Below are 72,089 nucleotides of genomic sequence, written 5' to 3' on the forward strand. Positions count from 1 at the left end.
ATTTAAGATAGGGCCTACCAGTGGCCTACATCCCGTTAATCTATTGTTTTACCACTTTAAACGAGTTTTCGCTATTTAAGAAAGGGCCTACCAGTGGCCTACCTCCCGATAATCTATTATTTTACAATTTTAAACGAATTTTCGTTATTTAAGATAGGGCCTACCAGTGGCCTACATCCCGTTAATCTATTGTTTTACCACTTTAAACGAGTTTTCGCTATTTAAGAAAGGGCCTACCTCCCGATAATCTATTATTTTACAATTTTACACGAATTTTCGTTATTTAAGATAGGGCCTACCAGTGGCCTACATCCCGTTAATCTATTGTTTTACCACTTTAAACGAGTTTTCGCTATTTAAGAAAGGGCCCTCCAGTGGCCTACCTCCCGATAATCTATTATTTTACAATTTTAAACGAATTTTCGTTATTTAAGATAGGGCCTACCAGTGGCCTACATCCCGTTAATCTATTGTTTTACCACTTTAAACGAGTTTTCGCTTTTTAAGAAAGGGCCTACCAGTGGCCTACCTCCCGATAATCTATTATTTTACAATTTTACACGAATTTTCGTGATTTAAGATAGGGCCTACCAGTGGCCTACATCCCGTTAATCTATTGTTTTACCACTTTAAACGAGTTTTCGCTATTTAAGAAAGGGCCTACCAGTGGCCTACCTCCCGATAATCTATTATTTTACAATTTTAAACGAATTTTCGTTATTTAAGATACGGCCTACCAGTGGCCTACATCCCGTTAATCTATTGTTTTACCACTTTAAACGAGTTTTCGCTATTTATGAAAGGGCCTACCAGTGGCCTACCTCCCGATAATCTATTATTTTACAATTTTAAACGAATTTTCGTTATTTAAGATAGGACCTACCAGTAGCCTATCTTAGATCGATAATTTTAAAATTTTAAGTCGATTTACGGTATAGTTGAATGGGACACCATCGTTTTACGATAATTTATAAATGAGAAGGGGTTTACTATACCCTTAGAGTGTTTTTTTTTCACTTAGAAATTTTGCTGCTCGAGCTTTTACCTTTTCAGTATGAAAATTAAATTTTCACATTTATATTGATAAAATCATAAAATGATACTTACAATATCTAACCAGTTTCGTTGGGCTTAGCTCTTCATCATTAGAGAATCTATACTTTAAGTCACTTTATGAAAATCACCTTCCCTTATTTACAATGCATATTTTGCATACCCTGTAATTGTTTTTGGTCCCTAATCTACAAAAGTTTTATTTCCTTAAAGAAAGGACCAATAAACTGTAAAATGAAAAATTATTGATTTATTTTTATTTAAATGTATTTTAAGGAAATCGAACATTTTGCTGTCATACCAATAAAATCACGTAAATGTTTTATAATTGACATATTTCACATTTTAACAGACATCATATGATACAGACTAAAAAATAGATGTTCTTTATATCTTCTTTCTTTTCTTAAGTATAGTCTATAAAGAAATAAATGTTACATGCACCACTCAAATAAAAATAAAATATAATACTTATATCTATATTGAAGAAACAGCGTTTATAACGCCAACAACAACAATTGCTTCTAAAAGTCAGATTTTACTGAGGATAGAAATTTAATAACAAAAATTGTTTAAAAGATTGTTACAAACTTTGCAATACCTTATACATGTATGACTTTGGAATCAAGTAATAGTATTAGTAGAATTCCCGTCAAACGTAGATAATATAAAAACAAAATTAAACGTCAACAAAGTATTTCTAGTACGTGGCTTTAATTTAATTTGAAACTATTCAGACCAATTATTCAGAGATATAAATAGGCGGAGATTGCCTATACGTCAAATGTTATCATTGGTAGATCGTCGTTCATTTGCACCTTCTTCCAATCGACCGGATAAAAATCTTGAACACAAGAATCTAACGCAACTGAAAGCTAGTTAATTACGGTACGTCGTTCATCTTCTTCCAACATCTTAGACGGAATCAGCTTCACTTATCACTTTAAAGCCGCGAGGGTTCGCTACAATCGAAGTTTAATTTTTCGTATTTATTTACGATACGATAGGGGTCAAGAACTTTTGTTTTAACATATTTTTTAGAATCTGTATATTTTTTAAGCGTTGAAAATCGCATCTACTTTCTTCCACTTTCACTCGACGATACTTCTGTTTTCTTACCATTTAATATGACATACAAGTAGTAGGCCACATAAAGGCCACAGTCGTGACCGTTTGGCTGCCTTGGACAATCGTTATTCGTTACAAAGCGCCATTGAAGTAAGACGTAGTCTACTTTAGCTACTTCGTAAGCCATAGCTACGATAGTTAAAAGTAGACGAGCGTGCGTTTCTAATCGAGGAAATGTTTCATTAAATCCGTCTAAAAAATAAATTGTTTTTGACTGAAAATGTATTATTCCGAGGATATAGTGTACGCCTTGTACTGGATATAATGGTATCAAGACCCCAATTATACCTTTGTTTAGCGCTTCATTTGCATACACACACCTCCTAATTTTCGAAATAGAGTCATATGAGATGTTATTCTGTATCGCTTAGTACAAATTTGCTTGTATGTTGCAGTCCAAGAAATACACGTGTTCATCCATTTGCTTTTCTGAAATCAATTGTCGTATACATTTTTCTTTTACAAAATCACTTATCCAAGTTTTAGGAAGAAAGCCAAGGTTTCAGTATTTTCATTTGTGTCAAAATGAGGCGGTTGAATTTTGTCGTAGGGAACACCGTCAAAATTGCTACCCACATCATTGATTAACATGCTTTTAATTTCAGTATACAATTCCCCTTTCGTACTTAGCCTGCCACCAAAACGGAAGGGTTTCAAGCTTTCGTTTAAATTTGAAGTATTTAGCGGTGCTGTATTAGTGCTCGCTTTTTCTGAAAGAAAGCTAGTCGCTTTCGACCCGGATTTGTCGACGTACTCAGGAGTTGCAGGTTTCTCGCTGACGTCAGGCTTAGGTAATGGTGAGTAATTATCTGGTTCAATGACCTTATGCTTTGGCGGTGGTGTAATAACGACCTCGTTCATTTTCGCGGATGTCGTCTAGATGATGTGAGTTTTTCGCAGACTCGGGGCATTTCAATTTACTTAAATGCCTTCGGCGAATTATAGAGTGGCGTAACGGACTTTCTTCGATAGATGACTCGTGCATATCATCGAAACCTCCGAGTTTACCTTTTTGGGGGTTCAATGTAAGGCGGCATTTAAAGAGTCTGGAGCGTCAGTGTAAATGTAGTCATAGTCCCCACGTTTCGGTTGTTTTCTGCCAGTGTGATTTTTGTTTTTTCGAAGTTGAGAAAGATGATACTCCGGGGTCTTCTATTTGTTGGCCTGTTATCTAATAGCATTTGTACCGCTTGGATAAGGTAGCTGTTTGGAGCTCTACAACCACACCAAGCGGTAGATCTATGCATCGTTACCGAGTAGCTCTCCGATCTATTAAAGGGGTTCCTAACGATGTAACATTGGGCTTCGGTTGAATAAAAAACATCTCCGTTGCTGAAGCATAGAGATGCTAAAGCGCGGTCGTATAACCTTTCATTTCGTTGATGGTTTTCATCTTCAACCAAGTAATGGAATTCTCCCTTTAGCACCGCTTCCACAATGTCTGTTTCCGCGCAAAGCTTAATATCTGGAATTTCTAAGTTGGCAGAATTGTTTTACGCAGGCTTTTCGTGAAAATTAGCTAGATTTCGGTAAGCCCTTTTAAATTCATTCAACAAATAAGTTCGATAAATTACGAAAACCAAAACTATTTGATCTTCCTTCAATTCGTACTTTCCTCTAGCGTCTTTCAGCTGTTTATTTTAGCTTTCCAGAAGGTTATTTGTTGGTATTTGTTTACCAGAACGGTAAATGGCGAACCTGGCGATTTTGCAAGAATACCCCTTCCTTTTAAGTCGTACTTTAATTGTTTGTCTGCGTAAGAAAGAAAGAGCTCCGACCACGAATTCCGAAAGTCTTCGTATTGTTTGTCAAATTCCACATCGGACTCTCATTTCAGTAAATCAGTAATGTGATTAGTGTGGGCGCTTATATCTTCTGCTTTTGCTTTGCGCTTTTTCAACCACACCTTTATGGCACTAAAAATGTGGTTGTGACAAAATATTAGATTACTGTTACCAGCCTCGAAAGATTCAACGATAGCATTTACTAGCCCCTGCTCACGATCGGTTACTTTTGGAGTGTTTTCGCCAAATTTATCCAAGCCAATTAATGGAACAACGAATTCCTTCCAGAAAAATTTGTGCGTAGACATAAACTTCCTGGTATGTAAAAGAAACAAAATGGGGAAAATTTTGTCCCCTTCAACTTCTGTATTTTTCATACCAACCGATGAAACGAAAAATTTCTGGTTACTTCCAAAAGGCGTTTTGCTAGAGCAACCGCCTCGGGTTGACCCCACACAACAGAGGATTCTTCCCAATAATGAATGCGAATCGTACCATTTAACGGACCTTCAGCCAAAGTTATTAAATTAAAGAGACCTTTCTTTGCTTATTCTTTTCCTCTGGTTGGCCGCGTTTTTGAAATATTGCGCTTGTTTAGTGTTTCTAGCTCCAATATCTTCCATTTCGGAATATGTTGGAAGATCGGCATTGTAACCTTCGAACTCGTTAATCGTCTCCTTATACGCGGTTTGTGGTTCTACGTTTGTTTCAACTTGGGATTTCAATTTGCTATGTAACCGAAGGAAGAGTTCTAACCCAGGAGCCGTCGTGGGTTGAATCGTAACCGTGGGGCCTTTCATGCCCAATGACTCATCTCCCAAATATTGCTAACTATATCATTAGGATCCGGTGAGTTTCTGAGCATGTGCGTAATTTTCGGATCGATGTCGGGCTTTTTCTACCCTCTCCCGTTTCCATATACCTATGATATTTCATTATGGGCTTCTCATCAGTAGTTTTGTTATTTTACCCCACCTTCCATCGTATAGGGTCACAATTTGTATCTTTAAACTTTTCCTCCGTAACGCGATACACGAAAACATCCCCACCGTGGATTTCACTAAGTTGCGGGGGAATTTGAAATATTTTGTCCTCCAAAATGTTATTTCAAATATAATTTGTTCGGACAACGTTTCGTTTATATTTTTTATGTAAGAGCTTATACGAGATTCTTTTTCGTTATCCGCCATTTAAACCGAATAGTTTGAGGAAAAACAAAAGATTAATTAACAGAAAAAGACTAATTAAATTTTTATACGATATAAAAAATAGATTGAGAAACCGTGAAAGTATAAGGAATATTAGGGATTTAGCATTTGGACGATTTTTATAAACCTCTCGCGCTATTTTGAAATTCCCGCCTCGGTTTCCATTTCCCAAAAGTTAAAACAGGACCAGTTACTCTTACCAAGCTATATCTTTTTATTTGGATTGGGGGGAAACATTATATTTGGAGCATAAAATTTTGTACCAATGTATATATAAATACATTTTACACCTAAAGACTAGTGATGTAAGTCGGGTAAATACCCAGTGGGTAGGGTATTTTAAAATAGGTATTTACCAAATGCACGGGTTAATACCAAAAACTAGGATTTTCATGATTAGGGCGTTAGTTTGTATCAGATCGAGTGGAGCTATCTGTTATCCTCCTTGTCTACATCTTTTGCTTGGTTAGGGCTTAATAGGTGGGGCAATTTGTGCAAACTAAATTTTTAAAAGCAGTTTTATATTAGTCAAATTTTTTTTTAGCCTGGAAGTTATTCAAAGATAAAAAATGTGTTGTTTTCAAATATATTGCTGCAAGGAATACAAACATTCTAATGTCAACAAAATCATAAAGCATATCAGGAAATGTTTTAATGGCCCACATGAAATGAATAAAATCCTTAATTGCTCATGTTACTGTTAGTGTTAAGCCTGGTAATAATATAGTCATGATGAGGAGTCTCAGAAGAGCCAGGGGCAGCAGAGACTGAACTTTCGTGATCGTCCAGATAATGAATAAAAAATATTCAATAGTTATCTCATATGTTATTGTTACTATGAAAAATTTGCAAAAAAAGTAAAAAAACAATATTAAGTATGAGAATAACTTGATCTGTTTGTGGGTTTTTCAATTGCCGTATTCTTAATTTAATAAATTAAAAAATATTTAACAAAGAAATTAAAGGTGTCTATAAACACCTGGGTATTTATGTATTTTGGGTATTTACCCGGGTAAGTACACATATATATATATGAATATATCCTTAGGTACAAAATTATTTATTCTTAAAATTGTAGCCCGCAGTTAAAAATACCGCCCAGGTGCCTCCTAAATTCCAATTATAAATTTTAATTACAATTTTTTTCAAGTTATCAATACATAAAATGTGACGAAGAACAACTTTCTAATTTGAATTTTTGCTCTAAACCTAATGGTATTCGATATAATTTTAGTATGACCTTCAAGGTCATACAATTTTCCGAATATTAAAATATCCTACCACGATGCGACTGTCTAGCAAATTTCGATAATATAGAATGACTTGTTTGGGAGTTATTAGCGTTCTTGTAATTTTCCCTTTTACGGCTTTTGTGATTTTGGTAAAAATTTTCTCGAGTTACTTTTTTTCGACTCTGATCATGTTCACGCTATGTAGGCATAAAACGTGACGGGGAACACTTTTCTAATTGGAACCAACTTTCTAACACTTACGGTTCTCGAAATAGTTTTTGCATGACCTTGAAGACATGGTACAAGACACGGGGGGTGTTTAACATTCACAAAATTCGACCCCCCTTGATGAATTTCTGGCTACGCCTTTGGTTCAAGGTCATCGAAGTTACCATTCTTCTTTGGCCCCCTGCACGAGCTACGTAACATACAATTTTTAAATTCCTACAGAAAACGGTTTCTGAGATATTCGCCCTGGATCGCTTTTAGTGGACACCCTGTATATATTCGCAAGCTTAATTGTTATTTCTCAATTATGGAAAATAAGCAAAAAAATTAATCTTTCTGAACGAATATTGGGCTAAGCGCATTTTAATTTCGAAAGGTAATACGACCAAAATTCGATTTTTAGATCGTTTAACCTGTACACTCAAACTAACTAAGACAGATTTTTTAAATTAAGGGGCTTATTAAAATACTGATAAGCGAGCATATTTTTCTCAACATCGACCAAAATGTCTTCAGTCTGTTATACCTTTGCATAGCCGACTTATTTATTCAACATGAAGTAATAAAACACCATTCTAACATAAAGTTTCTGTGACTTGAAAATAAGGCACAATGATATACAAATTAAAATTAATACCAAATTAAATCTGTTAATAACCAGATCCTTAAAAAGAATTGTCTGCAAACAGCAATTCTCTAACAAAAAGTATTGATCGCCTTTTTAAGAAAAGCGTCGTCCGCAACTAATATTTGTTTTTATAAAATTCGGGAGGTCACTTGTAAATGTTCTTTTACAACACTAGCTTAAGTTAATTAAGATAGAGAGCACGTGTTCGAGTCGATAAAGATTTTGGAAGTCCACGTCCGAAGCAAGCGTGCCAATACGGGATTAACATGGTTACCTCCCATTTTTGTATGACGTCATATTTTTTCCGGCGACATCGCATGTCGGTGTAGTTGCAGACGAATTTTCGTTTTCAACGAGTTTTCTCCGTAGATCGTTGCGTTTAGGTCGATGTGTTTAAAATTTTTGTGTTTTGCTAAACCATAACAATACATAGTTTGTTAAACTATATTTCATAAACATGGAAAAAGAACAAATAATTTGTGGTAAGTGGAATTTTTATTTAATACCAATTAGATATGGTTTTATTTAAATATAATCAAATGGATATACCAAGGCTTAGCCATTTTCGTTACATATAGGGGCACCTATCGAGCTTAATGATATTCATTTAAGACTTTATAATGAAACAAACTAAAATAGTTATTTATTAATTCTTTAAGCTCTATTCCTTAATTCTAGGTAAATGGAAATTTCTAAACCCTGCACTTATACCAAACAACTAATGGGAAGATAATACCAAAAATTAGCCTAACATAACCAAAGAAAAAATCAAAATCTATCTTTTAAATTCAATTGCCTGTGATAATCAAGAAGGCAACGCCAAGAAAAGTATTGAATCCAACAAATATTTCGAAAGTGGATGGGTTGTTACAATTCATTCTGCGAAGTTGGATAATATTTTGGTGGCTTGCAAGGGGGAAGTGACCCGATCTCAGACTCTCTCGGAAAAGGACCATCAAGCTTGGTTTGTCAGTACAATTGATGGTGATGTGGTCACTGTTCTTACACTGCTGGTTTAAAGGGCAACGCAGCTCTGTGGCAAAAAAAGAAAAAGCATGGTGCTTTTAAACCCCCTCCACACCCAATCGATACTGGCGAGACCATGCAGAGTGTACCGTAAATTTCGCACTTTGCACACATAGGCACACAAAAATGCCAGCTTACTTGCGTTACCCTTTAAGTAAAGTTCTAGCCTCACTAACCAGTGGAATAATACTACAAAAAGAGAACTGGAACTAGGAAAATTTCTTGAAATTCCTTTCTTTAAAGACCCAAATTATATTAAAGACATCACTCCACCTCCAAAGACGCCAGCGTATTATGATAGCCACGAAAGCTTCCGCTCAAAATTTATGAACGCGATATTGGCACCACTAGCGTTTTTACCAGGAAGTATTATAAGTGATACTCTAAATGCAAAAGTATTACCACCATCACCTCCACCTGCTGCAAGAACTAGTGGTCTAAGTGAAAATTTAAATATTGCAAATATATCTATTCAAGAGGTTCAGCATGGAGACCATCATGCTGAATGTGATATGCCCTTAAACTCGACATTGCTAAAATGTGAACCCTGTAAGAGTGTCTTTAAAAATATGTTGAAATGGACAAAGAAAAGATTCATATGTTAGAAAAAGAAACAGTTTCTCAAAGTAACAGCTTCTTAAGGAAAGACTGTCGCATAACTGCAACAACAGCCAAAAACATTCCGAAGCAAAGTACCACATCACCATTAAATTTTTAGAAAAACCATTTATTTTCTAAATTCCAAGATAACAAAGCGACGAAACATGGTACTGCTTTAGAACCTATTGGTAGAAATGCATATCAGGATATTTATGGTGTTCAAGTTAGTCTCTCTGGTACTGTGGTATCTCAGGAAGACCCGTAGTTGTCAGCTAGCCCTGATGGTTAAATAGGTTCAGATTAATTAATTGAGATAAAATGTGCAATGGGGAGTATATTTTAAACTCCACTGGGAAAAATGGATACTACTCAGGTGTTGAAATCCCACTTTATTGCACCAGTGTGTCAGAATTTATAGCCCGGTGTACCTAGTAACAGACACCATACTGCCGGAGGCCTATCATCATAATGCCCTACGCCAGCGTCCCCAAGGCCGGACAGGTGATAAATCCAGCATGGGTAGCAGAACCCTACTACTGATGGTCGCACCTTTGATACAAGCCACTCAACCCAGCAGAAAGAGCAGCAATGGGTAGACCAATCCCCACTTCGCTCACAGCAGTGGGATTAAAAGTGGAGGCTGTAGCACTCCAGCCGACACCCTACACTGTAAAAAAAATGTGACTTTTTTATACCTTAGGTGGTATTTTACTATGCATCCACATAGCAACCTTATAAGGCACTAATACAAACCTTTTTAAATTGGTTTTAAAAAATACCATTTTATTTTGGAATTTTAAAAAAACTTAAGGTGTTATGTGTTTCTATTTTTGGAACATTATTAAACCTTTATTGTAATATTTCAGTACCAAAAAAAGTTCTTCATTTTGTTACCGAAGGTATTTTTCTATACTCAAAGGTTTTAAAAGGATCTAATTTTGAGACTTTTAAAGCATCTGATAAGGTACTAAATTATACTGTCAAAGGTATTATAGTGTACCATAGTAAGCCTTATATATAACCATTTTTGGAATTTTACTGTACCTTTACTGGAATATTTCAGTAACAAATAAGGTTCTTCATTTTTTGATGAAGGAATTTTTCCATACTTGAAGGTTTTAAAAAGATCCACTTTCGGTATTTAAGGAAACTATTTTGAGAATGTTTAAGCCTCTGATAAGGTACACTCTGTTAAAAAAGTCTTTGCCTCTTGAAATGTTTGCGCTTTTTTGCTAATTTCACGAAATGTATTATAGATAGAAAGATGAAACCAATTTCTCAGTAAACCTTTTGCATGGTAAGAATAAGAAGTGTCTTAACTATGTAAAAAATATTATAAACTTATGGTAATACACCGTAATCGCCGCTATTTTTGGTGTCAATACTCGAAATACCGCAAATCTGTCGTGCGAGAAAAAATTCCGTGGAAATGGAAAAATGCTAGATGGAGCGGAAAACGAAACTTGCTTAAATGTCTTCCGGTTCTGTGTAAGCCCAGATATTTCGCTAGATTTCGACTATGAAAATCAGGCTTTACTGGTATTTGTGAACATAAACTAAATTAAGATATTCTTTCTATATATCTGGTGCGAAGGGTGACCTGACTCATGGGCGTGCGCTGATCATTTCGTCAGATCGGGCCAATTGATTATTTTCCGCCCGGAATCTATTTGAAGAGCCTGGAAATATTAACTATTTTATATCTATCAAACACCAGAAATAATAAACATAATTTGTCCGTGCGTTTATTTCAAGCAACTAGAAATGCGTCCACGGGCCTAATTAATTAAAGGCGTTTTCCACACTACGCATTGGAACTCGTGGCGTAGCTACGGGGGAGCAGAGCCCGCAATGCGTGCGGGGTCACGAGCCGGGAAGCGGCCCATTCAAAATTAGGACCATACGCTTCTAAACATTAAATTAAAAAAAGACCCATGGAGTGGAGTTGCTGGCAGACCCAAAATCTGAAGGAACGATCCCAGATGGCTCCAAAAAGGGATATTGGTTTCCACGAATCAACAGAGCGAACAATTTACACCATCATTGTTTACTTTCGACATGCAAATCGCGTTTGTATCGTCATGCAAAGATTTCTAGAGCTTGGCGTTTGGATAATAAATGCTCGTTTATTTCTTTTATCTGTTTATTTCTGGAAATTATTCGCGGTCATTGTTCGATTTATTATGAAAAATATAAAATTTTGTTCTGATACGTTTTAGATATGGATGTATTAAAATAAAAGTTTATTTCTTATCCAAACTCTACAAACCACTGCGCATAATAATTTTCGCGTTGATCCGCGAGAGGAAAAGAAACCCGAGTATTTCTATTTTGCATCCAGGTTCTTCATTTTCGTTTGTTTAACGTAGCCCTCAGAAACTAAATTTGGACGGCGTTTTGAAATGCTGTGGAAATTAGTCATGATTGATGAAAAGTCCGGTTACGCATTTTATACAAAACTGATTCCCGTCTTAAAGTTTGAAAGCCTATAACTCGTCACCTATTGGTCTTAGAGACATAAGAGTAACACTTCGTAAATATAAACCGACCACCCTGAATCCCTTTAAGGCATTTTCAGAGGCGTTACTCTATTATTCTGAAAGTTGTCAAAAATGACATTTTTCATTTCCGGGCAAGATTTAAATTTGTCGACGGAACTGATGGTTGCATCTGAAAGAGGATGAAAAAATATTAAGAATGAAATTGGTTTCATCTTTCTATATATAATACATTTCGAGAAATTAGCAAAAAAGCGCAAACATTTCAAGAGGCAAAGACTTTTTTAACAGAGTGTACTAAATTATACCGTCAACGGTACTTGAGTGGACCATAGTAAGACTAATATATAACCATTATTGGAATTTTTAAATCTCGTAAAGGGTGTTTCGTTTTTCTACTAAAGGTATTTGTTCCTACTCAAAGGTAATACAAAATTCTTTTTGCAGTCTTTATTCAAGTCATATAAGGTTTCTTACACTACTGTAAAAGGTAATTTTTTAATTATCAAGGGCATATATTTCGAGTTATGAATATTTATATTGGGATATTTGGTTCTCAGAAAAAGTTCTTTGTTTTGATACAAAATATTTTTAGCACCATAAGAATATATGTAAATCCAAATTTCGAGTGAACATTTAATTTTATAAATTATTTAACAATGAAATATTTCAAAAAATTATCGTTATCCAAAAACACTTTATATAGTTAAAGTAAGCAATTTGTTCAAGTCATTGTTAACAGTATTTGATATCTTTTTAAAACCAGGCTCTAATTTAAACATCATTTTTTGAATAAATTCAAATGTTTTGAGTAATTTTGGGCTGTATGATATCCGAAAAACATAGTATGAAATAAACATCATTACAAAGCCCTTTATAATGCTCTCAGCATTAAACTCCACAGATTCCAATAGCATGCTGACTGGTTTTTCCAAAAATTCTTCTGGAGTGATATGCAACACTGCATTGATATGATCAGCCGTAGGTTCCTGATAAGAAAAATAGAAAATAGTTAATATATAATCGATTTATAAGAATTTTTAAAACCATTTACTTTAAATGTAAACAAAAAGTTTGGATCTTCTCTAAAAATTAGAGGAAGTAAAATAAGGCAAACGCTTACTTCCATTTCTGAAAAAATATTGGAAAAATATCACTTAGAATTTATTGAACTAAAAATATTGCTTTTCGCAATAATTGAAAAAACATAAAATTTACCAGCGAAAATCTTTTCAGAGAAAAAATCTTTTTGAGCCTCAAGATGATAATTGAGTTTCTTGAATAGCGCAGTTTTTTGCGTTTTTTTAAAAATTTTAGACCTTAAGGGATGCAAATAATCAATAGTTTTTTTGTTCTAGACATATTTCCATCCCCAATATCCCCACGAATTCTTTTTTGAGCTAAAACAGAGAAAAACAACTATTATATAAACGGTTTTGAATTTTCTTATATATTTATATACATATTTATATATACCTCATAAAGGTTATTCAAATTGGGATAAATTTCCAAAATTTCAGGAACACGTTTTTGTTCAATTAATTTTGATCTCGAAAAAAATGTCCGTTTCATTTTTTCATCGAGAAAAATAGCGTTGGGCTTGGTTTTCTTTGATTCCTCCTGAATAGATTTAATATGAGCAGCAATGCTTATCTGGTCCTCAATACATTCGCCCTGTCAGTTACAATTTATTAGAGCAGTTGATCATATTTCTATTTAAAAACCAATATATTTACCTTTGACACAATGCGTAGTTTCTTTTTGCATGGTTCTTCCCTCAAACTTCGTTTGTTGTTTGAGTGACCATGCTTCTTCTGAGCTTCTAGTACTTCAGGGTCGTCGGATAATGGCTTTCGCTCCCTTTTAAATTTCGATTTTAGCTTTTCAAGCCAAGTTGACTAACATTCATATGAAATTTTCATTAGTTTTAAAAGATTTCATAAACAAAATAAATCTTAAAAAACTAACATATTCAGGTCCTATTTTACTTCTGTCACTTAAGAATCGGTTTTGAATGACCAAAGTGGAAACTACTCTTACGTACTCACTATGAGTTGGATACCTGAAATGCCAAAAGTAAACAAAAATATTGCAACTTAATTATGACTTTATATAAAAGTTTTTAAGTATCATCAAATAGGGAAAATTTTAATCTGAAGATATTTATTTTTAAAATTTTAACTTACATGTTGTATTGGCTCATATCTTCATATAAAACGTCAATAATTTGGGATGTAGAATTCCAAATTAAGGGATTTTTCTCTTTGATTAGTTGTTGTACTCTCCGCGGTAAGTTTGGCAACTGATAGGCTAGGGGTAACCTTTTGTGGGTCACTACCGTCCCTTCATCAACTTCATTTTCCAATGGTGTGCTGCTTATATGATTTACTGGACCACATCCTGGATTTTCCCTTCAAACGAAAGCAAATAAATAAATGAACTTATTGAAGAATCACATGGGAAAAAAGTAAACCATAATAATTTTGTTACTCACTTTGATGTTGAAGGAATTGTATCAATTTGTAAATCTGAATTTCCAACCTGAGTTACTTGACCAATCACATTTAACTCTGAACCGTCTGGTGGGCTTTCTTCGTCTTCGCTGTCTAGGTCCACAAATTTTTTCCATTTGGAAGAAAGTAACTGAATGCCGGTAAAATCTTTTTTGAAAGATTTTTTAATTCTTGTTGAAAGATTTTCCATGGTATGAGGCTCCTCCAATATAATTTCTTTAGTCCTTTCATTGTAAGTAACACAGTAGCTTCGAAGTGCCTATTTATGTGTTCAAAAGTTCTTATATATCTCATAAAGTCTAATGACAAAGTTTATATCTTAAACTTCTGTATAATTTGGAGTTTATTGAGTAGGCATTCATCGCCGAAAAGTCAATTTCTTGGCCAGGCAGGATCACTTGCCACTGTTTTGAATCTTTTACTGTATGAATTTAGATGTGAAGAAAACTCACTTGCTATGTAAATTTTGCCACAGATAAGCCACTTATCTTTTATTTGTAAAATACGGGCAATTTAAAGAAAAACCGGAATGTCCTCACCATGTATTAAATTCAAAGTAATAAAACTCTGCATTTTATAGGAGACAGATTTTATTTTAATTTCATTAGCTTTATATATAGTCTGATTTTCTTCAACATTTATTTCGTTTTTTTGTCTAATTTTGACTTTTAGATCATATGGCAAATTCGAAAATAATATTGGTTTGCCACATTTTAGTTCATCATTGTCTAAAAGACCCTTTCCACCACTAAAATCATAACACTGGGCATATTGGTGTCGCAATGCTAAGGTTTTAGCTACGTTAGTAAAATTTCGACAGCGACTGGCCATTATTTTAAGATTTTGATGTTTAGCTTCAAATCTTATACAAGAGAGTCTTTTCAAAGGACCGTACTTTAAAGTTAACCGAGGGTAATGTACCAAATAATGAACCTTGGGAGTAAACTTTGTTGGAGCTAATTTCTTCAAGATATTGTAAAATTCGGCTATTAAATTACTTGCATAACTTAACCAATATATCTGAATATTTGGAGCCACTAGAATATCGATAATTTCTCTTAATTTTAAATACAGTTCCCAATATTCATTGTTTTCGGGAACCAATTTTCCAAATACGAAAGGAAACAAGTAAAAAAAGCAGGTTTTCTGAGCTGCTGAGCCAGTTAAATTAGCATCTTTTAATACCATAGCCCTTGTAAATTTGTTTATTTCTTACGTCTTGACAACCATAATTAAATTGTGATGAAAAGCCATTCATTTCATCCAAGTTAAAACATTTCATAGTAATAAGACCACCTAAAACTACTTTTAAAACCAAGGGAATTACTCCTTCATATAGGTCGTGCATTATATCTGGAGGAAAACTATTTGTCACTTTAAATTTATGAATATCAAGAAAAGGCGATTTGCCTTGCACACCGTAAATAGGTGCATTATCTTTATTCTCTAATACGGCATCTATGTGATACAAATGTGCTTCTTCTGTGCGTATTTTATAATCATGTTCCCAAAACTTTTCATATATGAATGCTTTTGTAGCCATTCAGTAACGACATATTCTAAGACCCGAAAAACTTTTATTGAAATTAGATAACATATGGGCCGATAAGTTATCTCCAGATATTGTAACTAAAGCACCTTTTATGGTTTTATTTTGTTCTTTTACATAGATTCCTTCCGTTTGTAGTGCAACTAAGTCCTTAATGAGTGGTTTTAAAATTGAATCATATCCATATTGCTGTACTAATTTATCCCGCGCTATAGCTACTAAGTGTATATTGGTTAATTTGCTTCGTAATCTGGGTGAAATATTTCCGATGAAGAAATAAAAGACGCTAATTTTATGTTTCCCTCGCTTAAAACCTAACGGATTTGCCAATTCTACTTCATCGCTATATAAATGTATTCGTAGGGCGGATGGATTGTTTTGGAAAAAATCGTGATTTAAAAATAATTCACCATCTGTATAGTCAGTTAATTTTTCAATTTCATGGTTAGTACTGATATCCTGATACTCGCTAATCTCATCCCATACATCACTAAATGACAAAATCTTCTTCAGTACATCTAAAATGTTAACATATTGGAAGGTGTCAGTATATATTTTTCCATTTCTTGTTTGTTTCCCCAAGCTATATTCTGTTGGAAGAATAAGTTCGAGTTCCTTTGCACAAAATGCGTCTAGCTTAAAGTCACTTCGAATAACATCTGTTAGAGTTTCTGAATCAGGAATATTTTTTCCCTCAAATAATTTACATAAATCTTGTACATTTTCAACTTTAACCCCAACGTAATTCGCAATGCTACTTGCCACTGAACGAGGCAGTAAATGTTTTTCCCTGAGTTTCAAGACCATTAAAGCTAAATTTTTCCTCAAGTTCACCACAACATTTTCATTATTTGGTTCATTTTCAACTTTATCGACATCTATATCCGAATCCGAATCCCCTTGTAAAACCTCCATTTGATCAACATTTATATCTAAATTGGCACTGGCCGAGGCATTTATTCTCAGATTTAGTTTTAATTCATTTTAGTGTTTGCGTTGGCAATGACTTTTAAAACTATGAACATTCGAAAATATTGCAGGACAATGCGCAAAGTTGCAGATAATTTTAAGATCAGGCTGGTACATGTGTAATTTTCGATAATGAGCAAGAAGTCGGATGTAATTTGGTCGTTTGACATCACACATTGAGCATTGGTAGTGGACCATTTTCATTTCTATTTACAAGAGATTTTCGAATTATTATTTGATGGTAGTTTTTTTAAATTAAAAGTAATGAAGGCCTTTTCCCTTTTAATATAACCATTAGTAACATAACTATCATAAATACAATAAGTATGATACTTTCTATAGCTTTAATGTTAATTATTTAACTGAACCTTTTTTCGCAACTGATACTCTTGAAGCTGCGGCTAGGACTCGCAACCAAAACATACCGCCCTTGGTGAATAATTTTCTTTAAGATTTTAAGCGTAATATCGGAGGCTTGTGTTTTGAAGCCCGCGTGCTAATCATGCGTGGCAAAAAACATACTTGGGCTTGTGCCGCAGAATTTTTTTTATTTATCAGTTAAGTCTAATATTTTAGACACTAGGGGGCTCTGTGCTGATAAAACATCTTGATTGCGCAATATCTATGATAATCAGTTCAGTTGTAAGTGTCAATAATTGTCATACTTATTGTCATTATTTTACTAATGATATAACCCATTGATAGATAATAATAAATTTTATAAGAAAGCCTTCCTGACTTTAGTTTCTATTCAAAAAAGCGTTTAAAATATTCTTTAGCTATTTTTATAATGAAAATTAGAATTCGATTTAATATGCAATGAACTTACCATTGATTTGTGTAATTTATTTGTATAATAATATTCCTTTGTCTGGACACACAAAAAATATTTGGTCACTTAGTTAATATATCGGTCCCATAAATTTAGAAGTCCTATAAAGACGGTAAAATCAATTTTAAATATATTCGAAAAACGGAAATTTATGGAGCAAACAAAATTCCCAAAAAACCCTCCCGTAAAAGATGGGCAATCCACCTGAACTCCTTCCTTAGTCTATGCTCAGACGTCACGTGGAGTGCACACATCGAAATATTGGAGCATAAAGCTTAGTTTCCACTAGCCGCGCGCCAAGTGTTTCTTTCAGAACATTTTCTTCGGGGGGGGGGGGTTTCCCAGACACTCTGGGTGCTTGTATCCAGTAGCGTGCGTAGCGCTCCCTGCACGCCTGGCAGTGGTGTCGGAAAAAGGGGAAGCTCCGTGGGGGGGGGACGGTTGACTTTATCCGGGGGGGGGGGGGGGGTCGACCCGGAGAGATGCCTGAAAGAAACACTGCGCGCGCCCATGTGTTTCTTTATGCGCGTAAAAACGATTATATATAGTCTTAGTACATGTAAAACAATTAATCAGTAAGTACTTAGTTGATAATTCAAAATAACGGTCGAAACGCCGCCGATCAGTTTAGTAAAATATTTTCAGCGGTGTAATCGTCGACCATTTTCGGTGAGGAGATACAGGCCGGAAAGCAGGACCTGGTATGGCTGCCAGGTTTCGATAGACCGAAAAGGGCCGACTCTCTCTTTGACTATTGCTCAAAGACTACATTTACGCTACGCGTAGCGTATGTATAGTCTTTGGTAATGGTCAAAGTTGCGAAACACGCGCAGGGTTGCCATATTGGGCTGGAAAGTGGTTGGCGTTTTTTTGTTGGGCTTCTTTCCGATATCATTTTGGCGGTTTGCAGGTTCTAAATCTGGCAGCGCTGTTAAGCGCCGTTACGCGCATTAATGGAAACAAAGGCTTAGGGGACGTTGCCCTCGCGACTCATTTTAAGTTACATCAGTTGAAATATTTTTAAATGTAACGCAACCAACTGAAGCAATTTGCTAATATATTTTTAAATGTAATTAAATAGTCTAGTTATAATTAGACGAGCTTGTTTGCCGCAACTCTGTCTATTTTTACTCTAGGAATTTTTTTCGCTTTAATTTTATTTTAAATATATAAGATTCAATGTAACAAAATATTCTTACCTACTTCATTCAAATTGTAATGGTTTTCGTTCAATCCACGGGTGAAAAACACTGACAAAAATGAGGCCTAAAGAAAGGAAACCATTCGTTCTCTGAGAGGCGAGAGCGTAAAATGGCTAAAATCACGGCATGGTCACTGTAAGCAGTGTTTCCACTCTGCGGTAGAGATTTTCGCCTATTTTAGGGGCAATTTTACCAGTTTTCACCGGTTCTATAGTCGATTTTCGCCGCCGTTTTCGCCGCAATTTCCCCCCATTAGATTTACCTTAATTTTTTTAGTGAATGTCACTGCATATTTTACTTCTCTTTATTTCCAATCTTAGATTTGGGCAATATTTTTTTATTAAAAAAAAACATTTTATTTCTTCAAATGTTATACATTTTTTATTGGTATATATAAAAATTGAATGGGTGGACATAGGGGGCAGAGTAGAGGGACTACAGAGACGACGATTTTTTAGTTTTTTTGACTGAAAATATCGAAAAATATTTTCGCCGCAATTTGCGCCGTTTTCAATGGTTTTCGCCGCTTTTTCGCCTTTTCGCCGGTTTTAAAATTTATGGTGCCCACCGAGACAGTTTTCGCCGAAAACGCCCTTTTTCGCCGCAAAGTGGAAACACTGACTGTAAGTCAAACGGGTCCATTGTTAGTACCATTGAATTGGGAATAATACTGCTAGAATTACAATTATTATTTCGGTTGCCATGGTTACGCGGGATCTGTTCTGAGAAGACTGTACGAAATTCATCTTTATAATTAGGCGGTAGCGCCATCTATATTTTGTAAAGATATATAGCTAAAAATAAATAATTATTAGCTAACTCACCGTAACTTGTGTTAAAAAGGATCGTGTTGACAGAATAAAATTATTTTTAATAATTTCAAAGGTTTGTTTGTTACGAGATATCCTAAATTTCAATTTCGCATCAGATTTGCTCAAAAATTCAATTGCCATATAGTGGCCACCACCAGAGACAGATGCCGCCACGGTAGAACGATAAAGTTGATAAAGTTTCCTTATTGAAAGAAATTGGTCCCGCGCCAACCAGATTTAGTTGTACCTCTATTTATTCCCAACTCAATGGTTAGTACATCCATTCCCATTTTTTAAATGTCTTTCAGAGGATAAGGTCTAAAACGGTAAAGTCTTTGCAACGCCAGCCGCATTTGACCAAGGTCATCTTTATGCAGCGACCTTGGGGGGGGGGGGGGGGCAAAAAAGTTTACTCGTTGCTGTTTCTCTCCAGCTATTTTCCATGTGTTGACTTTACCAGGTTTGTTTTTGTACCTGTCTCAAACGGAAAAACCCACAAAAGTTCCAATAAATGCTGCATATTGCGATAGAACCATTTGCGGAATTTTTTAATACCTATCTAAAACCAGTAGACTCTGCGTACCATTTAAGGTTCTTAAAAATTCTACGAGGAATATTTTAGTACCTCCAACGTACCTTAATTTTTTACGGAGGTAAAGAGTCAAACCCTTTGGAGAACGCTCCTAAAGGGGAACGACGAGCTCACAGCAGCCCTAGTAACCCGGTACAGCCGGCACCGGAAATCCGTGCCCGTATATGGAGGCCCACCGCCCCACAGCAGGCTACTCAATCCGCCGAGGCGGCCAGTTTGCACGGACCCTCTTCATTAGCCTGAGCCGAAGCCCAGTATACAGCCCAAATCTGACCAAAATCAGAGGTGGAGATAGGACCATGTGATCAGAGCTAACATCTCCCAGTACAAATTTCCTGTTTTTTACTGATAGCTGGCTGTAAATTGGATAAAGCAGCACAAACAGTTATAATTTTATCGCCTTTGTTGTAGAAATGTAGTGGCAAAACTGCCCTTAAAATATTAAAGGTGTTTGGTTTTCCAATTACTCTTTGTCCTTTAATTCTAACCGTAGCGATTCTTGTCGTTCTAGTAACTTCCCCTTCTTCCAAATGTTTTTTATTTGTAAATGCAGGAATGTTCAGTTTGACTTTTATGAAATCCAATTCATCTGATATTGTGAAACCACGGTCAGCCATCACCTATATTTTATTTAGGGTAACAAGTTATTTACTACTTAATTTTAAAAACACCATTGGCGTACTAAGAATGTATGCCTTGGTTTAAAATTAAAATTACCTCATCACCTGGGCGAAGTAAACCTAAAGACCGGAATCTCTCGTGATGAAATTATCACTGGCACGACCTCCGCAGCAACGTGTTACATGCCTTATATAGCCTGAAGGTGTAATGACTGTACTGAATTTCCATGTATTATGGCTTTATAATTACTATATGTCAAAGCTCGTGCTCGCAATTTTCTTGGCCTCTGTACAAAAACTTCTGGGCAGTCTGTTATGCACGTAGTTCTTGGATAGTAATTTTGAAAGCACTGGAAAGAGTACTTCTAATAGTATCCCTGGGTAACCAACATACTATATCAGAAAGATGTTCCTACATAATATCTAACCAAAATCTAAAAATTATCCCAGCCAATGAGCCTGAAATATGTAACCTTTTACCCAAATCCTGAAACAGCAGTTTGAGTCGCAGTTTCATTACAAACATTCGGACTTGGTCACTGATTTCCATGGTACAGGGAAGATTTAGGTTAAGATTCGTAAGAATATTGACTAAATATGTAAAACGTATCAAATCTAGTCCAGTATAAAACTTGCAGTCTCTGTTGGTGAGTCGATCTTCGTAGTCGTGCATATTAATCTGGATGCCCAAGTCGTGCTTACGAATCTGATGTATACTTGGTTGAATTTGTGAATAGGCATGATCTAACCATGTTGAATGATCCCCACTGTGTTCCTATGGTTACACTCTTGCCCTTTTTCTTACACACGCACATAACTTCTATTGAACTTGTAGTTACCACTTCACTTTCATTATTATTTACGCTTTTATTAGCTTCATTGACATCCAACGTAGCTTTAGTATTGCCATTTTCCTCTTGAAAGCTAGTACTCGTAGCTTATATTCAACCTAGTTTCATCTGAAGTCGTAATACTTGTATCAAAACTGCTTCCTACTCCACTGCTTAAGTTGAAACTACTTCCATCATCGCAACTTGCATTCAACTTTCAATGATTTTCTCTACTTGTATCAAGACTAGAATTAAAATCACTTAGATCTGCTTCTATCTGCTGTAATTTTCTTTTCAAGATCCTCCTGCCAGGTGAGAACTTGCACTGATGACCAAGATGTGGGCTTGGATACGGATAATGTTGTGTTGGCCGACCTTCCACAAAATGTAGAAAGCACACCTAAAAAATTATAAATTAGTAAGCGTGTAAAATATTGTGTAAGTAAGTAATTATAAGTACCACAGCTCTTTTTGCTGGATTGTAGTCTTTTTCTCTGTAGCGCTCTAATCCATTCTAATCTTTCTACTTCTTCAAAAGGGAAAACTATTTGGGCCATCTCTATTGTTTATCGATGACCCCTATGAATTTTGCATTCCGATTCCTTCCAAGTCAACAAATTTTTATCTGTGCTTTTACAACTAATAACCGCACAAAATCTCCCGGCATTATATTTTAGCATTTTTTGTACTATAGTTAAGATTAAAAAAAATTAATACTTTAAAATAGTGAGCTCTTTAAGTTCGCTTGACCACCCGAAACAAAACATTAGCAGACGAATACTATTAGTTACTTTTATTACTAATAGATAGCGCCACAATACCTACACCGACAGGCAATGTCAGCGCCCTAAGAAAACCCGTCGTAAATCCCGTATAAAATACTAAAACAATTTTATCAATTATGATTTTTTGTTTTATTTTATGGAAAAATCTATTTACACAGGAAGTTTTGCCTTTCCTTAAATATTATCCATGCTAATTTATATAACTATAGTGGGAAATTTATTCATAACAGCCGTTGCTTTATGCGCCGGAGTCACAAGGAGCGCCCATATTCAAGATTCAGTAATTACTAGGGCAACTCTTTTGAAATGGAGCAGCATCCCTTAACAAATAAAAAGTTGATTGGGAGAACAGTCATAATGAAAAAAAGGGCGCTCCTTAAGACACCGGCGCATTTTCAAAGGCCACAAGAATAATTTTACCGCTAGAATAAGTGTGCCTCACGTTTTCTAGTTAAATTCAAAGTCACCAAAACCTCTCAGTGGTATTAAGTCGTCCAAGTATGTTCTACAGTCCTTGTATAGCTATGCTATTTACAAATTGTCATGGCTTCTAACCAAAACTAAAACTTAAAATCGTGTTGCTTTTACCGAATAAATTTTAATGGCTTTTTAACTTTGTAGGGTTTTAAAAGATTAAATTTTTCCTGATATGAATAAAACAAAAGGTAAAGCAATTAACAAAAATACGAGATCTTTTACACGTAAGCCTCGTCCCACAAAGAAAATGGGCCAACACATGAAAAAATCCGCCAATATTCCTTGTCCAACATATTCGAGGGCTATGAACTTTCCGGAGATGACCAAATGATTTCTATTCGAGAAAAACATTTAAAGTTCAGTAAACGTAAGTACTTTTAATATTTAAGGTTAGATGAGTGGGTCCATAACTTGGTTAAATATTGATAAGAGTTCGTTTAGAGACTAGATGATATCGAGGGCCGTCTTTTGGATTTTAAGTGATTTTCCTAAATAACCGTCGATCCCATGTCCATCAATGTTTCCTATGATTCTCAAAAATGAGAAAAAAGTTGGGTACCCGTTTCTCCTCGAAACGCGTTTACTCTGGAATTTCCAAAAACTCGCGAAAATGCTCTGATTTTTGAGGTGTTTCAGTTTCTCCTCGAAACGCATTTACTCTGGAATTGTTGGCTCGCCCAAAATGACCTTTTTTGCGGATTTTATCTACTTAAATTGGGCTTATTACCCTACTATTTTCCTTCATTCAAAACCCCAAATTCCAACCTGTGTCCCTAGGTTTCTTGGATAGTCCCTTAAATGACTCGTTTTTTGCGGATTTTATCACCTTAAATGGCTCGTTTCGAGGATATTTAGTCCCTTAATTAGGCTTATTTCCCCGAAAAATTTCCCCCACCCAAAACCCCACCTGTGTCCCTAAGTTTTTCGGGTAGACCTTTTGGTATTAATTTCAGCAAGTATTGTCACTAAATATATTGAATCAAATTATGTTGCTAATATTATGTCGCGTTGCATTAGTCTCGGCCGTTGCTTCCCTTATTCTAACCTAACACTTAGAAATAGCTCATACCATATAAAAACCTAAATTAAATATTAAAAAACCTCTAGTGAAACAAGTCCACATTAAATACAAGTTAAATCTTCCCCGTAGCCGAATTTATTTTAACAAAAAGTGAAGATTCGAAACCTACATTCGAGCTTACAAACCCTCCAGTCAGAGAATTAGTCTCAATAAATCGCAGTATGGTGGCTGCTCTATTAAGTACAACACCCCGACCGGTACCTTAGTCGTCTACGGACGATTTGATGCCATAACGTTTCTACGAAGATAAAAATCATCAAGCCAAAGCCGTGAAACTCCGCAAGCTTTGCAAGGCTTATTTAAAGAAGGCTTTTTCGCCGAGACCGTACTGAAACGCATCTCGACTAGCGTAGCCAACAAATGCCAAAGGCACGAACGATATCATTGCAGCGACTAGACAGGATTCTGACTTAGAGGCGTTCAGTCAAAATCCTACGGATGGTAGCTTCGCACCACTGGTCGCTCGACCAAGATCATGTACCAAGTCTCCGAACCTGCGGTTACTCTCGTACTGAGCAGGATTACTATCGCAACGACATGTCAACAGTAGGGTAAAACTTACCTCCCTCACGACGGTCTAGCCTCCATATGCGGGCACGGCGGTCCTGTTTCCCGGCCTTTTGGGCTCTCGCCGGGATATCCGGTGCCAGCTGTGCCCGCCGTTCCCCTTTAGGAGCTCTTTCCAATGGGTTTGGCTCTCTACCTTCCTAGGTAGGGTGTCGGCCGGCGTTGCCAGAGCATCCGCTGTTATTCCCACGGCTGTGTGCGAGGTGGGGATTGGTCCATCCATTGTTGCTCTTTCTGCTGGGTTGAGTGGCTTGCGTTGAAGGTGCGACCATCAGTAGTGGGTTCTGCTACCCATGCTGAATTCGTCACCTGCCCGGGCTTGGGGACGCTTGCGTAGGGCACTATGATAGGCCTCCGGTGGTATGGTCTCTGTTCCTAGGTAACAGTGCTATAAATTCTGACACACTGGACCTAAAATTAACTTGTGAAATGATAAATATAGATTTACATGGGTCCAGATGAACAAGTTTAATAGTTACCTAAATTCTACGTTCATAGGTCAATAGACCCAGAAGCTCCCATGAGTATGACCTGCAAATCCAGTGACCACCCTAGCCCCACGGATAGGGATAGAATATATAATATAGGAAGATGATGACAATAATAGCTAAAAAAGTAGTTGATGGAGAGTTCAATTATATATATATTTCTACTGAACCCAGTTTAAATATAATCAAAACTGAGCTGACGTTGGGTTTAGCCTTCTGTGGCCCATATGCCGAACTTAATAATATAAGGAGATTGTCAATTTGGCCCAGAAATATTTCACCTAACTTCAAGGAAATATACTTGAAGTTTGAGATTAAATAAATGTTTTCACCTTGAGCCCAGATTCTAAACATTTTTCTTAAAATATAATTCCAAGTCGTTAAATTTATGTTTGTTTAGGGTCAAATAAGTTTTCGTATAAGGAGATGGTCAAATTGGTCCAGAAATATTTAATCTATCTTTAATTTTTATCTTGAAGCGGGAGGAAATATACTTGAAGTTTGAGATTAAATACATTTTTTCATCCTGAGCCTATATTTCACACACTTTTCTCGAAATATAATTCCAAGTTGTTAGGTTAAAATAAGCTTTCATAAGGAGACAGTCAAATTGAAACAATATTTAAAATGTCTTTTTTATTTGAAGTAAAATGCAAATTTCGGAGTATATATAAAACACAGAAAGATAATGACAACAGCTAAAAAAGTAGTCGATGGAGGGTTCAATTATGAATATTTCTACTAAAGGAGCTAAAAGTTGTTATAAAGTTTAACGCTTTAAGAGTGACATGTTAGTCATTTGAATTACCTGATTTTGAAAATATTGTAAAAAAATTTTTAAATAAATTTAAAGCAGTTCTTTCTTAGGTCATTCTGGTCGTTTTATTTAGAAACAATGGCATTACAAACGAAATGGATGAGAATAATTTTAGTTATAATTATACGTAGAAAAAATGGTTAATTAAACGTGATTTAAAACGTAGATATTTAGTAAAGAAAACGTTTTAAATACGTTGTTGTAACGTATTCAATACGTTGATGGTAATAACGTTGATAATTGGTTATTCTCTGTATATACAGGGTGTTTCAATTTGCTCGATCAGGCCATTTTTCTCAAAATGTATTTATGCTAGGGATCTGAAATTTTCAGGGTTTATTTGTTAAGTATGGAAGGCTTTGGTTGATAAATGTCAGAAAAATCGAACGATTTTGTGTTGTTTTGGAAAATTTATTTTTTTCATCGTTAGGTGTCACGCAAAATGTTTCCATAGAAAAGTTGTAGGGCATAGTCGAAAGTTGAAAAAGACCTATTTTTCAATGAGTTTGGAGGTCGGGGAAAAAACAAGTTGTACTAGCAGGCAATAGCCTTTAACGAATTGTAGGTAACATGCATTTCAGTTATAAGATTTCGAAAAATAAACAAATAATAATTAGCCCAAGTGACAAATGTTTTTAATGCCTTTTACAAAATGTTTTCAAAAATGCCACCTTCTGATGCAATGCACAAATTTGCACGATGTTGCATATTGCGAAATGCTCTCCGAAATGGCGACATGCTTCGATGATTCTTTGTCGTAAATCTTCAACGCTCGTCATAGGTGTTTGGTATACGTAGTCCTTTACGAATCCCCAAAGAAAAAAGTCGAGTAGTGTTAGATCAGGGGATCTTGCAGGCCAACGAACAGGACCAGTTCTTCCGATCCATCTTCCAGGAAACTCGTCGTTTAGATATGCAACCACGTTACGATATTGTTGAGGTGGCGCCCTATCTTGCTGGAACTAGATGCGTCAGTACTCGGCCAGAGGGATGTCGTCCAACACGTTGGATATTTCATTTTGAAGGAACTCCAAGTAGTTTTGACCGTTCAGACGATTTGGCAGGAAAAACGGGCCAATAGTTCTGTCACCTAACAGACCAGCCCACACATTTAAGTGAAACTGCACTTGGTGGCGGTGAGGAAATCCCCAGTGTGGATTCTCGTAGTCCCACATATGTTGGTTTTGACGGTTGAAATGCCCATCTCTTCCAAATGAACATTCGTCGGACATTAGTAGTTGATCGTGAATATTTTATTCCCGAGGGCTCTTCCAGACTGGACATGGGTAATGCTTCCGTTTCCGTGGATAGTGTGATATCTTACGTATCTAGCGGTGAAGGACTAATTTATTCGGGTATCGGGGCTTCGGTTATTCCATCGCCGGATTATAGCGGAAGAGTTGGCTAGTGAGGGTAGCGGCTCGTCATCGACGGCTAAAGTCGTAAAGTTTAAGACCGGGTGGTTGCGCGATGATGATGATTTGGTAGCGGTGACTGCTCTTCGGAACATTAATCGCTCTTGCACCGAGTTGGTAGCGGGAAAGCGTTTGCTTGGTGAAAGTCTCGATGACTCCGTGATGCCGCCTTCGAAGAAACGTTTCCTGACGTCTACGCCCGACAAAAATGGGATAGGCCAGGGATTTGGCCAAAAAAGCATCTTGTAGATGCTCAAAGTGGAGAGTGGTAGTTTCTTCAAAGTTTGAATGAATGTAGAGAAGTGTTTATAATAATTTCCCATTTTTTACCTTTAATAAAATACGTAATATCATATGTAAATTGGCTTCGGTAATATTTTTATAATCAGTTATGTTTCCTTTGTTTAAAACTGTCATAGTCTATACTTTTATTCGCAACAAGAGTTGTATGATATATGTTTTGCGACAGTAAAGAGTATTGTTGTTCAAAAATGCTTTTTATTCTTTCTATAATAAGAGCTAAATGGTAAGAGTAATTTTCGGTATTTAAGTTGAAGGTAAGGTATAACTTTTTTATGTTTCTTTGCAGGGAGACATATTGACGACGGGGCGGACGGAAGGATCAACTAAATAAATGGAGAAAAAGGAACTAGTGCCCTGTAAAATGGGGGAATTTACAAAGTGGTTGGTAACCATGTAAAATGGGGAAAATTTATTTAACGGTTGGTTACACTGTATAAAGGGGAATGGGTAATTTAATAGAAGTAACACTATAAATGGGGAATAAACTAAGGAGCTGGTGAGATAATAAGCAAACGAGAATTGCAGGCGTTGTCCACCAAAAAACCTGCTGAAGAGGAAGAGAAGGAGAGCAAAAAAAGGGACGTAGAGGAAAAGAAGACGGATAAAGAAGCGGCGGAGGTGGAGGACCAAAATAAGGAAGAGAAGAAAGCGGACGAGAAGAAAATGAAGGAAAAAGATTAGAGGAAATGAAGAAAAAAGGATAAGGAAGAGGAGACAAAAGCGGAAGGAAACCTGGGGAAGGAGGTGAGGGAGATGGTCGTAATCGTTAAATTTCTTTGCGTATTTTAAAGATTTGTATTTATGATTTGGCATTTGTGCAAAACTCTTACTTTTATTATTGCTATTCAGGAGGAACACGTGGAGAATCTGCTAGGGATGAATTCATCTTTTGAAAAATAATTCTTAAACATGGATATGTAAAAATGTTTAGAAAATAAAAAGTGTATTTATAAAAATTAAATTTGTTGTGATATTTAAATTGCTTTTCGTTAAGTTCAAAGTATTTATTGTTAAGTTATGTTTTTAAGTGGTTGAGTTTGAGTTCTCGGCGGGTTAACTTGCAAAGTAGGGATGTTTAAGATATTAATGGGTAAACCTGCAAAGTGGGGAAGTTCGAGTTGTGTTTTAGTGGCTGGTAGTCTTGGAAAGAGGGGACGTAGGTAATTGAGTGTTTACCCTGCTTAGAGGGGATATTGTTATTTAGAGGCTGGTTACCCTGTAGGATTGGGATATTTTTTATTTAGTTGTTGGTTAGCCTGCGAAGTGGGGAATCTAGATACTGGTTGGTAATCCTGTAAATTTGGGGAAATTTATATAGTTGTTAGTAACCCTGTAGAAATGGGGGTATTAAATAAGTGGGGAAGTGGGAGTTATTATCTTACAATCCTGTAAAAAGTGTGTAGTGTATTTTAGTGGCTGGTAGTATTGCGATATGAGGGAAGTTAAGCAAGCGGCTGGTTACCCTATTAAGCGGCGAAATGTTTTGTTAGTAGTTTGTATTTCTCTTAAATTTCTAAGTAGATGGCGCGTGGGATCGTTTAAATATAGCGCAACGTCAAAAGAGGGCGCTATTCTAAGACTTTTAAGGGTATATAAACGCGGCACACTGATTGGAAATTTACTTAGTCGTCGATCTTCTTAACGGCGTCAAATGGCAAATTAACAGGAATTTCTTGATATGCACATTTGATATATGTTACTGTGAAAGAAAATGACTTAAAAATCATTCAAATTGCTTTTTCTATATTGTTCTATAGTGTTTATTACAGAAACATTGCAATTACTTTGTTTTCGAGTTCACAGGTTTTAAACCATAATAAAGATATTAATATTGAATTTTAATCTTTGTCCCAGGTACGCTATTTAAAAACAATTTCTTGAGTTCATTAGATTCCAAGTGTTAAGATTTTTAGTTATATTCTCAACTCAACTACCGCTAATTTAAGTTCCGAGAAAATTTTCTCCAATTGTTTTAATTTTCAATATAATATCAAATTTTTTCATTAAATAAATACTTCATTTTCTTTCATAAAATATTCGCAATCGAAAATCTCCAGGGAATTTGTTGATTTTTTTAAAGTTTATAAATATCTAATTATTTTAAATTTTTTGGAAATAGTTTTTTTAGAAACTGTTTTGTGATAAATTTTGATTAAGAACTAACAGGTCAGAAGCAAATTAAAAAAAATCTCTACTAAACTTTCCATTCTCTGATTAAATTGCGTAAGATTGTTATCCAAAATGGACCAAATTTTAAATTTTTAATTAAAAACCGTGAAATAATAATACTTTATTAAGGCCTGTGATTATAATTACTTGGTAAATATAAGTGATTTTTGAGAAACCTTTGCTTTGTTTCATAAGTTTAAATCTTAGTATTATTTACTATTTAAATTTAATACTTGGGTTTCAAAGCTCATAAAATTATTTGCTTATAAAATTTTAGATCGAATATTTTTTAAAGTGATTTTTGGAAGTGACATGATAATATTATTTTTCTTTAAGCTGCTAAGCTAATGGTCAGAGGAAAGTAAAGAAGAGAGGAAAGAGGCGCAGCCAGAAAATAAAACTTCCTCTACCTTTCCGCTTCAGATATTTGAATATGCAGGGTGGAGCGACAGATCAGAAAATACATGAGCTTTCTAATATTTTTGGCCACCGAAAAATTGAATTTCTTGGCCCTAACTGAGACGCATTTACGTGATGGAGCTACGCCTCCACTATCTAAAGGTGTCCAATGGATTGGAACAAATCGTCAAGGCCGGGAGCGAAAGGGTGGAGGCCTAGGTGTGATGGCTCCTCCGTCTGAAACCCTGATTATTCATAAGAAATGTAAAGAGCACATGTGGTTTTCTTCCGAGTCTGTACCCAAAGTCTTATTTGCATTAATATATTGTCCTGTGGGGTCGACAAAACTAGCCATATCACTAAATGAATGCATTTTCGAATGTCTTAGACAAGACGTCACTGAAGCGGTGATTAATGGCTATACGGTTCGCATGATGGGGGATTTTAACGCTCATATTGCTGAGTGTGGAACAGAAGATGCTAAAGGACGAAAACTAAAGCTGTTCGCTGAGGATCTTGGTTTGATAATTGGAAACTTATCTCCCCATTGCAAAGGAAAGTACACCTGGCAGAACTCAGAGGGTCGTACCACAGTTGATTATATACTCTATAGTGAGTCTCTGCAGGATCTGATCACAGCGATGGAAATAGAGGAGGCTGGTGTCAAGAGTGTAGCCAGTGACCATAATAGTATTTACATTGAAACTAACTTTCAACAGTGTCAAAATGGAAATATGCTGAATTCCCTCACAGACATGTCTGGGAATTAGACAACGAGGAAAAGCTAGAGAAATTTAAATTGAGTATGGAAGAGGGTACCGCGCATGGAGTCACGACTTATGAGGACTTTGTCGAAATACTGTTACAGACAATGTCCTGCACACTGACTATACGAAAATCAACTCCTTTATTGGAAAATAAAATTTTACCAAAAAAATGGTGGAACAAGGCGGTAGGGGATGCGATCAAGGAAAGCAAAAGGGCAGCGAAAGCACATAGACGAGCTTTAGCCGCTAATGAGCACTGTGATACGGTTCGTGCAAATTGGGCTTCCTACAGAGAGGCCAAGAATAAAGCGAAATCTGTGATAGGGAGAGAAATTAAACGGGTGAACTGTAAAATGGAACGGGATATAGAGAAAGCGGCGAAAGATAAGGGACGGAAGTTTTGGAAATACCTGAAGAAGCTAAGGAAACAGGGAGAGACTGCGGAAAAATCTTTTAAAGGTGTTAAAGCTAAGAATGGTTTCTTACTGTGGGAAAAACAGGCTATAGTCATGCGTATTACTGAATATATTAAGGATCTAGAAGTTGAGTTACTATCGCCAAACTCCTCAGAAAATACAACCATGCACTCCCCCTCAACTGTACCTTATCTTTCTGATGATGGAACTCAAGGCCTTACATATAATGATGATTTTTCAATGGTGGAGCTCAATAAAGTACTTGCCGATTTAAAAAAGGGAAAGGCCGCCTGTCCGGATGCAGGGTGTCTGAAGATTTTGGGGATAGGCGCTAGATCAGCTCTTTGTCATGTGTTGATCTCTATTAGGAAGAATAAAGTACTACCCCAGTCCTGGTTTCTTGCCCGGGTAGCTCTCATCTTCAAAGGAAAAGGAAAAAATGCTTTCGACCTAGATTCCTATAGGCCAATTGCCATTACATCAGTCATTTACAAGATATACGCTATGTTACTGAAACATAGACTTACTGGATTTTTAGAGTCTAACCGAATTTTGAATGAAGCGCAGGGTGGTTTTCGGAAAGATAGGCGTCTGGGCGACCATTTATTTATACTAACGCAATTAATTGAGTTATCAAAGCAAAGGTCAAACCGGCTAGAAATTGCGTATGATAGCGTAAATAGAAGTAAGCTATGGGAATGCTTGGAAAGCAAAGCTGTCCCTGCTGCGTTACGAGATGGAATTATGGAGCTGTATAGTTAATGCAAATATACGTATAACCTTAATGTAGTACTGACTGATGAAATCGATAGTCGGGTTGGACTGAAGCAAGGCTGCCCTCTTTCCCCTGTGTTATTTACATTATATCTGGATGATCTGGCACATAGTCTTCTGAACTCTGGTTGTGGCGCTACATTACACGGCTATCCACCTCAAAATTTAGATCTCACCATACCTTGTTTATTTTATGCGGTAGACATTGCCCTATTTGCCAATAATCCTTTGGATCTTCAGATTCTCCTGGACCTTTGTTCGGATTTCGCAAGGAGCAGAAATCTGACTTTTAGTATGGAAAAATCAAATTCAATGTCTTTGAACACTGAAACCCCTCTTCTTAAGCCATATACCCTTGATGGGAAAGAAAGGGAAACGGTGACTAACTACACGTACCTTGGAGTCTCTATTAGTAACGCTGAGTTTTATTTAAAGGATATGGAAAGCAAGATAGCTGGAATATGCAATAAAATGCGTTGTACAGTCCGCAACTTAGCAAAAAACTCAAACAATAAATACTCAGTCGCACGGACGCTTTAAAAAAGTGTGGCAGTTCCTTTGCTAACTTATGCAAATGAAGTTGTATGTTATTCTAAACCTACCAGAGAAATGTTAGAACGATACCAAAGACTAGTTGGTAAAACAGCTTTGAATGCAGGCCCTTTTTCTGCTAATGCGGCAATCGATGGCGAGATGGGATGGAACAGCATGACTAGTAGAGAAGCCCGAAGTAAAATCAAGTTCCTGGGTAGACTCAAGTTTATGGAGAAAGAACGTATGGCTCACCAAATCTATAAATATGTCAGAGAAACGGGTGCAAATACTGAGTGGACACGAGCAGTAGAGCGGCTTGACCAGCAGTACTCTATTGGAACTAAAAGGGGACAAGCCAACTCTTATAAGGAGTGGACAACCTATGTTGATAAGGAAGTGCAGGAAGCAGCATTAATCAAGTGGAAAGCTGAGGTTCGGCAAAAGAAAAGCCAAAATTATTACAAGGCAAAAAAACAGCCAGCTAAAGAGGAATGCTATAATGGTTCTTGGGGTAGTGGCTTGGTTTTCCAGGCTCGTACAGGAGCCCTCCTCACAAGAGTCCGTCAGACTGAATTGCTGGGTCTTCCTTCTCGTTCTCCGCTTTGCAAACTTTGTGGCCAGGTCGACGAAGATATTTATCATGTGCTGTTAGAATGCCCCGAAAGATGTGATAGTCAATCTAGTAATGACTGGCGGGCAGAATATTCTGCGGAGCCAATCGAAAAGGTGCTAGGTCTTACTGGTGAACAGTGGAGTATCGATGATGTTAGGAAAACCCTTGAAACTTGGCAAATAAAGAAACAGCGGTGCAATATTACCTAGGCTGGACCACTCTGCTGTTGCGAAAAGATCAAACTATTTTGTACCTGAGAACTTATTATTAGTACCTGAGAACTTATAATCCGTACCTGAGAACTTAGTATTTTAACACAAGAAGGAATTATTTTATCTAAAGTGTCTTGTCAAAGTTACTTTATAATGTGTGTGTTTTTTATTTTATTTTATTCAATTTTTTTTGAGTAAGAACTCGTTTGAACACTGGAAATTTATTACCTGCTGTGCGCCAATTTTGGAGCCACCCTGTTACAAAAGGGTGTACATTTGTACGGCTAAATAAAAAACCTTTAAACCTTTAATGGGTGTTTGTATCGATGCAAAAATATTATTTCCTATAAAACTCTATTAGAAATATATCACGCCCTCTTTGTCTCCAAACTTAATTATTGTCTGTGTATCTGGGGAAATACGTCCGCGTTTAATCTAAATAGACTCAATGTATTACAAAAGCGTATAATTCGAACTATAAATAAGGTTCCCTTTTTAACCCACACAAAAGATTTGTTTGCGAAGAATAAAATTTTAAACATAAATCAGCTATATAAATATTCAATTATTACTTTTTTGTATAAAGATTATAATGAAAACCAAGAAATTGTTAAAAACCGAAACAAAAGGGTTAACACTAGAATGAAAAATAGTTTTGAAATTTCCCGGTGCAAAACAACGAAAAAAATAACATCGTTATTTTTTTCCGGAATTAAATTACTAAACGAGGTCGGGCAATATATAGATATCAGAGAAAAAGAAAATATTTTTAAGTGTAAATTGAAATCGCTGATTTTGAATAATGAAATCTAAAATTAAACTATTTTATTATTTACGTCCAAAAATAGAAACTAACAATAGGATAATCAAAAGGATAATCATAGGGTATAGCAGTGATTTTAATTGTATAATTTTGTTGTATAATGTTGGTTTTATATCTTTGAAAGTATTTTTGAATGTATCTATCTACATGAATGTTTATTTTTAAGTGTATAATTTAAGATGTTGATTGCTTTTTTGAATTTTTCAATTTATAAAATTGGTATCTTTTAATGAACTGTTTTAAAATTTTGTAGGGCTCACAAGTCACACTGTTGACTTAGCCCAAATATATTAACAAATAAAGAATATACTAACAGCAATAAAATTTGATTTGACTTGATATTAACTTCATTAATTACTGGTAAAGCTAAATTTTCCATGAAATTGGGCATTATTCTTCAAATAACATTTTTTCGGGGCCATAGCTAAAAAAATATTTATAAACTCGTAAATCAGACTAGGGAGATCCTAGCCATTTTGTACCAGATTTTTAGCTCTCTCGAATTACGCACGGTAGCGCTCCAGTCGAATAGCGCGACAGTTCGAAGATAAATAATCTATGGGAGCTTAGTATGAAATTGCGAGTCCTATAGTAGTTTGCCCATGGTCAGCCGCAGAAAACTAACCGATAATGCGAATTACGTCCAAGTATTTACTGGAATTAAAGCGAGGATGGATATATCAAGGATTATATATGTGTAAGAGGATATGAGGCGACCCATAAAACCTGTACAAAAAACTACCAGCAGCATCGTCGCGGTTTAGATAGAGCAAAAGTGCATTTAAAATGCGACTACTTGTTTCGATTCCCTCAAGGTCAAATATCGGTGTATTGAAAGTGGGCGCGATTCTTTCAGACACTATTTTAGAAAGGACGATTGTTTTAATTAAAGTAGAGTATATTAAGATGTAAAAAATGTATTAATTCATTTTTAAGTCTGACACTTTTTTGATTAGACGTATTTGGCGATTTTTTTAATTGCAGACCGAACAGAAACGAGATATTTGGCCTTGAGGGACTTTCGAAATTTAAATCTGCCCTGAATCAACTGCGCATGACCGGACTGAATCACCGTCAGGTTTTATATCACGCCACTAATCTTCTTTCACATATAGAATCCTTGGATATATATATATATATATATATATATATATATATATATATATATATATATATATATATATATATATATATATATATATATATATATATATATATATATATATATATATATATATGTATTCTTGGTAAAATGTGATTTTTCGAGGTAGTTTAAGTAGTCTGCTAGTATTTCTACATCTTTTTCTCTACCATCATTAGGTCTGTCCCACGATAAAGGCGAGTAATTTTTAATTTTACAGACGAATTCATAAAAAAACGGAATGATTGTTATTAGTTATTATTTAAAAAAATTGTTTGATTACATAAGAAATTAATTTTGTGAATTTAAAAAACGTTTGATTTAGGTGTTAATCGCTTATGGCAGGTAGCACGCGGCACTATCATGTCTGACACTAATCGGAGTACTAGGCGGTGCTTAAAACGTATGACCTCCAAATACCTGTGACACTTATCGGAGGCCGTTCTAATATAACCAAAAGTAACAAATAAGTGTGACACTTATCGGAGTAATACGCGATGCTTACAACGTATGACCAAAAGTAACAAATAAGTGTGACACTTATCGGAGTAATACGCGATGTTTACAACGTATGACCTGAAGTAATAAATAAGTGTGGAGTAATAAGCGATGCTTACAACGTATAACCTGAAGCAACAAATAAGTGTGACACTAATCGGAGAACTAGGCGATGCTTATAACGTATGACCTCCAAATACCTGTGACACTTATCGGAGGCCGTTCTAATATAACCAAAAGTAACAAATAAGTGTGACACTTATCGGAGTAATACGCGATGCTTACAACGTATGACCAAAAGTAACAAATAAGTGTGACACTTATCGGAGTAATACGCGATGTTTACAACGTATGACCTGAAGTAATAAATAAGTGTGGAGTAATAAGCGATGCTTACAACGTATAACCTGAAGCAACAAATAAGTGTGACACTAATCGGAGAACTAGGCGATGCTTATAACGTATGACCTCCAAATACCTGTGACACTTATGAGAGGCCGTTTTAATATGACCGAAAGTCACAAATAAGTGAGACACTTAATGGAATAATTGGCGAGGCTTACAACGTGTGACCTGAAGTAACTAGTAAGTGTGACACTTATCGGAGACCGTTCTAATATAACCAAAAGTAACAAATAAGTGTGTCACTTATCGGAGTAACACGCAATGCTTATAAAGTATGACCTGAAGTAAGAAATAAGTGTGACACTTATTGGTGTAAAAGGCGATGCTTACAACGTATAACCTGATGTAACAAATAAGTGTGACACTTATCGGAGTAATATGCAATGCTTACAACGTATGACCTTAAGTAACAAATATTTTTACAGATTACTTAATCACCTTGTTTTTTATAATTAGTGCAACCAAAATTAGAAAACTTTAACCCGTGGCCAGGCTGAGTTTTGTTTTTACAGATTCCTTAATCACCTTGTTTTTTCTAATTAGTGGGACCAAGATAAAGATATTTTTAGGTATATTTGCTAAATTATGATAAGCCACATTTCTAATGATAAAAGAAACTTTAATGATCTTTTTATGTATATTTGCCAAATTTCTAAAGATAAGCTAAATTTCTAATGATAAAATGCAATAACATGGAAGCTCTTGTTTATTTAATAAAGAAAAAATGCTACATAAGTTAAATTAAATTGTGTTAAATAGAAAAATATAAACGTAGGTTAAATTAAAAACAAAAATATATTAAATAGAAAAATATATACATGGATAAATATAAAATATATACGTAGGTTAAATTAAATACCAAAAATATATACATAGGTTAAATTGAATAGAAAATATATAAATATACATAGGTTAAATTAAATAGAAAAATATAGAAAATATATACATAGGTTATATATTAAACAGCTGGTTCGTGTTTGGTTTCCTCAGCGGTTGGTTCCTTAGCGTTTGGGTCGTCAGCGGTTGGCTTGCCAACGACTGGCTCGTTATTGAAACCCAACTTATGTTTTTTTTTGTTAAGAAACGAGGTCCTCCACCACAAAAGTATACCGATAGTTATCGTCGTCTCTTTAAGCTTATCTTAGATTTTTATAACGCATATCATCCCTTTTGCCGATTGGAAATTCGTTAGTTCAAATTCAAGCTCTGAAGTATTCTTTGTGTTATGAGTATAATTGTGATTCTATACAATATGACCTGTTTGATAGTTCCAATTCTTAATTTTATCTTGTAAAGATTCATTAACACTATAGAAGTTTCGTTGGTTCTCTTCTTTAGGCTTAACCAATTTAACACTTCGTTTTGTCAGTCATTTCGGAACCTCTTTCAACACGATCTAGGATGATTTATACTCGATACAAGAGCAGGCCTTAGACTTGACCATTCCCCTCCCCCCTTCTCTCATTTAAAGACATAATCAAATGCTTAAATAACCCACTCTCTATCGAAATGTAGATGGAAATAAGGTACAAAAATTATATTTATATTATTTTATTGATTAATTCCAACTTTTAATTTAATAAAATCATCGTGTAGAACTTGCCAAAAGCATACGAAATGTTTCTTCGCTGCTTGGGCGTGGGGATTACGCAGCGTAGGCTTCTGGCATTCAGACAATCGCGGGCTTTAATTTAAAAACACTCTATAGTAAAAACGTTTGTACTAGAGAGTGTTGTTAAATTACATTTTAAAGAAACCAATTTAACACTGTTAAACTTGATATCATAGGTCGGGGGGCTCTGGGCTTCAAAGATCGCCAATGCCTTAGGTTAGGCGGGTGCTATCTTTTGTTTATTAGAATGCCGATCTCTGCTTGATATATAACTGTTCGAATGAGAGCCGGGCAATGAAATAATATTGTTACCTTCTTGGCGGAATTGTTTTTTCTCTTCGCTTTTTCATTCAAAGTGGCTACTTCGTCGGACTCTCTGAGATTTCAAATCGAAAATTCACCTTCCTCGCGCCTTAAGACCAACTCGGGAACATTAGTAACACGTAGTCTTGCTGTGTGAGCAATCCTTGACCCAGTGTATCTCTCGGCATCGGAAATAAACGTATGGTGGTGGTTTCGCTTATCTGGACGCTGATCAAGAGCGACGCTTCCATGGCAGTATAGACGAAGTCAGCTCAGCATCCTGGTTGCGGACGCTGTTCCCCGAAATAGTGTTCCCTTCAAACACGATCTGATCAGTCTTCATAGCAACGAAGATTGGGACTTCGTCTATTACCTCCTTGAGTTTAATGCCGACCTCGGCATTCAGTCGCCGCCGTAAGATACCCGTTCTTATTAATTAATCTTCCAGCCGCGATTGCCAAATTGCTCTTCGGTTAAGTCGGAAAACGTAAACCGCCTTAGAAGCAGCTCGATTCGATTGAAATACTGACTGTATTCTTCGACTGATTGACGCTGAGTATGGAAAAAAAAATAAACGTTCGATGAAAAAAATTTGTTTCATACCAAAGAATTTCTTGAGATTGGTTACAATCGTATCATACGGGAATTCCGTCGGCTCTTTGGGCAAACACTCGCTGAAAGATTCGTTAAAAAGTTTTGAAACTAGGCATTTGACTCGGTTAAGGTCGGTGAGAGTGGGAGCACTAATATTTATTCCAATCTCTTCAAACATTGTTCAAATTTCAATACCTCACTTTTATCCCATTCTAAAACAGGAATATCTTAGAAAGCCCCAGTGGTCGTGGAAGTGGTGAATTTACTGGGAAAGCCGATATTTTTGTTTGGGAGATTGATGAGAGCCTGTTTCTGTTGCTGAGCCTTCAGTTGGTGTCGCATGAAAGCGTTGCGAAAATCAGCCATCACGGCTGGCGAGACTTCTGGTTTCGACGTCCTGTGATCCCGCCACTTACACCACTGTTGTATCGCTCAAGAACTAGCATAACAAAAAACGTTACTGTTAAAACGCCACACCAAACACTGACCCCAATACAAGGGAATATCAACTTTTTATACAAAGGGTTAAAAAACAAATGTTATCTTTCTTTCTATTATTGGCGCCGACAGAAAAACTTTAAATAACGCGAGCTAACAATTCTATAGCTTACGCCAAAGAATTTCAATAAGAATAGCAAGTTATAAATTGGGAATGAAATGTAAGGGATCTTACTTTTGAGTGAAAGCAAACATTACAAGTTTGTGATAAAGTTCGTTTAGCGCTGACCAAAGCACCTTTTGAAAAAGCGCAAGGAGAACATTTACTAACGAGCCTTGAGTAATCGATAAAATCATAACTAGAGGCCCTTGCATGTACGTTGTTAATTATATGGGGAAAATGTTATAAAGGGGGCAATCTTTCACGAGGAAATGGTTGAAATTAATACATTTTCAACCATGATCGTTATTTAACCCTCTATTTTATTGGTGCGGCAATAACTTTTTAAATAGATGAACTGTAATTTAGTATAAATTTATTCAGACTTCTTTAACACGAAGTGGTTTGCAACGCCCATTTTCTTTTTATTGGGTTTTGATTCATAGTTACATATTATTTCTTAGAATTAAAATAGTCGAATCGGAAAATATTTAAAACATTATAACTCACACTCACTTACCGATACGTCAGACAAATATAGTGTTTCAAAATGTTATGTAAAAAGGTTAAGTAGTTCTAGGGGGCGAGTTAAGATGTATGACTGTTTTTTCCCATTTTCCTACGATGAGTTTGAAGAGCGTCAGCGAGCTTCAAAGTGTTGTCTACTAGTCCCGGGAAGCAGGCTGCAACAAGCACATAACCAAGAAGCAGGGGCTTTTAATACTGTTTAAGTTTTGTAAAAGAAAATAAAACTCTCTTACGATCAGTCTTCCTTGCAAGATTCGCTCGACCGGTACGATTATCTCCTAAATTTATACTTTGTAAAGATCGTGCTCGTCTTTGTTATATTCGAGCGCATCAAATTATCGACAAACGTGCCTATCACTGGACATCAAATAACCATAAATATTGACATATCTTTTGTTTAAAAAATCCGTAAAGCGTTGATGATTTCCGCAATTTTAAACCAACAATCGAAGCATTCATTGTTTAATGTTCTTGCTATCTAAATTCCAAGAATACAATTGTATTGTTCTAAGCAATGAGAGCGTTCTCATTTTGCGAGTACGAAAACTACTGAGACAATGCGAACCAAACAAACATGTAAGTCGGCGAATAAGATGTAGGCGTTGCATAGTGATATTGAAAATGACCTAGCAAAGCCAAAAGGCCGATAATAAATACATTGGTAGATTGGAAGTAGGTTTTTATGTGGATTCACCAAAAGAACCATATTGATACACGTGTGTTAGAAAAATGAAAATAATAACATTTCTATTTATTTAAAATATGAACACCTTTTTCAAGAGATCTGTCGAAGGCTTTCCCGAATACGCGCCTTAGGAAGTTTTTCCTAATTATTTTATAGTTTTGGTCTATGAGAACGAGAAAAACGAGCGAGGGCTACTGCAAGACTTCAAAATTTATTTCCTCTTATGTTATGATTTTTTATATTATTTAAGAAACTTCATCGTCGATGGCTTAAACATGTTTTTAATTTAATAAAAGCTTTTCATCGTTTGGCTAAAGTTTAAATGTAAAATTTTTTCGCATCAGCTATTTGAAATAGCTCCTCATGTACGTAATGAACATTGGATCGATTAATACCAAGTTATTAAGAATTAGAGCTACAAATTAAGAATCAGCAATTTTTCTTTCATTTATTTGATTATATATTTATGATTGTACAATACGTAAATCGTTTAATTGTCAATGAGTCCAGCGTCTATGGCTATTTTACGGAACACTGAATTATGGTCTTGTAGAAGAAGATTAGGCTGATCATATTCGATGACTGATCCTTTGTCCAAAACCAACACTCTAAAATAATATTGTTTAAGATTAAATTTTTTCTTGTAATTTAACAAAGCCTGGTATCAAAATAAATCAAAGAGTGGTTTAAAGACCACTTTTTGAGAAACCAAAAAATATCAAGTAATTGCTTTCTACCCACGTCAAACCAAATCGAATATTTGAAACCAATTTGATGACATTACCGGTGAGATCGTTCAAACTCTCAATTTTCAATAAAATAAGTAAAGATCGACTTTGTAATCCATATTAAACTTTTTCTTAGTTTTAACAATTTCATTAAAGTAAAAAGTTATAAATATTGTTGCTAACGCATAGATATGGTAATATTCGAATAACTGCCCAAAATTTATTATTGATATCACTATTGCTTTTATTTATAACACTATTGCTTTTATTAATATCACTTTTGCCTATAGTTAGAAAAGTGGAGAAGCTTCTTTTCGGTTTTTTACCAAAGTCACTTAATAGTCTGACAAAGGTTGCGTTAGGTTTGAGAAATTGTTTCTTATAATTATAATTACATTACGGGGTGAAGAACTGTATAGAAAAATGGGCTAGTTTTTGTCAAAAGGGTTACTCAACTTTCATTACATTCAGCACTTTTCGTTTGAAAAATATTTACCATTAAAGACCTCATTTGATTACTTAGATGTCGAAGAATTTGAATAAAAATCATAACGACAAAGAATGTTGTTTTATAAAGGACGCCCTTAAATAGCTTATGTTTAATCGACTTAAGCTTATGCTAATTAATAATGTTTCACAAATGTTAGATAAAACGTTCTGTGAAAATAAATTGTAAAATGTACTGAACTCTGTGAGTACAAATATGTTGCAATATAAAATCTTTTGAATACATAGAACAAGAACATCCTTTAAAACAAAAATAACTAATGATTATTTTGAGTATTAATTTTTTTATTAATTTAATTTAATAGTCTGCATAGAAAAAGTGTTGATTTTGGTTACCCAAATATGTTAGCTCAATCAGGTGTTAATAGATTAACTTGGTGCTTAATATAATTAGTTCTAATAGACACTATGCTTGAGCAAAAATATTATTTTCATGCTTCGCTGAAAGTTGTATATCTAAAATAAACGCCTTTGAAAATCAGAAGGCATGGCTTAAAATTGTGTATATAGTGTGTTTATCTAAATAAAAAGTTAACTTAAATTACCACCATCTCCCGAGTAAAATAAATCGGCCCTTACGAAGTAAATGTCTTAAATTTGCTTAATTTATATTCAGTGAACAAATAGTATTTTGAATACCGAATAAATAAAATAATTTTTTTCGCAGTTTCAATTTACTTTTACTTTTAATCATAGGAAAATTTAATGACCTTACATTTTTTACTTGATTTACACAATACGAAATATTTTGAAGAGCCGTTTGCAACTAACCATAATTTTAGTGATGACTAGTTTCGCATTTCATTCAGGCGCATCTTGAGGTCTTAATTCAAATATTCCACAATTGGAGGAGAAAATGCAATTTTTGCGAACAATTTTATTAAGCAATGGTTTAATTGTCAAATAAACGGAACACTTTTTCAACTTGTGCTAAGAAATATATGAAAGAAATTGAACATCCCTTTCATTCTTCAAATATTTTTCGAATTATGCAAGTCAACTATTGACTGTCGAGTTTTGTATGACCCTTTATAAATTTTATTGGCATGCTTTTACTTAATTCTAAAAACAAATTACATAAAAGTGTGCTACATGACGTTTTGTCTATATATGAGAGTTATTCTATAAACGTTTCATCGTTTTATTGGAAATCAAACAGTATTGTCGGTGTGGCAGACTCGTGCGAAAAAGTGCTTAAAATGGCTGAGCTAAAATGGTTTTTAATGTCAGAGAGTATTCAGGTGGGCAGACTAAACGCGAGCATCATTTTTTTGTAAGAAAATCAACGCACTCCGTATCCCCTCGCGTTAATTATTTAACTTCGTTATGGTTCAGAAAGACACCCCACTTTGATCGCAGGCTTTCTCTCCTTCAATAGCGAGAATTCCTCCAGATTTTCAGACCACAGACGTTATATTGGAGGTAACAAAATCTTGGTAAGACCCTAATTAATTCTTGGTTTGGTATGGAACTTTGTTGATTTCCTTCAAAATTTTAACTACTAAACTGATTATTAGCCCCTAGAAGATCAGATGGCCCGAAGATAGATATTTTATTAAATATTGTATAAAATACATGTAGCCAAACAGCAATCAGTTTGCATAATTATTCGTTATAGGAAATGTTTCAGTTTGGTTCAAATGGGTTCATATATCATTATCACCTATAAGATGAAAATTGTAATGCGACAAATCGAGGACAAGCGTTAAATATAATTTACCCTTTCGAGTTCCAAATACCTGGTGTTTCAAAATACTCCTTGTTTCCATTTCTCTTAAAATGTCGTAACCTACACATTTGAATGTTGAAAGAAATTGAAAATCTTTAAATAGTTTTGGAAAAGGTTTTTTCCTTAAAATTAACTTATTAAAATCTTTTATTTTGAAACATTTCCCAGACAACTTCGTAAGTAAATGATATTTACTTTTTTTAATTATTCTGATCCCGAAATTTAAAACACCATTATAATAAGCATTTAAATGCTAATTTCAGAGAAAAGAAACTTTAATAAGAACCATAGGGCACGTCACATTTGCGATATGTTTGGTACACTCTTTACGTCATAGCTGGTACGATTTGAGGTTAGATTATACTAGTAAACAATTTAATATTACTTGTCGTAATCCATGATGGTGTTGATTCTGTGCGCGATAGTGATGACTGTGCAAAACTGGAATTCTTTCCGAATCGTGGCTTGCAGAAGTTCGTCAGTCTCTGGGTCCACAGAGGCTGTGGCTTCGTCCAAAACCAAAATTTTGGTTTTCATCAGAAGGGCCCTCGCCAAACAAACCAGTTGACGCTGACCCACACTATTTGGAAAAGGCAATGTGGTCTAATTAATCTTACACAACAAGGTAAAACGCTCGCTTAAGGCTAGTGTATTATTGAAAGAACGATGTAAATCTCTAACCGTTAATTTAAAAATCTAGTTGGCCTTGGTTTCTTCAGAAAATCTATTAATGTGTATTGGTCTTGTTTATTTTTAAATCAAATGTCCGCTGATAATTTTAGGTGCACAATTTCTGTAAAGTTTTAATCGATCTAACAAAGCATAACGACGCTGATTTCTTACTTGTTCATGTGAAATAAACTAAATTTAAGTAAAGTGTATCATTTATTTTATTAAAATTTAAGAGACCTGAGGAGTTCAGACCCGAAGTAACCCACCCAGCCGGCCATCTAAACTAAATTTAAGTTAAGTGTATCATTTATTTTATTAAAATTAAAGAGACCTGAGGAGTTCAGACCCGCAGTAACCCACCCAGCCGGCCATCTTACATGATTTTACGGACGCTTCTTTGTCTGTCTCTTCCTCCATTGTATGCCTTCAAGAGCCCAACTTTTGCCCAATTGTTTTCCATGGTAATCTTTTAACTTAAAATATCCGAGTATCCTTGCATTTTTCGATGACAGCTAAGGCTTTGTTTAATTTTTCGATTCTTCGAGACCAAACTATACAAAGGACATCACACGTGATAAATAATATAGCATTATGCTCTTTGTTAGTAGCCGGCAAAAACGCGTGCAACGATATAAAAGAGTTTTATAATCGACCAAATTGAATATTTTATTGCATTGCAAGAAGTTATTAAGGCATCAGTCTTTGAATCTTGAATCGGCGGGTTGCGCCTTATTTTTTTCCCCTGCCATTTCAATAACTCGCAAATTTGAATTGTTTAAATATATTGTGCCTTAAAATTACGGATTGGCCTTTGCGTAATTACCTGATGAACTCAACAAGCGGGGCACGTTGACGGCCTACTCAGCGAGTAAACTTAGAAGCACAAAATACCTTCGTGCCCGAAAATTTAAAAAAAAGTTCCTATCAACAATGACGAAATATGTTTTTTCGCTTTTGCGTAATACGGTTTATTTTACTATTGGTTGCCTAGTTACGAAAATTTAACACGTCGTTAATTAACATATTAATCAAATTTTAGAGGTTAGTTTGATTTGATGCAAAAGTAAAATTTGTTTTACCTCATGTTTGATCCTCCTTCGTTTATTTCGTACAATAAGCTCTTTCCAGAAGCATGAACGTAGCGCTTGAGGTTTGCCAACTCGAGGGCTTTCCACACTTCGCCGTCGCTGTATCTTTCGAAGGGATCCAGATTCATTCGAAGCGTCCCCGAAAACAGAACCGGATCTTGGGGAATAATGGCTATGCGTGATCGGAGGTCGTGAAGCCCAATCTGACTGATGTCCACGCCGTCGATGAGGATTTCCCCGCTAACTGCTTCGATCATGCGAAACAGAGCCAGCGTCAGAGAAGATTTCCCAGCTCCGGTTCTTCCGACAACACCAATCTAAAATTCATTTTAATTTGTTAATAAAGAACACGAAAGGTCGAGAAAAAATCAGATATTTGACCTTTATCGCATCAAAAAACTATATACGTATATAAATTCTAAAACTGGTGTTTAACCAAATTTTTATGATTCCAAAATGTGTAAATTTATAAACCGTCGTAATTTAATATGTTTTGGAATTGTTTTGATTATAACTGAGGATTGTCAGAAATCAGACCGCTCTACTGAATGTGATCGTGTGTTCGTGGCGAGTTGTTTGTATTGGATTTACTCCATAATTAGGGGCAAAATGTTCAAAAAAAGAGGCGAAAATTACAATGTAGTAGAAATGTAAATTGAATGTAATCATCGCCTTAACTCTTTATTTACACATTTAATATTTGATAAGCTATTTAGTTAATTGTATTTCGCTTTTAAACTTATTTCTCTTTAAAACTTTTATAAAACTCTACAGACGCAGCAAATCAATTTAGATCTCAAACTTTCCTTTACTTATTTCTTGATTTTAAAACATGAAATTAAAATTTGGAATAAATTTGCAGCTATGAGACGAAGTGAGGTAGTGTTTGGTTTACAAGTGACGTAACGACTGATTTTGGGTTTAATGTACTTTTTGTCAATAACAATAAAATGAGATTTACAACAGACAAAATTTGACAATAATTACTCACCTTTTCTTTTGGTTCTATAACAAATGACAGATCGTGTAAGGCCAAATCTAGCCCTTCGCGATATCTTGTCGAGTATTTCCAAAAAACAATTTTTCCTTCGTAAGGCCAAGACTTTAACAAATTTCTTTCCGCTGTTTTCCAGGCAGACTATTATTGAAAATGTAATTTAGTAGAAAAAATAATTAATTTAACAGTTTTTGAAAGCCGGGATAACTTTCTATACAGGTTGTTACGGGGTATAGTAATGCAACATTTATATTTTTTCTATTGGTCCCTACGAGTTTAAAATATAAAATGAACCATAGTCATTTAAAGCCCCGTTTCAGAGTTACCAGCTCTGAAAAATAGGCCTAATAACATCGAAATGAACGCAAATTTGAAGTCTTTTTCTTCTTTGTCCCCAATTGTTTTTATTAATTTATTGGTTAATTTTTAGCAATAAGGTGATAAAAAGATTGTTGAATATCACAAGATCATTAAAAGTTCGTTCAGAAGTATGCACCGCCAGATTTTAACTTTACTAAATTTAAGATGGAAAGATTGAAACATATTAAGTTAACAACCACATCAGCTAAACCCAAGTAGTGTGTGATACGCAAAAAAGCAGGACACATAATGAAATTGAAAACTTTGTTAATCAATACGAAAAACTTTTTACAACAACTGTTGGGCTCTCATACCCAAACGACAACGTCCAAAACATTATTGACGAACGTTTTCAAAGATTTGTGGTGTATTACGAATTGTCTCAAATCCATCAATCAAGCGCTGCCCTAAGTAGTCGACATCCTGGACTGCGGTGTTGTTAATTAAGTCTTTGAGATCTCTCCAAAGGTAAAAATCGCGTGGGTTTAAATCGGGAGATCGTGCTAGCCATGGAATGGCTCCTACTCTTCCAACCCAACTCAAAGGAAAGGTTGCATAAAGATGATATCTTACGGCACGACTGAATTGTGGTGGCGCTAAATCGTGCAAGAATCACATTCGCTATCTGTAATCACGAACAGAACGTTCTGCAGTAGCTGTGGCTACGCTCAATGAAGAAATTCTAGGTACGACTGTCCAAATAGGAAGGAAGTAGGGTCCCACTTAATTGTTTAAAAAATGCCACGCTAGATGTTGAGACTGTATTTCTCTTGGTGCGATGCGACAACAGCTGGACGAGGGTTTTTTCGCTCCACTAGAGGTTATTGTGCAAATTGAGAATACCACCTCTCGAGAAATTGGCCTCAAGACAATTGGGAACTGCGGATGGTCTTGTGCACTATCCACAAACCACTGACAGAAGTTGATATGGTGAGGATGGTCGGCTTCGTTTATGGCTTTGAGTTTTCGAAGGTGATAATGGCGATAACTACGTTCAAGTAAAATTCTACACAGCATGACATGATTAACGCTCAGCTGCCTTCCAACTTGACGATTTCTTCAACTAGGCTAATCGACGAAAATTGTGGTCCAGGAAGAATAAAGATTTCTTATTGGCGTTGATTTCGTTTTTAGGCTGATTTTTGGGATTTCGTAACTCCAAAATGGGCCTTTTTAGGACCATGGTTCATTTGTTATTTTTATCTCGTAGGGACCCATATAATATAATTTCAAAGTTTCGATCCTCTTACCCGTAACACCGTGTATACACTAAGAAAATGTTTTTGTTTAAATTTACCTCAGGTTTCAAAGATAAATATTCGATAATTCTCTCGATTGACACAAAGCTTGTTTCTAAATAACCCGCTCGAGCTACAGTGACATAAATCATGACGTTTATCTATTAAGAGTCACATATTTATACTTACAATCTTTGAAAAATATATGACTTTTTGAATTGATTTAATAGTCTCGTATTATTATTCTTACTAAATTTGCATTGTTTAAAATATATCCAATCATTCCAGCTGAAACGCTTCCCTTTGCAAAAGCGCTACTCAAAGCGGCAAAAAACAGCAAACAGCTTGCTAATAAATTTATTCGCAAACACATCCACCTGAAAAATCTCTACTTTAATTGCTTAAAACATTTACACGTTCCATTTCACGTGCTTGTATCTTTATTAATATTATCAGTGTTGCAGTGGACCTCAATGCGATACATTTTGCGCATTGACGTAGCTAAGCAACTGCATTGCTAGCTCATCCAATTAGGTATTAATACGCACCTTTGAGAGGACTCTACATTGTAACTTAGTGTCTCTTTTTCGTTGATAAGTGAAATGGCTTTTTTCGTGAATATGTCCATGGCGTCAAGTGACCTGATGATTCCGACGCCAGCCAATGAATCCGAGAAATGCGAATAAAGTGGCGAGCTGGCGGCAGACAGAAGCCTTTTCAGTTTACCGTTGGATCTCATAAAATACCTCTGCAAAAAGAGGTCACAATTTTAATTTGAAAGGGTCATAAATATTGTTCATCAAGCGTGTTAGTTAGTCGAAATAATAATTGATTGATTCGGGAGGATTTAAGTAGAAATAACTTCAACTCAAAGACGGCTAGTTTCGTTTTCATTACTATTAAATTCTTAAGATGGCAGATGATGACATTCTTATATAATAAAAATAATGAATAATTTAACAAGATCACATTTTCCTAAAATAATCGGCTCTATAAAATGTAGCGCAGCCGTTTATTACAACTTAGTTTTATTTCTAATGTTGATAGCATCTAAAACTGAAAGAAATGTTCGATTAATCCAAAGGGTGCAAGCTTGAAAACAATTCCTATTTCAAAATGCTAAGTTCTAAATAAGGAAGCTGAAACGAATATAGTTCTTTAAAATACGGATGGATCTTTTAAAAAATTAGCAATGTGAACATGTTTATTCCCGTTCCAGAGACATTTTCAAAAGCCTCGTAATCTAACGAGACCGATTTAACGAAACCCAGACTAGAAATAGCAAAACGCGTTCCAGACACATATTATCGAGGCTTTGCAATATATCGCTCTCGTTGTTTCGACTTGTTTTCTCCGAAGCTCCGCCTATGGATGTAGCCGATGAAACGCTGTTTAATTTGAATTCGGAATTTTATTTCTGATAATATTTTATATATTTTATCCATTCACAATAATATTCTGGAAATATTTATTAATTGGCCCAGGTAAACGTGTTAAAAGAAGCCTTAAAAACGTAATACAATACATGTGTCGTTCGAACCTTTTGCTACTAGCAGTGTCGAAACTTTAGACCAGGCTGCCCTGTCTGTAGTAAGTGATCAAAAATGATCGAAAGTGGTTTTGGAAAAGATACTTAACGAAATGCTAGCCTTAAGACGGCAAATTGCTCCATTTTCTATCGCCTTTTCGAGTTATTTGGACAATACCACAAATACTCTAATTGCCATACATAACTCTCTTATTCCGACTGAAAAGAAAATTAAAAATTTTATTTCATTGATCTCGTTTTTATCAACGAATAATTAATAACCCTGAAACATAAGAACATTTACCAGCAGTATGTCTCCTTTAAAATAAACTTAACGAATAATACTTTTCACGTTTTCTTCAGCTTTCAGATGTAAAAACTTTCCACAACAGTGTATCTTTCTTTATTTGGTCCCTCGGTTCAGTCAGCTGAACAAAGTTTTTCTTATTTTTTCAACTGAGCTGTTTCCATCTTCATGCTTGTTTTTTCTTAATATCAGTGTGTATATTTTTCAAAGTTCGCTATAATCTTTCTGGAAGTTTTTACCCATCATGAAGTTAATTTGGGAGTTTTTATCATTGGGTATCAGGTCAAAAGGAAAAAAGTCCCATTATTCTTTAAACGATAGCTACACTAATAAATAAATAAATTTTAGGAAAGGTCGTTCTTATTTTCGCCTATTAATAAATTATATTTAAGGTAAAGGAATTCTTACCTGCGTTGAAAAATATATTGTGCGCAAATCAATTCGGGCCTTGGCCATTCCCATTTGTATCTCAATAAACGCGGTTTTGGGTAAATGTTTTCTTGATTGTCCCAAAAGTCCTTTCATCAATTAATAGTATTGGGCCACTCACGATACATTATTTTCAGCAGGACACCTGTTTCGATATTCATTACATCTTGTTTTTATCACGTTAGATAAGATAATCTAGATAGGGAGTGGCAGGCACCCGCTCTACAAGTGTAAACATTAATGTTGCCTCAAAATCTGTAAATTTCAAGAAAGGTAAAAAAGGAAGTTCCGGTAAACTTTCTTTTTATTAGACGATATTCGCGCCTTCTATTACACATAAAAAGGAAAATCTCGGAGAATTATTCAAGTTTTCTACTTAATAACTACAACTAACTACATTTGAATTTGGTACCACTATTAAAATTAATATAACTGCAGGGCATTTAATTTATCGAATTTACACGGTGTGTTATAATGATAGAGATAATTAAGGGATGAATATTCGTAAGCCTTCGTTTAAAATAGAAATTGTTTTACTTCAAAAACCAAAATGGTACAAAAGCGTTGTAGCTATGGGCCGTGCATTTCAGTTGAGCATCCTAAAACTAAACTTACTAGCTTACTATCATTAAATTTCCTTCACCAAAAACTGTGCGTGAGAAATGTGAAAGATGGGTTAAGGCATGTGGACGTAAGGATTTCACATTATCAATTATGAAGGCTCGACATACATATATAATAAACATTTCCTACACTTCATTAAGCCTACAGAAGATAACCAAGATCCAATTCCATTAATTTTTTTAAGCCCTGCGTTACTTCCATAATTTTTGAAGAAAAGTCTACCTCCAATGAAACGGTAATTTATTTCGTTATATAGTCTAATAGATAAAGCTTAATGAATTCAATACTACTTACAATAGCAACAACTGTTTAAGCTAAACCATTTAACCCATGAAACACCATCATCAATTGAAGTTGAAAACAAAGAGGTAAAAAAGATAATTTTAAATTATACTATACTATTACTAAATATATATTGATATTTATATAATGAAATTTCCATACCTGAAAGAAAACGAAACCACAAGCAGTTAAAAACAACAACAATTATTAAAGCAGTTCTCATTGCAGAGGTAGAAAAATTTACTTTCAGTTGCATTATGTTTTATCCCAGTACAAAATTTAAAATGTCAATCTTTTAGGATGAAACTACTAAAGCCAAGAAACTAAAATATATCCAGGGCAAAAAGTTATGTTAACACGAAGAGAGGAAAGGAAAATACCGCATATACACAACCTTTTGACAATATCTCCACATATTGGCTGCTCTATGGAATTAAAACCCAATGGTGTATTATTCAACCAACTCAAAAATGATGTGATTGTCTTGCAGTGGGTTTTCATTTATTTCGAAAAACTAGATGTAAAAATAAAAATTGTGTTTGTAGAGATGTCCACTAAAAAACACTTTCAACAAAATTTGAAAAATAACAGTGATATTTACAAACTCCTTTTAAAAATTAATGATTACAAAGCTTGTCCCGGAAATTATTACCCCGATTTGGTTTCAATTTACAAGTCACGTGTAAAAAAACAATAACCAAATGAAAAGCCATTATTCTGAACAGTACAATTCTATCTATAGTAATGATTGTCATCGTCTCATTCGAAGGATAAAAAAGAAATGTCAAGCTGGTATTATTCATAGAAGAAGTCAAGAGTTTTGGGTCTACGTCATCAAGCCAAAACATCGACCAAGACTGAAGAAGGAAAGTTTATATTAGAGAAACAATCATCTAAGAAAAGTAAACGGAAGTAAAAATCAAACTTATTTTAAGTGATAAATCAAAGAAAGAGATTTCTGCATTGAAGTTATCATTTAAAGCTAGATTGCAGAATGAGAAACCGGGGTCTCTTATGACAATCGTTTTGAATCAACAATTTAAAGATCTCGAGTGACCTTAGTTCGGAATGAGGTAGGATGACACATTTAGTAAATGGTGCTCGTATATTAAAACCAAGTCCAAAGCAACTTATGAAGCTTCAAAAAAGTCTGAAACCATTTTTCTGAAAGGTTTGAGAACTTTATATAACCACACTCATACTGTAAATAACAAGTCTGGCTTCCGTCAAGTGGTTTTTGATGGGATAATTGAAGATAAAATATTAAAAATCTTCCAGAAAAAATATTTAGTTATCTCCTTAGATGAAATGAGTGTGAATACTAATTTAATTTGTCATATAAATACTGGACGTATGACTGGTTTTAAGGATGCCAGTGAGAACCGAAATGCTTTAGATGATATTGAACAAGACGTTCAAGGTGTGACTAATCCCCCGTTTGCAACTAACATTCTACAATTAATGATTCGTGGTGTTACAAACAATATCCAAGTTCCATTAGTTCATTTCCTAGCAACCTCTACCGCCTAATTTGAGAAGCCATCAGCCGGCTTTAGAATCCTTGCCGTAGTTGGAGATAGAGCTTCCTCAAACAGGAAATTTTTCCACATCTGTGCCGAATCTGACCAAAACTATGGTGTTCACTTTTGTACCACAAACCTTCATGCGGCTGATGAGGATAGAAAATTATATTTCATATCAGATGCTCCGCATCTTATAAAGACTTGCGTAACTGTTTTTACAATAGCGGTGCTAACTCAAAATCACGTTATTTATGGACGAATAATCGAAATATATCATGGAAAGTTATCATACATTTCTATTATACTCAACTCAACTGAAGAGGTGATATTTAACACATCAGAAAGTTAACTTATAGTAACGTGTTACTCAATTCATACTCTCGAATGAAAGTTAACTTAGCTGCTCAGGTTTTAAGTGAGACACTTGACTCGGGAATTGAAAACTTATTTAAAATTGATGCTAGATATAGAGAAACAATTAAATTCATTATTATTTTCCAAAACATTTTGAGCTATGTAAGGTTAAAAACTGTAATTAAGCACAGCACTTCAGAAGACCCAACAAAAGACCGTACCAAGATGTGACTGATCAAAGGTTGAAAGTAAGTTCAAGGCTCTATAATAATTTTTTTTCAGTGGCTGGAAGGTGACTTTCTAAAATAATTAGACGATTGGAAGCCGAGGTAGCTAATAGACCTAAGAAATAACTAAAACTGAGAGAGCACATATGCTCTTGAGTAAAGAAACTATAACAGGGTAAAGAATGACTGGTAAGTAACAGAGTTGCATTACTAACACAAAGCTATCTCTAGCTCTTTCAACGGTAGCTGTTATAATATTTATGCTCAAAATGGTGCCTCTTTCATCTTGATTCAACATCTAAATCAGGACGCACTCGAACAACATTTTGTGAAGCATTGTAGAGCTGAATGAAGAAATAATAATCCATCAGTTTGACTTTTTCAAGCAAATATTGCCAAACTGAAGTCTTTGATGGATCTTCTATAAGATGCTGTGAAAGGAAAAAGAACAATACGATAAATTATAGTCGATACTTTCAAATTTATTGTTTTGTAAATTCATTTCTAATTATTTAATCCAGATTTAACTAAAAAAAGTAAAATTTTCCATATCTAATCAAAGTTAAAACATTTCATTTTATAGAAATGGTAACATCGAGTTGAGAGAAATTCCCATATCACTTATAAAGCTAAGGTCATTGCTTTCAGGAATGTGTAGAGTCGGAACTGTAGCACTTATCAATTCATGTACATGTGGAGTAGGTACTGGCGATGATTTCGCTGAAGCATTGGCAAGGTTTTTAATTACATTGACTTTATTGACCACTTTTGAGGGAATTTCGGCTGGTATGGATTTATTTCTTCACATGGCTAATTAATTTTTAGGGGAACAATGTGACTTCTTGACATCTTGTGTTTTTTTGCACTGTTTCTTGAGTAGTATTGTTATTTTCTTCCCTGGACGTTTTTTCTATCAATGCTTTTCTTAAAGCTTTCTGTGCTTTTAATATTTTTTTGATGTCATGTTAGTAGTGTTCTCGAACATCTATCACCAAATATTTTTCCTCGTTTTCAGGACATATATATTTACAAAGTTCTCGAATTGTCTTAATCTGCATGATATGTCTCATAGTAATGCTTTTTATGTCCCTGTTACTAGTTTTAGGAACTTCTAACCAATAAAAGAGGTCCGATACTTTTTTGAATTCAATAATAACTTGGTAAATCCTGTCCTTTACTTTCATCAGTCCTCCTCTTGACCATTTATTAATCCACTTCTCAAAACCATCATCCGCATCCACGTCCTCGAAAGCCTCTTCCTTACCGCTCACAAATTTTTTATGATAATGTTGATCAATATACCCTCTGGGCATTTTCTTCTCATTAATTGCTTGGCTATATGACCAGCAACGTGCCTAAAAACATCTAGATTACCTTTGGTGGGGATGTTGTGATTCAGCAAACGGGCTTCGATATTCAGGGACTTGCGATTCACCTAAATTTTCCCTTTTTTTTTCTAATAACTCTCAAGTTTCTTCGAGTGTTTCGAAGAAGAAGCGTCAATGCCAATTGCTAGTTTTTTCATGAGGTAGGAAGTAAATATTTGTAGGAATCTTAATACTACATTCTTTGAATGCACTCTTTAAAAGCAAAAAACTATAATTGCCGTTTTAAATATTTTTAAGTGAACCACTTTTCCTTTCATATAGAAGCTCTCTCTTGATGAGAGTTCAAAAGTTACATTACAAGTTATATCGCAACCATGTATGTCATTTCTCCCATAGTTCTTTGATATCTTGATCTCCGTTTTCATTTAATATGGTAAGAAACATACTTACAGCTTCGTGGTCGAGTTGGAAATATTTTTGGTTTTCAAAAGCTCTTCACTGCATAGCTAACAGCACCTAAGTTTCACTTTTTCAATAATGCATTGAGATTTAAATCTTAAGTTATTCTCACCTTTTAGTATACACTCCTTGGTCGACATTTTCATTAAATATGCCATTGATTACGCTATCAGCTATCACATAAATGGTTGAATGCATTTGTTTATTGTTAAGCAAGTCGAGCCAATGGCTTTATTCATTCAGAGAATGATTTGTCAGTCCAAGCAAGGATAATAGCTAAAAACGTTTGGTGTAAACAAATTTACTCTAGATATCTCTTTGTGCGGAAGTTACTTCGTACCTGCGCTAGAAAAAGAGCAATACGTTTTGCCAAACCTGTCACTGTTAGAAAATACTAAATTTTTGTCTCGTTAAAATGTCTTGGAAATGCTATTTTGCAAAAGTATCGTTGTTAAACGAGACTTTTTCGTCTCTAGAACGGGCCTTAAATATTTATGTGAAAATAATCAAAAGGCGTGTTATGAACATAGATGGGCAACGAGTTAGGTCCAAATGTGAGTTTAATGTAATCTCCTTAAACATTTTACTATTATTGTTTTCTTGAGCTCGTTAAATTGCTCGAATTTAATTGGTTCCAAATATGTCAGGGTTTTTGGTTTTGAAATATTAAATATTTAGGTAAATTTTACTTTTAAAACCAAACTTACGTAGGCGCTTTAGGGGTTTTCTAGTTCAAAAAATAATCATAAAAATATTCCCAAGACAAAAGTTATGAAGACCACTTTACAATAATAATCAGCAAGACGCTAGCCAACAGCTCCCTGTCCTCATTATAACTATTAACCTCAAATAGTGTTTATGGTAAGAGGAAACCGAAGAAATCTGGTAAAACGCCTTCAACCAACCGGGGCATACCTTGTAACCTCAGCTAGGAGTAGAATATTCAATTTCACAAATCCCGATTCGAAATAGGCCCTAACAATTTTTCATATTCGATTTGAAATAATGTTGTTAGCACACCCGTAACAATTTCTATTGCCATTTTTTCTTTAAATCACTTTATCATCCATTTAAAAAATTATTAATTATTCAAAATATCTGATCGTTGCGGAACTTTCTGAGAAAAAAATGTTTAGTAAAAATATCGTAATTTTAAAAGTCTTTACCTGCACAAATAGAAAAGGTATAAAACAGAGAAATAATCCCAAAATGAAGGATGGAACTTCACACACGATTCCTATAACATATCCCAGCAAAAGAAACGCAGCGGAGCAAACGAAATTGGCATCCGCAGGAATTGTCTGATCAGCGTCTTGGATGTCGCTCGAAAATCTATTCAGAATTCGGCCAACTGGTGTGGTATCGAAGAAGAGTAACGGCGATCTTAAAACGGATTTGAGCAATTTGCGGTGCAGTTTAAACGAGCCACGTAAGAAAGAGAACAACGAAACAAAGGTCATTGCTGGTATTAACAAGCACTGGCCAAGTGTAAAAATTCCAAAAATTAAATATCCTGGTTGACTAGATGTCAGCTCCTTTTTCGTGATATTTCCAGCTTCAATGGCAACTGAATTAAGAGAATCACTCCAGCCTGCCAACCAATACTTCGAAGCGACTGAGAGATACTGAGTAATTGCAACACCAATAATTATGAGAAAGCACCATTTGATTCCAATCAGTTTGAAAAATTGTTTTACAACTGAGAAAGTAGACTGTTAAAAAAAGTTATCGATAAGATAATGGCTTCTTTTGGTATATTAGACGGTGTGATCAAATTTTAAAGAGAAAAATCGATTTAGTTCAAACTCGGGAAGCTAGTTAACCTTTGTACAACATGAAAATTTCCAAAGGAAAAATTGCAATGGGGATTCCGATTTGCCCTGTCAACCATAGCAACCGAAATTGATTTTTAGAACTCAGATTAAAATTTTCTTTACGGGATTTTAATCACTTGCTATTAAAAGTCTCTGTTAATAATTATTAAAATTTTCAAATTTGGTTTTTATAAAAAAAATAACTGGAATGAACAAAATTGTGAATTATTGGTCGAATTGGGATCATTTTGCGTAACAGAGACTAATATTTTGTAAAAAGAATATTTCTAGCTAAATTTTGATAAATGTGATACATGATAATAAAGTAAGGTAAATATGCCTAGGAAAAAGTATTTGGGAAATTTTTGTTTAGTAAACAAATTGGGCTAATTGAAATGAAATTAAGTAAATTTAGGTAAAATTGGATAAATCTAAGGAAATTTAAGGAAATGAAAAGTAATTGGGTAAATGTGAACCAAATTGAGTTAACGCGAATTCGTTTGGGCAAGTATAAAGAAAAATGGGCATATTAATGAATTTGGCTAATTGAAATGAAATTGGTATATGTAGGTAAAACTTGGAGGAAATGCAAATAAATTTGGCTTAATCTGGACATATTTGGTTTATGTTAATAATTTTGGGTAGGTTTGAGCTGGAAATTTTAAAGAATTAAAAAAATAAAAAATAAAATAAATTTGGGTTAATGCGAATACGTTTGGATATAGAAAGAAATTTGCTTATTGAAATGTAATTGTTATAAGTAGGTACATTCTGGTAATTCCAGGTTAATTCTAGAAAATGCAATTAAATTTGGCTATATGTGAACAAATAGGGTAAATGCGGATGCATTTTTTAGAGAATACAAATTAATTAAGAAAATTCAATTAAATTTGATTACATGCTGATAGAATTTGGAAAATGCGAACAAATTGTTTTGTTAAAAATAGGGAATATTGGGAAATTGCGAATATATACGGGAAAACTGTAGTTAAATTTGTGTAAATGCAGGTAAATTTGATTTTAAGCAAGGAAATTTGGGTGAGTGCGACGAAATTTGAATAAAAACCAGAAAATTGAGTATTTACATATAATTTTGGGTAAATGCGAAGAAAACCATGAATACTCGATCATAGGTTTAAAACTGGACGCAGAAAGCCTATTTAAAGCACACTGTCAAGGGCATTTTTTAAATCGATGTTGAGCTTCCTTTTTTGAATCTATTTCGACGCACTTAAACTAACTTAACTTTCTTCAAAGCGGGATTTTTGATTTGCAGTGTTAGACTGTCCAAATCATTAAATATACCTTTTGTTGCTTGACAATAATTATGGCTCCCTATCCCGCGACAAAAAGGCTTTGCCTTTCTATTCTCCCAAGCTCCGAAGGTCACCTGAGATTGTAGTCAAATATTAAGCGGAAAATAAATTTTAGACCGTTCACAGATAACGGTAGGAGGAGCTTTATTAAACACTACTGAAGTTATAATTGTAAAGGGGGGATTAGTATAAGCATTACTAAAGTTTAGAACGGGAAAGAGCCGCTCTAATGTTACAAACAGTAGAAGTTTCAATCAGAACCGAAGTTATTAAATATTTAAACTTTTAGTCCGTATTTAGTGCTTGTTTTTCTCATTAATAATTAATTTATAAATAATTAAATGTCATTTAAATACTTTTGAATTCTAGTGGTGAAACCTTAATAAATAGTTTGGAAGAAAAATGAAGGTTCATGATTATATTATAATTGATGGGGTTCGAGTGTTTTGTTACAAAATTTAGGGGCTCCGAATTTTTAAATTGTTACACTGCGTGTTTAAAAAGTAGCTGTATTAACATTCAAATTTGAATTGAATTAATTAACATTGAAATGTTTATAATAAGAGTAAGTGGTAAATGTATGAATTAAATACTGTTTTAATAAATATTAAATAAAATAATCTATGGATTAGGAGGAAATATTATTTCGAACTTGAATATAGTACGTAAGTTAGAAATAACCAAGAAAATATGTTTTTCGCACTCAATCTAGACACATCAGTAACACCTGACGATTCTGGAATCGTACCAGGTTTTTCCATGAATTCCAAAGCAGCGGGTGGCGAATTTGTTGTGAAAAACGGTTTGTTGTGGGTTTTTTCGTATAATCCTGTCTGAAAATAGTTAAAGCTCAACGCGCCAGGTAAAGTTTACAGAAACGATTACTTAACATCTCACACAGGCCGTTTTAATAAAAATGTATGTTTCAAATTAAACGAAATTAAGCATGGTTAAATAAAAGTAAATTATAATTTCATTCATATACTTTCTTCGTACTACTATTAGTAACGAAAAAGTTGTATCATAATAATATAAAGTAAATTTAAATAATAATATAACAGGATCTTATATGTCTTTGAAATAAATCCGTAAGTTACTTCTGCTGTATATTTAATTTATAAATAAGTATAGCAATGCAACCTCATACTCGCGGGTGAAGTCCCAACAGAGATTTGCCCGATTCTATATGGGGCTTCCTTATGCGCCTTAAAGAACAAAGACGGCGGGGTTCGCCCCATAGCCGTTGGTAACACCATTCGCCGTTTTGTCGCTAAGTTGGGCTGTGAACATATAGCGCCGACTCTTGGTCCAATCCTTCTTCCAACTAAATTAGGATTTGGTACTCCTGGTGGAGCTGAAGCCGCAGCCCACGCAGCTCGTCGTTACGTCAATCACCCCCACCACGATCCGAAGGTCCTACTGAAAATCGACTTTTTAAACGATTTTAACATGATTCGTCGCGACCGTCTCCTAGCTTGCGTTTACGAGGATCTTCCGGAGCTTTACCGTTTTTTGCGTCAATGCTATAAAGTCCCAACTCATCTTACCTACGGGGAATCTCTAATATCTTCTGAGCGCGGTGTCCAGCAAGGGGACCCATTAGGTCCCGCCCTTTTTTGTCTCCTTGTACAGAAAGTGTCTTCCCGTATTTTATCGGAGTGAAATATCTGGTACCTGGATGACTCCTCCCTCGGCGATAACCCTGATGTCGTCCTGAGCGACCTATGTCTCCTTCGAGATATTTCATCTGACATTGGCCTTGAGCTAAACCCATCCAAGTGCGAGCTCCTTGTTCTCAATCCCGGCGGCTTTGATGAAAAGAACTACACAAATATGTTTGACCCAGCGGCCCCAGGAATTAAAATCATCCCTCGTGATGAGTATGTCCTCTTGGGTGCGCCCCTCTCTGACGAAGCAATTGCTTCTTGCCTCGCGAGTAAAACTGAAGCTTTGAAGATTATGGCTGGGAATCTCCATAATGTATCAGCACATCACGGTTTCTTCCTGTTGAAAAGCTCTTAGGCCATACCGAAGCTGTCCTACCTCCTGCGAAGCGCTCCTGTCTGGCAATGTAAAGACGGTCTCCTGTCTTTCGATGAGTGTCTCCGGATGGCGCTCCAGGAAGTCACGAATACTTTGATGGTTAAGGGCCCCTGGATACAGTCGTCGCTTCCCGTTGCGAAGGGTGGGCTTGGAATCCGACACGCTTCTAAGCTTGCCCTCCCGACTTTTCTCTCATCACAATCCAGCGTCGCCGAGCTGATTCGACAAATCTTACCAACCCACATAACTGACCCTCGTGATTTGGTTTTTTACGACGCCCTTAATCTATGGGAACGTCTTACGGAGTCGACCTTACCTTCACCCGATCATTGGCGTCACCAGAGCGTGTGGGAAGGTCCAATTGCCGACAACTCCATCAACTCTTTGTCTGCCTTGGCATCGAGTGAACGTGATATTGCTCGGCTACTCTCTGTAAGCTCTAAAGAGTCTGGCGCTTGGCTAAACGCCCTCCCGTCGCCGTCCTTGGGCACTCATTTAACCAACGACTCTTTCCGCATCGCAGTCGGTATTCGCTTAGGCGCCCGGATCTGTGTTCCCCACATTTGCAACTGCGGAAGCCAGGTGGATTCCCTCGGCACTCACGGGCTTAGTTGTAAAAAGAGCGCTGGTCGCCTTTCCCGTCACGGTTCCGTGAACGACACTATAAAGCGAGCGCTTTTTTCCGCAGGCGTTCCATCTATTCTCAAGCCCCCAGGCCTATCGCGGGACGACGGGAAAGGTCCGGATGGAATGTCTTTGATCCCTTGGTCTGGCGGTAAGTCGCTAGTTTGGGACTTTACATGCACAGACCCCCTTGCGAGTTCGTATTTGGCGGCTTCTTCTACAGCCCATCTCTGGGCCGGTATCCAGGCTGAAGTGAAGAAAAGGTCTATGTACGCTGGACTCGAGAATCGGTACATTTTTAAAGCGGTGGCCATTGAAACTCTCAGCTCGTTCGGTCAAGAAGGCTTAGGTTTAGTTCACGCCATTAGCCGTCGTCTGAAGGACGTCACCGGTGAGTCGCGTTCGGTTCAGTTCCTTCTCCAACGAATCGCGATCGCGATTCAGCGAGGCAACGCGGCATCAATATTAATCACCTTTCCTCCAGGGGATTTCCTAGAGGATTACCTCTATTATATATTATACAGGTGGTTTTTTTGCTCGAAAAAGTGATTTATTTTTAAAGAATTATGTTTTCTAGAAAGTTAAAATTTGTACTGTACATTACACGTGCCGGGGGACACTTTCTACCAAAATTGCATTTAAATCGAAAAATATTTTCACGTTTTTTGAAAATTTCAATTTTAACCGCTAGGTGCTATAAGAAAATTGGCAATGAGAAAATTGTAGAGCGTCACCGAAAACGAACAAATAGCGTTAGCGCGAAAAATATATGACTCGAAAAAGTGACAAGTTGGGCAAGCCAAAATAACTTTTTTGAATTCCTTTGTGAGAGTGGTGTAACTTTATGAAAGTCAGAAATTTGTTAGGAGACAATCGCTAAGAAGGTATTACACGATTTAATTTCGTCGGGTGAAAATTGCAAATTTTTTGAAAGAACCAAGAGACATTTTATCTTTCTACTTACAAAGAAAAGTACGGTTCGAAAATACCACCTTAGGCTGCGATGCAGGCTTGGGCGCGAACAATCATATTGTCGAAGGTGGCTTGTATCATATCCGGGTTTACTACCCGGCAAGCGCTTAAAATTTGTTGACGCCGCTCTTCAAGAGTTTCAATCGGACTGGTGTACACATTGTCCTTGACGAAGCCTCAAAGAAAGAAATCCAACGGAGTCAGATCGGTCGACCTTGCTGGCCTGTGTACGGGACCGTTTCTCCGTATCCATCGTTGTGGAAATTCGTTGTTTAGGTAATCTCTCACGGCTCTATGGTAATGAGGCGGGGCACCGTCTTGCTGAAACCACAGTCTTGCTCGTTGCTCCCACGGGAGTTCGTCAAGTTGTTGTTCTAGCTCATTTCTCAAAAAATCTAAATAACACTCGCCATTTAGATTTTGCGGTAAAAATACTGGGGCAATTAACCGGTTTCCAACAAGACCAATCCAAACATTCAAGCACCCCAATAGAAATTGTTGACGGTGTTCATATCCCCAGTGTGGATTTGTGTCTTTCCAAACATGATTATTTTGGTGATTGTAAGGGCCGTTTCTTGCAAACCAGGATTCATCCGAGAATAGCATGTTGCGGAGGAAATGTTGGTCCACATGCACGGAATTTAGCAGTCATTTGCAAAAATGCAGCCGTTGTTGAGCGTCTCCATCTCGTAAGCCGCGGTGAATCTTTGCTCTGTAAGGTGGTACTTATGCCATGTAAAATTTCCCAAATGCGAGTTTTACTGCAAGCCAAATCCTTACTCGCCGCGCCACAACAACTACGTGGGTATGTTGCCAAATTGGCTAAAACGGTGTTTTCAAAGTCCAAATCCCGCTGACCAGGCCCACGAAATCGAGGTTGTACGTTACCATCCTGGAGAAATTCATTTACAGCTCGTCTTACAGTAGTTATGGATGGACTACTATCTGGATGTCGTTGCTCAAAAAGAGTGCCATGCCTCGTGACCCCAGAAATGTGAAATACTGTATTTCAAAACGATGAATATGGTGAAACGGTTAAGCACATTGGCCAGCAAGGTCGCCAGATCTCGCATAAGTAAAATCGCCATTAATAATTAAATTAATTAATTTAATTTTTTCGCCATTGTCTCCTTGATTGTTCAGCGGTGTTTATTGTTTAAACACCAGATTCAAAAATTTCTGACTTTCATAAAGTTACACTACTCTCCCAATGGAATTAAAAAAAAGTTATTTTAGCTTGCCCTGTCACTTTTTCAAGTCGTATTTTGTCAGTGAAAAAGACGACTATTTTTTCGTGCCAACGCTATTTGTACGTTTTTGGTGACGCTCTACAATTTTCTCATTGCCAATTTTCTTATAGCACCTAGCGGTTAAAATTTAAATTTTCAAAAAAACGTGAAAATATTTTTTGATTTAGATGCAATTTTGGTAGAAAGTGTCCCTCAGCACGTTTAATGTACAGTTCAAATTTCTACTTTCTAGAAAACAGTATGTGTATATTATATATTGATTTTAGAAAGTGCTCCTTTTTAGTTTCAATGGATTTTTACACTTCTTTAATTATTATAATTTCGATTGTTAGCAATTTATTTAGTCTGGAGATATAGTACAGTCAAACTTATATCGAACCTAGAACGAATTGCAACACAAAGTCCATCAACGGTTTCTAGGTTAAAAAATTGCGATAAACACGAATGATAGGGCTGTTCAAATTTTATTTTTTAAATTTATTTTAAGGCAAACTTTTCTATTTTGTTCTTTTGTTATTGAGAAATAGTTTTGCCAAAAATATTTAGGGGTTGCTCATGTGGTTCTAATTTTCGCAGCCAAAAACATTTGTGTTTTTGAAAACATGGTGCAACATGATGGATTATGCGATATAAAAATGCACAGTTTTGTGAAATTAACAATTAATAATTAATTATTAGCTTTAAATGGAACTTAAGAGTACAGTGGTACTTCTTATTTGCTTTTTAATAATCCTAAATTAAATAATTCATATTTGTATTAAGTAAATGTCAAACTAATCGGTTAAAGTTTTGACTTGTTCTCGTAGTCAATGATTTAATGTGGCTTATAACTTATAAGAGTAAGTTTTCTAGCATCCGCTATACGTTTTCGGTGATCTTCTACTACTTGAATTAGTTTCTGCATTTCGGATTTTTTTTTGTAATAGAATTGTTAAAATCGGCCATCATTGCAACGGAGCGTTCAGCAGCGTCGTTTACTACCTTCAATGAATTAACATTTTTTTTTGCCCACCTGGTATTTCTCAGAGTCATTCCACGTACTCGTATCGTAGTGCAAGAATTCTATGTCGATACGTAGCGAACGCAGGGCACAAATTGACGAAGAATTCACTAAATTATGAAGGGCTTTCTTTTCCAGTCCATCACTATCTTTCAGTTTAATTCCTCTTTCATTCCAGTTTTCTGGTGAACAATGAATTACTTCTACAATCATCCGTTATTCTTCAATTGACAGTTTGTCTGAGAACAGTGATAAATTAACGAGTTCGGATCCTAGATACCACAGAAGGTTATAATTTTTTTACAAGCAGCCTCTGATACAGCCTTGTTTACAGTTTCGTACTGTTTTATTTCTTTGAATAAGGAAAGATCGTTGTAGGCAACATCTGTAATATCTTCAGGGTTAGAATAAACTAAATGTTCATTTAAGACCATTCGGTCATTCCACGTGAAATCGTCAAGCGTTGTGGGTCGATAGTGACGGATTTCGCCCAAAATCTTTTCCGTGGTTTATTTACCCTAAACATGAAGCCTCCTGGAATTAAGCGGGCAAATTTCAAAAATTATAAAAGTTATGATTTTTTGAAATTTCATGCTTTTTGGCTAGAGTTTCGTTACTTAATAAAAAATTTTTTAGTAACATGATTCGTAATTCTCTTCAAAATATGAAAATTGCTACTCTTAGCTAAACAGACCCACAAATTGCGCATTTGTCTTCCAATTTACTCTACGGGCTCTAGGTTTTGAAATAAGAGCTGTTTGGGGGGGTTAGCGCAAAACCTCGTATTTTACAAAGGGATCCATCTCAGAATTCAATAAAAATGTTATATAAGCACCTCCTTGCACACAGAAAGGTCCCTCTAAATTTGGTGTTGGCGACCAAATTATTTTTATCAAAATATTTTTTTAAATTGCCCAAAAAATTATAAGTTTTAAAGTTTTTGAAATTAACCCGCTAAACTCTAGGAGGCTTCATATGTTGGAGTATATAAACCAGGGAAAACCTTTGGGCGAAATACGTCACTTTCGAGCAACAACGTTTGACGATTTCACGTGGATTGACCCCATTGCTTGAACTTCATTCGTATGAATTATGTTGTTCTTTTCCTCTTCAGGATCTGCATATTTTATGTGGTCATTGTAGTTTTTTAATATGTAAGTTGCTGTTATTCGAAATGTTACAATATCCAGAGAACCACAAACAGCGGCAATTTTTATTTCATTTTCAAAAAATTAAAGAAGTTATCTATGCACATATTTTGGACGAAATTGTTCTAAATAACTATTCGTTATCATAAATTATCTCATTTTTGAAACCAAACCTCTAACTGTATTTAGTTCTTCATCGTCCTCCTCGATTGGGCCACCTGAAGAAGATCATTTTTGCGCTATTTGTTTTCTGGGCGCGATTTGGCATCAGAAAATATGATGTTTGAAATTTTGATCGGAATATTATTACGAGTGCGAAAGTTTACACCGCACAACTGATGGTAACATGCATCATATTTATGTAGATCTTTCGAAGACTGAACTCGTCGTTTCACAGTTTCCGCCCATTTTTCATTTCTTATGTCAAAAGTTGACAAAATAAGTTTGTCGAAATATGAAGTTCTAACTAAAAATGCCACCTTCCTTTCGAAATAAAGTTGCATTACTTTGACACCACAGAAGAGGCAAAAAAATTACATTTCGGTAGAACGTAATGAACGGGAAGTTGAAGCTTCAGATTGATCACTTTAATATTCCAATTAAAAGAACATTTCAGATTCCGCCATTAACTTCTGCATTTTTTATGAACAGAATTTCCAACACAAATGGTAGTTTGGTTAATCTTCCGAGCTTTACAGGCTTTTTCGATCCCATCTACTCATTTTGCTAACAAAACTACTTTTTTTTTTCATTTTCCCGCAGTGTATAACCACACATGGCACACCGATGTCATGATTTTAAACGCCCTAAAAAACATTTTAATAAATAGTGAAGGAGACAGAAAAAAGTAATTGAATTTTTGGAAATACCAGTCCTTTTCTGTGAGCCGAACGTCGAAATTTTTTAAGGCGTATGTTGGGTGCCGTTTCAAAATATAATATCGGTAGTAAAACCTGAAATATGTTCAGATGGTAAAACGTATGTTCTTAGCAAATTAGGTAACAAGAAAATTTTGCTCCTGAAAGACGTTGGAAAATATTTTTTTTCGTTGTTTTGCTCAAAATTTCGCAGAGAAAATTTATATTTCTTGTTTAGTTCCTTAATTATTTAAGTATTTATCCATAGTAACATATGTAACATAATTACTCATAAGTATTCCACTAGCTCTATTACTTCACTAACGGTTTGTTTCACAGATATTGCGTCAGCCGTACCCTACGTAATATTTGACGTCATATAATCTCAAATGCTGATTATGCCGTTGCTCAATTAGCTCTACTTCTGATAAACTGACAGCCATCATTTTAGTAAACAAACCGATTTGAACAACCAAGGCTTAGGAGCTAAAATGAACTACAGTATACTGTCAAGTGCTGTTAATGCAATTAATAAAGTTTTCGGAGACTGAGGTTCTAAAATAAATTTGCTATGTCAAATAAAAGAAGCAGGTTTATTGAAAAAATAGTTGAAATTCAGGTTGAGCTTTTCTGGCGCATCTTTTGAGCCTAGGCCTAACTCTTCTAAGCTTGGTAAGGGTTTTAAAAGCCCTGGTGGAATATCCCATTCGACGACTTTTTCCATTTTCGGAAAGCGATCACTTATTGATCATTTTCCCCAACCTTTTATTTTTCTTATTTACTCATTATTTAACTTCATCCGCAAAAACCGAGCGAGTTTATAAATTTCAATAAAGCTACATTGGGCTGACTAAAATTCCGACGCAAAATTCCTTCTCCATTTAGAGGTTTCCATTGGCTTAAATAAATATGTTACTAGCCAATAGTGTGACTCCCAAAATTACTAGGAAGAATAAAAAGGTAAAATCTAACGTAGTCCACCTTTTTACTGGTTCGTGGTGAAACAAACCATTTGTGAAGATTTTTGAATGGAATAAAGGGACAGTGGCATACTTATGAGAAATTATGTTACATATGATAGTAATAATAGAACACCCAAAAACCAAACAAAAATAAAAATATTTTGCTCTAAAATTTTTTGTTCTGTAATAAAATGTAAAATAACATTTGTTTTTAAGATAAAATAGCATATTTTTTAATGTTATTTTTTGGGTTGAAGGTCTCTCATATACATCTTTTTTATTTATGCATTTGGTAGCTTTCTAACGGTACTATTATTTTTCTGTATATTTTTGTCCTTCATACCGTAATTCCCCCTAAAACACTACCATGTTTTGCAGTTTTTCAAAAAATGGATCGGTTCCAGTAGCTATATTTCAGAAACTGAATTTCCTAAAAAATTTTCAACGCAATTTTCGTGTTTATTGGGTCCATTTTACTCAATATAATTATCAATATTTATTTCAGATTTAATACTTTCGCGACAGAAACCTTTTTAGTTTACCTCAGTTAGCGACATTCGAGTAAAAATCGACGTTTTCAACAATTTTTAATTAAAATACTAATTGAACAAATTGTATAAAATTTCTCCTACTTACTCTCTACTACCCATATTTATAGCGTAAAAGGTTTTATAGGGCTATCTCTAATACTTTTAGAATTATTTGTACGAAAATACCGGGACTTTCGGCGTTTTGAAAATGAACACTTAATACATAAATGTTTAAAAAAATCAAATTTTAAAAACTACAATGAATTTAGGGCAAAAAATTTTGATTTACCACCAAAATTATCTAAATTATTAACGTGTAAATTTTCGTCGAAATCGCGCATGGTGCCGTGGGGCATTTTATTCAAAAACGGGACATTTGACATGGAATGACCCTGAAGGGTTGTAAGAGTTGGGGATAGGCTTTTTCTGAGGCGGCGCCCCTATACAGTTGTAAAATATTTATACAGCGGAACTAGATTTTTGTCAATATATTTTCCTTTAAAGAAGCTGGTTTCGGGGCCACGTACTTTGATAGTGTGCCTTTAAAACCCCTAAACCAAATATTTTTGTAAAATAAGTAAAATCCTGGTTAGGCCTTTTATCTAGGTTTTCTAAAAATACCATCTTAACGGAATAAATTTGTGTCAATGCGAATGAATTTGGGTGCGATATTTTGTTCTTGAAATGGAATTGGTAATTTCAAGTAATTTCAGCAAAGACATTCGAGGAAATAAGTATAAATTTGGTAATCCTAGATAAATGAGTGTAAATTCGAATTTGTTTATATTATAAACTAGGCTTATACCCAAGGCACCACGACAGGTCTAAATCATCACGTAGCTTTTAAAGCCTTAAAGCGGCCGGTCGGGTTAAATTGTGTATGAAGGTAAAGTTTTTTTCGTACATTTTTTATTCTTATTAAATTGAATCAGTAAAAAAATTATTTTAAGCAGAAAATGGTGCTGATTCACAATCTGAACATAAAAGTTTCTTCAAATAGTGTAAATTCTTGCGTCATATGATTTCACATGAATTAAACCAAATAAATCTTGGCTATTCTGAGTTCATTTTGATAAATGAAGTAAATTTAATAAGTTTGTTTGAATTTTTTTTAAATATTTACAAGGGGAACCTGTCAAATCACTGATTTTCCCATAAAAAATCCCGTAAGCAAAAGTCTAAATTTAGTTCCCAAAAACAATTTCGGTTACCATGGCAAAACGGAAGCCCACTGAAATGTTTCTTACTTGAACTCTGAGTTTGAACAAAATTACTTTGCATTACTTTGGGTAGTCTCAATGTTACATTAAAACGCTAAAATTTTAATTTTAAGATTTTGTACTTGTAAAGTCAGTTCAATCTGTTTAGATTAGGCTTATTTTACATCTTTATTCAAAGTTTTGCTTTTCAGAACCAATCCGATCATGAAATAAGCGACTTTCAATTGTTCCATATTTATATACGAACGAGAAATAGCACTTGACTTAAGCCTTTTTTTATGTTAGTAAAAAATAATTCGAAGTTTTGAATACTAAAGAAAGAATTATCACAAACTAAAATCTTAGTAGCTCATATTTTAAATATTGACATAATTATATACAGGGTGTTTCAGAGAAGCCTGGCACAAAATAATAGGCGTGTTTTCTGGGTAACAAGGTGTGAAAAGGGTCGTATGAAACGTTTTCCTAAATTGAACCATTTTCGAAAAATTGACCATCAAAAATCGACCTTCCGAACGTCGTTAAAGCTCATATTGATGGCGAGTTTCCTAAAGGTGGATAGGTTGATACGGAACAGTTGCATGGCCAGCCAGATAATCTAATTTCAGCCTATTTGATTTATCTCTTTGGGGAGATATCAAGGACTGGGTATACAAAACTGAAGTTCTAAACCTTGGAGACCTAAGTCAACGCATAATTCACGCCTGCGACACAATCCGAAACACGACAGAAATATTTTGTCGTGTTCGAGAATCTTTCCGAAGACGCGTTCAATCTTGAATACACGCCAAATGTGGGCCATTTCAAACAACTTTTGTAAATACAGTGATCAATGTAATGTTGTTAGGTAGCAGTACATGTGAGCTTTGAGAAACCATAAAACAAGAAATGAATTTTTCACTGTGTCTCTTGGTAATTTAAATCAATTTGTCATTATTTTAATTTATAACGATAGCATACGATGTGTACGCTTCATTAACGTAGCCAGGGGGGCCCAGGAGGCATATGCCCCCCCGAAACGTATGGTTGTACGTAAAAATATTTTTATTTCTTTACAAAATCCTGGCTACACCACGGGTACACTTAGTAAGCTTTTACTAGTAGAAATTTTTAATCACTTATATCATAAGACTTTTTCATTCCTTGGTACTCAAAGAACACGAATTTCTACCCATTTTCAACTTTTAGTTCTGGGGACATCTCGAAAAATTGGTTCGCCCACAATGACGACCTACGACCACGCATTATTGATCACTGTGAAACTATTAGCGACCAAAACGGGACTAGATGACGCAACGGTGCGGAACCAAATAATTGGTCTAATTATGTCAAGCGTCTGCTTAAGTTTTTAAATTGCTAGCTTCCATAGTGCATACAATTTGACCTCCGACGCCGCCGTTCGGGAGCGCAACTATAATTTTCGGTCACGCAGTCGTAAAACGCCACGAATCTTCAAATGGGTTCAAGAAAGATTTGCGTTTGCCCTAGGTGATCATTTTGTACATATTTTGTTATTCAATTAAATTTGAAGAACAAAAACGAAATTCAATAAGTAATTTTCTTTTAATAGAGCGTTCTATAAAATCGGTGTGGTGTGCTTTCCCCCTTCTAAACATTCCAAGGAGGTGAATGTTTGGCTGGTTTTTCGTGTGAGAAGAAATATTTATCTGACAAACCCGTAAGAAATTGAGAGCAGTCGATTTTTAGGAGTAGCGTAGTTGCTAGCCAAGGCTTCACTAATTTCTGGCTTTCCGCACCGTTTTTCTTATTTAAAATGATTTTTGTAATTAATGTATGACGGCCCATAAGCAAAATATTAGTCCAAAATCCACGGATTTAAAAATAAACTAAGATCATGAAAATATTCTTAACCCCAAACATACTTCAACGCCTAGGGTCCCTCCTACAACTCCTAAAAGGTACGTCTCTAAAGTTGTTAGTCCTGCTGAACTAGCTTTATAGTTTTATGAAATGTTTGGCCAGTTTTGGGCCGGTTTTATAGAACGCTCTATTGTTATGGTCACTATGAAACTATGATTTATTTCTACACGTAGAATACTTCTTCAAATTAATAACAAACTTTTTTTCAAGTAATCGTTTTCTTATCTTGTTTTGAAAAAAAAGCAACGACGTTGATTTTTTACAGCTCATTACTAGGATACGGTTCAATTTAGGAAAACGATTCGTAGGAACTTTTTAATTTCTTGTTACCCAAAGAACACGCCTTTCAATTTGTGCCAGACTTCTATGAAACACCCTGTTTAATGCACGTTGGTACACAAAAATAACAAAAAGAATAAATGTACCATAAATTTCGTACAAGGAACAATATCATTTGTTATATAAAAAAATTGTTTCTAGTCTTGTTAAATAAATGTCAACAAAGTCTAGCTAACTTTAAAGAATGAATGTTACAATTATTATTAATATTAATTAAAAAGGAGATATTTGAGATTTCAAGTATCAATCTAGGAACAAATTTTTTATAGAAAGTGCCAATTATTATGTAACTCAATAGAAAGTTAAGCTTTTAAAATCTATATTTATTCGTGTGGATAATGAAAATCTTGGTCTTAAGAAGCTTTCTTTTATCTTTTGCATTTTCACAACGTCACAATTTTGGTACTTAAGTACTTACAATGCGTTGACTTGTTTTTTCACTTTCAATTAGATTTCTGCCAACCTTAACATTTCTACTAGATGTATTTAGATTCCCAAACTTTCTTTCAAAAGTTGTAACATCGCTTTTTCTAAAGAATTCATAAAACAAATTAAGATTAGTTTATCTATACCATTTTGCTTCATTTTAAAATAACAAGATTAATCTAAAGAGTGTATAAACAATTAGCAAAAGATTACCATTTTAGTCAATTCCATACACACAAAAAATCACCTAAAAGAGCATGGAAATTATAACAATCTAAAAATATTCTTAAAAATGTATTTCAGGGTTTCAATGACACCGATCAGTTAGCGTATTCGTTGGCGCATGCGCCGATACCGAGCTGATTAATCCAAGTTAAGTTGAGGCTGCCCCATAGATGATTTCGAAATCTTTTTTGAATTGACGGAGGAAGTCATAAACGGCATCGGCGATAGTCTCAGCTTGAAGCCCATCGTTGACGTAGAGTAGGAGAGTGAGTTACAAGAAACACTGTAAGAAGACATATAGGCAGTGATCACCATCGGCTAGTATGAAACCAAACTCTTGTAGGACTTTGTCAATTCGTACAAACTTTTCCGGAGTCTCCAAATTCTTCCGATTTCACCTTCAAAACCTTTTGATTTCTTCATATAAATGTATAAGGACAATTCCCCATTAAAAAATGCTGTTTTTACGTCAAATTCTTTTAGGCAAAGTCGTTTCTGGGCGACGATGCAGATAAAAATACGGAGCGTCTCTAAGCGTGAAACCGGATCAAATTTTCTTTGACTTAATTAACTCCCTCTCTTGGAGCATAGCCCTTGACTACGAGTCTTGCTTAATGATTGGCAATTGTTCCATCTTCATTCGTCTTGATGGGAAAGAACCTTCTATTTCCAATGATTTTGTGCCCTTAAGTAGGTTTGACCAGTTTATAAATACCGTGCTCTTTCTTAGACGATATCTCATCTTTCATCGCCTTCTGCCACTTGATGACGTCAATACTCGTTCGAGCTTCTTT

General features: G+C 35.2%; 2 protein-coding genes across 2 annotated transcripts; one reads left to right on the plus strand and one right to left on the minus strand.

Moving 5' to 3' along the window:
- The first annotated feature begins 30,610 nt into the window (after window positions 1–30,610).
- Window positions 30,611–31,750, plus strand: LOC149937643 (uncharacterized). The gene has a single exon (XM_090177628.1). The coding sequence runs from the start codon at window positions 30,611–30,613 to the stop codon at window positions 31,748–31,750; it is 1,140 nt and encodes a 379-aa protein (XP_090033754.1).
- Window positions 31,751–40,790: 9,040 nt separating this feature from the next.
- LOC149937644 (multidrug resistance protein mrp-7-like) lies at window positions 40,791–56,313 on the minus strand. Its single transcript, XM_090177872.1, has 8 exons — window positions 55,855–56,313; window positions 48,176–48,375; window positions 47,878–48,004; window positions 47,687–47,788; window positions 46,024–46,170; window positions 45,024–45,349; window positions 43,658–43,852; window positions 40,791–40,916 (listed from the first exon to the last, which is right to left on the minus strand). Exons 1-8 carry the CDS (start codon window positions 56,146–56,148, stop codon window positions 40,799–40,801), a joined length of 1,509 nt encoding a protein of 502 aa, XP_090033998.1. The 5' UTR covers window positions 56,149–56,313; the 3' UTR covers window positions 40,791–40,798.
- Window positions 56,314–72,089: the final 15,776 nt, after the last annotated feature.

Source organism: Leiobunum rupestre, chromosome 6 (assembly GCF_980474605.1).
Source record: "Leiobunum rupestre chromosome 6, qqLeiRupe1.1.hap1, whole genome shotgun sequence".
In the NCBI taxonomy this organism is placed as follows: Eukaryota; Metazoa; Arthropoda; class Arachnida; order Opiliones; family Sclerosomatidae; genus Leiobunum; species Leiobunum rupestre.

Bases quoted from the DNA above. Each gene is read 5' to 3' on its own strand.
- LOC149937643 (XM_090177628.1), top strand. From the start codon at position 30,611: ATGGAAGAGGGTACCGCGCATGGAGTCACGACTTATGAGGACTTTGTC.
- LOC149937644 (XM_090177872.1), bottom strand. From the start codon at position 56,148: ATGACCTTTGTTTCGTTGTTCTCTTTCTTACGTGGCTCGTTTAAACTG. The intron at 48,376-55,854 runs GTAAAGACTTTT...CTCTTTTTGCAG, and splicing joins TACCTTTTCTATTTGTGCAG to AGGTATTTTATGAGATCCAA. The intron at 40,917-43,657 runs GTAATATTAAAT...ATATTATTTTAG, and splicing joins ACCATCATGGATTACGACAA to AGTGTTGGTTTTGGACAAAG.